The 72,089-nt window shown below is 31.4% G+C and overlaps 1 protein-coding gene, 1 long non-coding RNA gene and 1 other non-coding gene across 4 annotated transcripts; 2 read left to right on the top strand and 1 right to left on the bottom strand.

Moving 5' to 3' along the window:
- Positions 1-30,262: 30,262 nt before the first annotated feature.
- Positions 30,263-30,334, top strand: TRNAQ-UUG (transfer RNA glutamine (anticodon UUG)). The gene has a single exon. It is a non-coding gene; the product is annotated as a tRNA-Gln (tRNA).
- Positions 30,335-32,705: 2,371 nt separating this feature from the next.
- On the top strand, positions 32,706-45,306 carry LOC136989331 (uncharacterized). 2 transcript variants are annotated; one of them, XR_010882894.1, is made up of 4 exons: positions 32,706-32,720; positions 38,284-38,368; positions 38,454-38,641; positions 44,928-45,306. It is a non-coding gene; the product is annotated as an uncharacterized lncRNA (long non-coding RNA). The 2 variants fall into 2 exon arrangements; XR_010882893.1 differs by lacking the exon at positions 44,928-45,306 and having other exon boundaries at positions 38,454-38,726.
- An 11,681-nt stretch (positions 45,307-56,987) lies between these two features.
- Positions 56,988-59,928, bottom strand: Mlp60A (Muscle LIM protein at 60A). Its single transcript, XM_067287422.1, has 4 exons — positions 59,770-59,928; positions 57,537-57,661; positions 57,297-57,468; positions 56,988-57,213 (listed from the first exon to the last, which is right to left on the bottom strand). The coding sequence occupies exons 2-4, from the start codon at positions 57,649-57,651 to the stop codon at positions 57,183-57,185; spliced, it is 318 nt and encodes a 105-aa protein (XP_067143523.1). The 5' UTR covers positions 57,652-57,661; positions 59,770-59,928; the 3' UTR covers positions 56,988-57,182.
- Between the last annotated feature and the right edge of the window lie 12,161 nt (positions 59,929-72,089).

The following is a 72,089-nucleotide window of genomic DNA, read 5'->3' on the forward strand; positions in this document are numbered from 1 at the left end:
GGGTGAATACACTTTTTGTTTCAGATGGATCGATTTTTCAAGATTACATCAGTCTTTGTTACGTGATACAAATCGCTTTTGTCATGCGTTTTAGTTGGCCGAAAGTATAGAAATAATGATGTTTCACTTACCATTTACAAGTTTTTAGTACTTTTCACTTCGACAGTTAAACATATTTCTTTACTCTCAACTATAAAAATGACTTTAACCGTAGCGGTTGCCATCTTTACTCTTTTTTATCTGATCCAAACGATCCTACTCTCCGCTGAATTAATTCGATCGTGATCCAGTTGATCCTAGACGGCGTTTGTTTACGTGGCTAGAGATTGATCAAATCGTTATAGTTCGTTTGTATACACGATTTGAACGATCAGAATAATCTTGGATCAGTTTGATTACCCCTGGTGATAGGCGAATAGTAACTACTCGCTACTTTTGTATACGGTATCTATATATATAATCGAGACGAGTTGATAATAATAATAATAATAATAATAATAATTAGCGCAGAGTCCAAACGGTTAGGAGTTGAAAGTTGAAATTTGGTACACAGTTAGGGTACGTCACGAGAACGCACACTAAGAAGGGATTTTTCGAAATTCCTCCCCACGGGAGAGAGGGACAGGATTAAGTCTTAACACTTCCATCAACAATGGAAGTGTTACGTAACAATGGAAGTGTTAAGAGAAAGCGACGTGAAGACGCAGATGCAGTTTTTTTTTCGTTTTTGCGGGAAATCGAAATATTTTTAAACCCACTTAAAAAAATTCTCTAATTAGTCTGGAAACAGGGAAACGATAGCATTCTGTGAAAAGGTTGACTATAACGTAATAATTTTAATCTTCGCTATCGTTACTTTTGCCCGAGCAACGACCGGCCTATCTGCTAGTTCACAAATATTTGTTGCTCGTTGCTCTGGACGTCAGCAAAACAAACGGAGAATAACGAATAAATATTGACAATTGTTTATTGTGCGTATCTTTATGTGATGAACGGTTTTGTTTGATTATAAAACTACATAATTCAAAAATATATAAAGCCATAAAACGAAATTTATTTTATACGTTAATTGAATTATTTCCCACTTAAGCACTCACCGATTTAAGGAGTTACAAGATGTAATTTTTTTTATATTATTAAATTTTCTCCCCTGAATGGTAAAAATATAGCATGTCTTTTGTTCATATTAGTAGTTTGATCGAGCCCGCTAGATTGTGTCTGAAGCGAAGGATGAGCCCAAAAATTCCTTGCTATCTGAAAACTTTTGAGTATCTAAACCGGATTCAAACGGATTCCTTAGGGTAAAAAGAATGCCGTTTAACTGTATAAGCTATTAGTTTAGCCATAAAATTACAGAATCGTTAAACAATACAAAGTCAATAAGTAAATTGTTATTTCCAAAATCAGTAAATCCGTCCCAATAGTATACTCTATCACTAAAATGGAACAAAACAAAACAGAAGATTGCGTAGGAATTAAAGAATGTGTTACTTTTGTTTTTGTCATCATTATAATTCAGTTAGTTACTCTCCCAATTGATATAGAATACAGTGTGTCCCAAAAATACACATAATTTATATCTTTTTATTTTTTTTTTAATTATTAAATATTTCTTCACAATGCTAGTGACTATTATTGTTTATTCACAACAGAGTACAATGTTATATAATTGATTTTACAATATTTGACAGTTACATAAAGTGTTAAACACAAAATACTTGCTTTGTGATGTCCCAAAAATATAGACAAATTTAAACTTCGAGCAATAGTTCATAACATAAATCGATGAAAATTGTTTTAATATGGAATAAAACCTGTCATTCCTAATTAATGACTTCGAAAATGCGCATCTTTTGTTATAAATTTGTATAATTGACAGAAGGAACAAATCTCTAATATTTTATTTATTATTAATATTTCAATGAATGATAAAAATAAAACATATAACTTTATTTATACACAATTATATATGTATTTTAATTTAATTATTCAATGAAATGTCATGCATGATAAGAGCAAATGGCAACTACTGTGTTCAGGTGTACTGCCAACTGAAATAAATAACTGTCCACTAAAAAATAGTTATAAAGTAATGAATCAAATTCATTATTTGTTTAACTTAAAAAATGTTTTTAAAAGATTCACCAAGCTCTCGAATTTCAATTGTGGAGCCACTTTGGAAATGAAATTCACTATCTATAAATTTACATATATGTGATATATATCAAAATTGGTTGATGGGAGTTTCTACTGTATATTGACCTAGCTCTATTCAAATTTGTTAAGAATTCAACTTGTCCTTGTGGATATTACTATTTCAATGCTTATGATTTATAACATGATCACTACAAAGTGAATTATATAATAAAGTTGAAAAATCATCAGTTTTCATAAATAATGAAAATTGATACATTCAAATAAAATAAATTGTTAAAAGATGTAATTTTAATTATATTCATTTTATTTTTTGTGGTGTATTGTTATTCTATTGTCTCAAATTTACCATCTTTTATATATGTATATTTTCAATTTTAGGTATCCCAAGACCAAAAGTCCATATTACTAGGTATTTAATGTTATTTTTATATTTATAAAAACATTTAAAAGAACAATAAATAATTTACTTATTATTTTCTAGAGGAGATAGAGAATACCCATGTAAGTCAACACGTGAAAATGACAGTGATCAAAATTCATCTAAAGAAAGCTCAAATTCTGAAAAAGATAAAACGGAAGATGAAATGAAAGAAAAAAATAATAATTATAAGACTCAAAAATCAAACCCCGAAGAATTTGAGAAAGTATGGGGAAAAAAGAAATAATGTTATAAATTTTTACAAATACATTAATGCCATGAATTTTGAATATGTAAAAATATATTTTAAAAAACCTGAAAAATATATATTTTTTTTTAATTTGAAAAATAAAATTTAGATTTGTGCCTGTCAGATAAAATTCAAATTTGTGCAGACATGTGGAGCCATGTGTTTTCTTTTATCCTTACTAGACCCACTAGAGTCAATGGATTATCTAATCGCTGAATGCCTATTGTTTTAAACTTTAAAAGTAGAGGTAATATACAAATTTCCAGATAGGTGTGCTGCAATCGTTTTGACTCTTGTTTGTTTATATCCTATGCAGAAAAGCATTATGTCAGTGTAAAATAAATGTTATCGTATCAGTAACTGCATAAGCAACTGTATTTTACAGAGCTAATGTTCATATTAATGTTCTTATTTAATACAAGTTAGCTTAAAATAAATGAATAAAAATTAATAACATGTTATTGTAAGTAAACGATAATAATAATTTTACAATTTAATTCTGTAGTAATTCTTTAATATCTAGTATAAGTTTTTGTTAATAAACCACCAGTCCACGAAATTTTTTTTACAAATTTTACCGGTTCGAGGGCCAAAAAAGGTTGAAAAACGCTGCTTTATATTATTTTTACAACGTACTGAGTACTTTAAAAACCTTTAAAAGTAATTTAAATAACAATAGCGAGATTGAAGCCGAAGTTTTCAACGCGGAAACGTGTACGTCAGATGTTCAGCGCCGCTTTCCTGTAAACCTAGAAGTTTGGCAATGGCGTTTGGAACGTCGAGCATGATTCCACTGACTTTCCAAATGCCATTGTGAAACTTCTAGGCTTGCAGGAATGCGGCGCTGAACGTCCGACGTACACGTTTTCGCGTTTAAAACTTCGGTCTCAACCTCGTTATTGTTATTTAAAAGTCGTAAAAAAATTATTAAAAAATAACAAATTTATTTGCATATAAGTACACAATAAAAAAAATGAATCTTATGATTACTAAAACTTATAAATTTAAAATTTTCGTTTATTTGGTATACATTACTAATGAAAAGATTGTTGCTGCTCTTCTTCAATTAACGCTTGTATGAATAAATTATATCTCATAATGCTCTATAAATGAAATAAAATTAATTATTTGTATAGTAATTTTTATTCACCATTTAAAACTATAACAGACTATAGAGTAACTTTAAATAATTTTCTTCAACAAGCCAATTTAATAATTTATTCGAAACTTTCATTCAAAACATTAAATTTATTAAATACATTTTTTAACATTATAATATTACATATTTATTATTTAGTTGAAAATTCATTAAAAAAACTATACCAAATATATTGAAAACAATGAATAAACAACCAATAAACTTTGTTTTTCAATACAAATGAAAAATAAATAAAAAGAAATAAACTTTTTTTAAGTTTTAAATTTTATACTTTTTTTAATTTTTAAATTTTATATCTTTTTAAGTTTTTAATTTTACACTTTTTTAAAGTTTCAAATTTTATACTTTTTTTAAGTTTTAAATTTTATACTTCTTTTTAAATTTTTAAATTTTATACTTCATTTAAGTTTTAAATTTTATACTTTTTATAACTCAAATTTTATACTTTCTTCAAGTTTCAAATTTTATACTTTCTTCAAGTTTCAAATTTTATACTTTTTTCAAGTTTCAAATTTTATACTTTTTATAAGTTTTTAATTTTATACTTTTTTAAGTTTCAAATTTTATACTTTCTTCAAGTTTCAAATTTTATACTTTCTTCAAGTTTCAAATTTTATACTTTCTTCAAGTTTCAAATTTTATACTTTCTTCAAGTTTCAAATTTTATACTTTCTTCAAGTTTCAAATTTTATACTTTCTTCAAGTTTCAAATTTTATACTTTTTTAAAGTTTCAAATTTTATACTTTCTTCAAGTTTCAAATTTTATACTTTCTTCAAGTTTCAAATTTTATACTTTCTTAAAGTTTCAAATTTTATACTTTCTTCAAGTTTCAAATTTTATACTTTTTTAAAGTTTCAAATTTTATACTTTCTTCAAGTTTCAAATTTTATACTTTCTTCAAGTTTCAAATTTTATACTTTCTTCAAGTTTCAAATTTTATACTTTTTTAAAGTTTCAAATTTTATACTTTCTTCAAGTTTCAAATTTTATACTTTCTTCAAGTTTCAAATTTTATACTTTCTTCAAGTTTCAAATTTTATACTTTCTTCAAGTTTCAAATTTTATACTTTCTTCAAGTTTCAAATTTTATACTTTCTTCAAGTTTCAAATTTTATACTTTCTTAAAGTTTCAAATTTTATACTTTCTTCAAGTTTCAAATTTTATACTTTCTTCAAGTTTCAAATTTTATACTTTCTTCAAGTTTCAAATTTTATACTTTTTATAAGTTTTTAATTTTATACTTTTTTAAAGTTTCAAATTTTATACTTTTTATAAGTTTTTAATTTTATACTTTTTTAAAGTTTCAAATTTTATACTTTCTTATCAAGTTTCAAATTTTATACTTTCTTCAAGTTTCAAATTTTATACTTTCTTCAAGTTTCAAATTTTATACTTTTTTAAAGTTTCAAATTTTATACTTTCTTCAAATTTCAAATTTTATACTTTTTTAAAGTTTCAAATTTTATACTTTCTTCAAGTTTCAAATTTTATACTTTCTTAAAGTTTCAAATTTTATACTTTTTTAAAGTTTCAAATTTTATACTTTCTTCAAGTTTCAAATTTTATACTTTTTTACTTCAAGTTTCAAATTTTATACTTTCTTCAAGTTTCAAATTTTATACTTTTTTAAAGTTTCAAATTTTATACTTTCTTCAAGTTTCAAATTTTATACTTTTTTAAAGTTTCAAATTTTATACTTTCTTCAAGTTTCAAATTTTATACTTTCTTCAAGTTTCAAATTTTATACTTTCTTCAAGTTTCAAATTTTATACTTTTTTAAAGTTTCAAATTTTATACTTTCTTCAAGTTTCAAATTTTATACTTTTTTAAAGTTTCAAATTTTATACTTTCTTCAAGTTTCAAATTTTATACTTTCTTCAAGTTTCAAATTTTATACTTTCTTCAAGTTTCAAATTTTATACTTTTTTAAAGTTTCAAATTTTATACTTTCTTCAAGTTTCAAATTTTATACTTTCTTCAAGTTTCAAATTTTATACTTTCTTCAAGTTTCAAATTTTATACTTTCTTCAAGTTTCAAATTTTATACTTTCTTCAAGTTTCAAATTTTATACTTTTTTAAAGTTTCAAATTTTATACTTTCTTCAAATTTCAAATTTTATACTTTTTTAAAGTTTCAAATTTTATACTTTCTTCAAGTTTCAAATTTTATACTTTTTTCAAGTTTCAAATTTTATACTTTTTTAAAGTTTCAAATTTTATACTTTTTATAAGTTTTTAATTTTATACTTTTTTAAAGTTTCAAATTTTATACTTTCTTCAAGTTTCAAATTTTATACTTTCTTCAAGTTTCAAATTTTATACTTTCTTCAAGTTTCAAATTTTATACTTTTTTAAAGTTTCAAATTTTATACTTTTTTAAAGTTTCAAATTTTATACTTTTTTCAAGTTTCAAATTTTATACTTTCTTCAAGTTTCAAATTTTATACTTTCTTCAAGTTTCAAATTTTATACTTTTTTAAAGTTTCAAATTTTATACTTTCTTCAAGTTTCAAATTTTATACTTTCTTCAAGTTTCAAATTTTATACTTTCTTCAAGTTTCAAATTTTATACTTTTTTAAAGTTTCAAATTTTATACTTTTTTTAAGTTTTAAATTTTATACTTCTTTTTAAATTTTTAAATTTTATACTTTTTCTAGTTTCAAATTTTATACTTTTTTCTCAAGTTTTAAATTTTATACTTATTTAAGTTTTAAATACTATACTTTTCTTAAGTTTTAACTTTTAAACTTTTTTCTTAATTTTTAAATTTTAAACTTTTTTTGAGTTATAGATTATAAATTTTTAGAACAATTTTGGTTCCTATCTGGATTGTTTTTGCCTACAAAACCAAATGAATAAATACTTGCTAATTCATAATAAAATTACTATGTAGAAGGGGCAAAAATTTCTGAAGTTCTTCTGTTGTCTGTGAAAATAAAATAAAAATAATTAAGATTTTCATATAAAATATTTAAATATTTTCATATTTTTTTTAAAATAAAATTTAAAAAAAACAACTTTATATTCTTTTAAAATACAAATGTGTACGATTGAAACAGACTTGTATTACTCATTGTATAGCAGTGACATATCTACTATGAAATTAACTAAGCTTATGCTTTAAGCTTTCTTATTCCGGATGGACACGAACAACTACATTTTCGGTATTCTGCAGCTTGAACTGTTATCCTTCATCGCTGGTTTCAAAAAGGTTCCGTAACAGTTCAAGCTGCAGGATTACAAAAATTAGAAAGCTATTGACTCTGAGCAATCAATCAATACTGCGACGTGTGATTTATAATGTATCCAATTATATTACTGTTAATATCACATAAAGTTACTAAATAAACTTTCTATACATCTATTTATGCTGTTGCTTTCGCAGTGTCGCAAGACTACAATTCTACAGGATTTTGTATTAGAGAAGAACACAAAACACATACATAATTTAGATCAGTTAACTAACTAATTTACTAAAATTGTGTTTCTTAAACACTGGTTTAGACATAGTATGTACAGTACATCTGGATAAAACCACCAAACATTAGCAGTTGGTTGTGGATCCGAATCGAATGTATACACAAATTAATTGATATATAAAAATTCAATCAATAATTTGGGGTAGTATGTATGACATTATCTAAGTTAGAAGTATGTTAACGTATCTGTCGAGTTTCATAGCAATTTGTCAAACGGCATATGCGTGGATAGCGAATAAACATACAGTAGAGAGTCGTTAATCGGAACACTGGTAATCGGAATCGCCGGTAATCGGCACGATTTTCAGTCGGACTGTGTCGTACTGAATCGAACGTTTTTGATACTAAATTTACTTCTAAAGTATAATTTTCATGTTTTTATATTTTTCAATATATTTCTTTTGTTTGTACAAAATGCAGAAATAATTTTTAACGATACGATAGCCTCGATTATTATTATAAAAATTTTCGTTAGGCTTAAAATCGACGAAAATTCAACACGAAGCGACACGCAACGGAGAAAAATTCAACACAAAGCGACACGCAACGCAGAAAAATTTGAACATCGGACAGGTTAATGTATTTTTTCGTACATAATGGGTAATCGGAACAAATGACTAATCGGAACAACCCCAGTCCCCAATTGATTCCGATTTTCGACTCTCTACTGTATTCATTTATATATACATATAAATTAAAGATACATACCTAATGTATTTTTAACTTTTTCTTAGGGGAGACAAGGAGAAAATTCAAAATAAGTATAAAAAAACATATCAGAGCCATAAAAGGAAATAATGAAAATTTGGCAGTAGCAGAAAATTGTAATAAAGAAGAATGTGAAATTGTTTTAGATACGATTAAAATAAAGAAAAAAGAAAAAAACAATTTTAAAAGACAGTGATACGAACATATTTATCCACCAATCATGCAACAGTGTTATTGATAACAGGACCAATAGAATGGAAAGTTTATAAAAGGAGTACGCTATTTAAAAATGTTATTCATCGTTTGCTGTTGCAGGCACAGGTATGGGAGTAAAAACAAATTCTATTAAACGTTTTAAAACATTATACTTTTATAAATGTGTTTTAACTTTATACAGGTATTGTGATATTATGATGGAAATTCTTCTGTGTATTTATATACATATCGAAGTAATTAACAAAAGTGAAATTGTAAGTCATGCTAAAACCAATATATCATTGTCGGGTAATCTTTGTTATATAGTATTGTAAATTTTTATAAAGTTTTGTTTTTAGTATTGTGTTTTTGTAAACCTGCTGAAAAGCGACCTGAAGGTCCGAAACACAAAGAAAGAGTATACAGGCGAAATACGTGGTGAACAATAAAGATTATTCGTTTTTCTTAATAATTTTTTTTTTTAAATTGCAGAAACTGAACACCAGTAAAGTCCTATTAATAAGCGCTGTCCTAGTAGACAATAATGTAAGAAACTGTATAAAATATGGACCTAAAGGCATGGAAGTACAGAGCAAAAGATTCTATTTAACGAAAAGTTCCACACCAGAAATTTTCATTATATAAGTTTTGAAATGTGCCCTTCTCTTATAATTATATGAACGATTATTATTGATCAATTTATTAATCCTTTAATTTCAATTAATATTAAAAGCGTAATCTGAAAGGTAACGTTTATACGATTAAGTAAAATATGATGAAAATCGTACACCGATTAAATTGTTTGAACTCAACGAAATGTAATAATTAAAATTCACGCAATATTCTACATTACTTTTTAACTTACTTCGATTTTACATTCGTCTTCCGAAACAAGAACGAATGGTAAACGCAAGTCTTCGCAAAAATTTCACAAAACCGTCCATACATTTGGTTGTTTCCTGCTAATAATATAAATATTTTGTCAATGAAATATGAAGATTAAATTATCTATAGTTTATGTAGAAATGTTGGTTTCAAAGTAATACTACGAAAGTAATGCAAGCATAATTACAATAAATATTCGGAAATAATGAAAAATGATATATTTAAACCTTTTCAACGAGTTAAAAATTTCTTATTAGAAAGACACGAGTGGTCTTCTGTAAATTTTATCAAAAATGGTTAAATATGAGAAATGAATTTAAATGCTAAATATTTACAAGTGTAGATTAATCAAATTCAACGGATTTTGTCAACCATCAGCAAAAATGATCAAACGTTCGTTTCTAACACAAAATTCTCCAATAATTAAATATATTAATTTCTCTTTTCATAACTTTGCCCATTTTTAAAGTAATATTTGAATATTTACAATTTGATTACATGCATTATTTTTTAAATTTTGAACATATAATTTATAACCCGAATGATTTTGTGCTGTCATTTAAAATGTATAGAATCATTGTAGACACAAGAGAAAAACCGAAAATCTTAAATATACCAAAAGACTATTGAAAGTGAAAGTTCGGCAAAGAATGGCAATAAATTTATAAAGTAAAAATATTAAAAAATATTTTCTTACTTCATCATCATCTGCGATGAATTCACCTATGTTTGAACATTTATTTCCAATTGCTGTCGTCTCTTTATTTTCTTCCATTGCCTGTTTATTCTCATTAGCTTCTACAAAATAATCATTTAACAATTTATCTTTCGTAATTTATAACACAATTATCATATTCAAACAAATTCATTATAAGAAATTTCACCGGCTAATAAGTTTATATAGAAATATATATGTGTACAGGAAGTCATACAGTACATAACTTGTACAGGAAGTCATAGAGTAGCACCATTGTGTAAACAGTAAGGTAATATAATGTAATTACTATGAAAATAAATTTGAACTCAGATCTCTCTCATTGTGAAAGAATTAAAGCATTAAAAATATGATATACTAAATATTAATCCAAAAATCTGCGTACGTTCCACGAATTGTCTGTGATTTAATCGGACTTGAATACGGGTGCAGATTACTACTTCGAATTCTATTAAATAAACGGGTTTCGATAATAATAATCACACCAACTTTATATAAAAGAAATTACATTTAAGTTTCGTGTTACATATGGCAAGAATTCGAATTTAGTTCTCAATGTCTCAGTTCTACAAGCGTTTAATTTACATTTATACATTACTGTATCTGTCTACGTCACACACTCAAAGAATCAAGAGTAAGCTTAATTTTAAAATTACGGATGAGTAGTATACAATATTGTAAGTGATAATAACGTGTAAAATCTTCATAAAGACCGATTCTCCACCAGACGTGATAGGTGACCCACTTCTATTTTTCACCCCTTCGACCTTTAACCATCAAAATTGAATAGCCTCGATGGTCCTTATGTTCAAGTTATCGTGCAAATTTCGGTTTGTAATGTTTCACACATTTGACAATGTTTGACACATTTCGAGAATTACTTTTTTGACTATTTTGTGTGCGTAGGTAACAAAATACGACGATTCCAAAACCACTAAAGGCAGATGCCTCACTATTAAATTATTATAGCAGCCAGAAAATAAAATTAATCCAATTATATTGCTTGTGTGTTAAAATTGCAGAAAATTTAAAGATTATTTGAAATTTCTTGACCTATACTTTGACGGATAATAAATTAATTGTCAATTAAATTCGATATCAGAAATGAGTACACAGCAAAACAATGAATTATGTCAAAAATAACAACATTGTGTCTTTTGCGATCATTTCATTCGTTTGGTCACTCCACACCTGAATAATGTTTTCGGTGAATTCTTATTTAATATACGTTAAAATTGTTATTTAAACAGTAACAAAAATCATTATCAACGGTGTTCTTGATGAAATAAACTGAATCTTTCTAGAAACAAACATTTTGAACTTAATTTTTTTTATATTCTTGAATTGTTTCGAAAATAATAAACTACGACATGCAACACACGTAAAAGACTGTGGATGAATACTTAATATTAAGTTACTAAATTTAAAGAGATTTTAACACAATGAGTTTAACATTAAATCATTTCTTAATAATTTTTAAACAAATTATTTTATGAATCGGAAAATTTTTTATAATCTTTTTGTGACCTCACCTTTATTTAATACTTTTACATTTTCATTTAATGCGGATGGTTGTTCGTTAATTCTCAGTTTTTTATCGGAAACCTGTAAAAAATGAAAAATTCTGATTCCTGATAGGATAATCTTACAGTACTCGTAGTGTTTTTTATTAACTCAGAAAATATTTATTTAATAATAAATAAACAATTTGCAGCTATTTTAAATAACACATTTTATAAGATTGTGCATTGTTAAAATGGATTTTTCAGTTTTAATTTTTTAAATGATAAGAATTATTAAATTAGTTACAATTATCTCAATTGAACTGTAACTTACAGCAGAAGACGATTCAGTTTTTCTCTGCTTATCAGCAATTTTTTTGCGATCCCGTTCGGCCAGATCTCTTAGTACCATGATACAATGTACTATCTCGTCAACGGAATCTTGGATGGTTTTTTTTCTCGGATTAGATGTTTTTTGTTCATTTTCATCATGAACTTTCGTTCCAATATTATCACCTAGACAATAAAAGTAAACGCAATAAACACAGAAATTCGTAAAACTTTCTTCGCCTGAATTCAAAAATTATATACGAATTCGAGGAAGAGAAACAAAGCAAATGACAAACAGTTTACATCAAATAAACAGATAAAATTGTTATTCTAGAAGAATATTTTGGAACTTTATTCTATAGCAAATCCACAAAAATATAAAATAAAAATTTTTAAAAATCAACTGATTTCTATTTATAAAGTTCTTAATTTAAACGTGATATATCAGCATAAATATTGCATTGTGATTTGACATTCTTGTGTGGAAAGTGTAAATTGTTTCAATCATAAAGTCAACTGAAAATGTAATATTACTGAAGAGTTATTCTCAGTCGTAGTAAATGAACGGATATTTATTAACATATACTCAGAAGCTTACTTTATCTTCATTGATAGAATTTAATAAAAAGTCTGAGTAAAATGTGTTTTAAATATTCAGTTTGTAGATTAACTTCAAAAATGTAAATAATCAAATGTTCATTTATATTACAGTTGTGACAACTTTTTATAAGATTATTTTAAATTAACAAGAGATTTTAATCTTATTTTTGAATATCTTATCTTATTGTAAAAATGTTGTTGTAATTTCTGTTTGATACTCTTTATTCATCTAATGGAACCGAATATTTAAATATTAGAAATGATGCAGAAATAAAATAATTAATTGTTATTCATTTGCAGTAAATACGTTTAATGCTCTAATTGTCTCCAGCATAAAACGAATGCAAAGTTAAATATCGTTCGACCGTATAACATTTTTATTGGGATTTCTAAACATCCCGTAGAAAATTACTGTTAATTGAATGTCTTTATATTCATTGCGAACACGTTATTAAAGAGTTAATATAATAATACGATAAAAAGAGTTTAACTTACTCAAAAAACTCATTTTGTAAATTAAACTTTCGCGTGCGATAATTCCTCACTGAACAATTAATTCTCTTCAACAATCGCCGAAAAAGTATTCTCTATATTTGTTGTTTATGCAATAATGAAAAACGGCTTACGGAATCGCAGCGCGAGCTAAGAATTACGCATGTCGATCAATTTTATTTTGAGTTTTGTTTTTGGTGGGTAACTACAAAGTAATACGCGTGCGATTATAAATGAGGATGTTTGTCACTTCTCGGTCGTTCGACCAATTGCTACGGAACTCGGTACTTACTTTCAAAGACTTCTGTGAGAATACGAAGGCACAGGGTCAATACCCTACTTGCCTCTTACACGTCGAGTTTGTAAAACTCGCCCACTTTGTCTTTCGGATGTCTTTTTATCGAGAGGCGAGGGGTGAGAAAGTCCGCAGATGTCCGTGGTTCGGAGTGACAGGCGACAGGTTTAACAAATAATAAAATAAAGGTTTATAATACGGCTAACACTAATATACAGGGAGCTGCACAGAGTTAAATGCATATATTTCTAGGTTATATAGGTTAGATACGATTAACGTAAGATTACAAAGTCTATGATTGACAGTGGCGTAGAGTGGGTGTCAGCCGCCCGGGGCGGAAGAGAATTTCGCCGCCCCCTTATTTAGGTATCTCAATTTAAAAGACTAAAATATTCAGTAATTCTATATAACTTTTTAGCAAGAATAATCATTATTGTGTATTGTACAGGTTCAAATTTTTACAAGATATTATTATTATTTATTGTGAAATTTTGCCGCCCCCTAAAAGTGCCGCCTGGGGCGTGCCGCCCCTGCCATTCCCACTACGCTACGCCACTGATGATTGACAACTGCTTAGTCTACTCTATGACAGCTATGCCTACTTCCGTTACGAGAGAGAGAGTTCGCAGTGCGCTAATAATTACCTCTAAAGTTTGAGGAGTGCTATATGCAGTGATAACAATATTTTATGGAAGCGTTGGGCGTTGTCGATATCTTCTACCGGTGTCTTCTCCGAGGACTAGGTCGAGTCCGTTGCATGGAGGTGCGGGAGACGGGGAACCGCTAAGACCAAATATAACTTCCGTGTGCGAACTCTTGAGCTTCCGGTAGCTCGCACCTTTTATATGATTGTCGTGGGAAATTTAACACGTGATCAATCTTTGTTGACAGTTGACAATGACGGTGCAATCTTGACAGCCACTTGTCAACTTTCCCACTGACTTGTTACTAAAACCGGTGACCTCTGATCTAATTTTCCCTCTCTCCGTTTTTTTTTTTTTTTTGTTTTTTTTGTTTTTTTTTCTAACGAAGATGTTTACATTTTGAAAACAATTAACATTAATTTCTGATTTTAAGAGCCCGTAAAAATCCGCGGGCTCACACTTCTAACGTACATCATGTCGTACATTCCACCCCGAAATATCGATTGGATTTCTATAAATCAATTGATTTTTTGGATTACTCGTAGCGCCATTTGCTGGTAAAAATTTAACAAAACAATTTACTACATATAATTCTTACAAAAAGGGACATAATTCTATAAAATATATACAGTATTATATTTACCAAATTACTGCCACAATAATTTAGCGCGAAATAGATGCACCAATACGCCATTACTGCGACAGATAGCGCATACCAGTCGCCTGCGTGCAGTGTTGTAGTGTTTTGCCCCCGTACATCATACCTTTTCCGTTAGCAATAGAGCAGTGCCAATTTTGTGTCTAACATCGTTTGGGGAAAAATTTTTGTATTGAAATAAAGCGAATTGCGGTACAAATCGAAAGTTCATATATAGATAATTTTGATTTTTTCTATTACGATTTCCATGTCTGGACTCGACTTTCTTCTATCTAATTCAGTTCTTGGGATTAAGGAATGTCAGAGACGAACGGACGATCGCGAATTTATAGCTCTACAGTTGTTTTTTTTCTTCAATTTGCAGTTCAATAAGTATACTTCAGTAACCGAGTGGACAAAATCACCGAACACCGTTAGTCGGTCATAGATTCGGGCTTTACCAACGGACTGGCCAAGTAGAGTTCTCCGGATTTTCTTTGCCTTAGTAACGCTTAAATTGGGGCCAACTTCACATACACTTCATTCCAGGATGCATCCTTCCTCGCACATCACTCACGTGTCGAGTTGCTGTAATCAAATAAACAAACTAATTATTTATTGTGACATCGTCATGATGCCGGGCTGCAACTTTTTCTCGCAATGTTCTCAATTCTTTTACTGGTGGTCTTGCCCCTGTACATCATACTTTTCCTGTTAGCAATAAAGTCGTTCGAAAGAAATTTTGAATCGGGGATGTTTTCGCAATGATATATATTTAACCGTTTAAATACTTTAAAAAACGATAGAATTCTGGAAATCGAATTATCAGTTAAACAGGGACACAAAATCAATATTAGATCAGTCAATTTCAAACTGTTGCTGAAGAATAGAGATAAGCATGGATCGTTGCGAAGATTTTCAATGGTTGTTTTCTCTAACGAATTAAAAATCTTTGCCGATTCATCTTTTGAATCGTTCTTGAAATATAAATGGCGAATAGAAAAGAGCTCGAGAAGGCGAATATTTTGACAATAACGTCCAATCAAATAGATGTTCACGTACTGAAAATTATTCAGCTTCACTTCTTCCACGTGCTTTCCTGATAAACTCAACAGCTAAACAGAGAAGTTACATTTGAAGAAGAAATCTTCAAATGTAACTTCTTTGTTACTCTTATTAATAATCACGGATAATCGACTTAAGTTGTGAAATGGGGGCAAGCTAATGATGTCTGCATCATTAATTGAAACTTTAGACAGAGATAAAGTGTTGACGAAAGGTACAGTCAGAAGGATTCCCACCGTCTCCAGATCTTCAGTTGGGAAAAGAAATAAATTTGTTAGATATAACCGATTTCCAAAATTTCTTTGTACGTAAAGATGTAACGTAGCAATTCGTATATCATTTTCTACGTTTATCTCCGTTATTGGAAGAAATTCTAAGACGTACGAAAGTCCCTTTGGTGTCACAGTATGTCGATTACTTTTAAAAGTTTGAGATATTTGCAATGAGTTTTTCTCGTTTGTTGGCTTGATGATGTAAGAAACGAAGGCCCTTATCTGTAATGAAACAAAATGATAAATCTAGACTCTGTAACAGAGAACAATGTCTTCCAATAACTTCAATCACGGAGTATATATAATTACTCATGGCCAAATGTATATAATAGCTGAATATTGTATTCTGAGTGTGGATAATGGGCTGACTGCGAAATGTTTTCCGGGATTAGTTTATTCACGTGTCTAACAACTGAATAGAGACTGTTTTCCATATAAGACCTTTGTGGACGCATCTTTCCCTTGACAGACAGCACATATATATCGTTGCATTAAACTATCAATCCAATATTTATTTCTCCCATTGGATGATTTATTTATAAACTCTTAATTTACTAGAATATATTCAACTGGTTATGAAACGAAACACAATTTTAGCTCAAGACGAAACACGCTATCCTTTTCGATATGGAAATCTTCAAGAACATTCTGTACCAAGTAATTAGACAAATAATAATCGATCAACGTATTCCCAGTATCTGGAAAATGATTTTCCTTATTCGGTAAGAAGTAGTTGCAACCAAGTGACTATGTCTTAGAACATTGCACTCCTGCTCAGGTTTTCGTAAGAGTAAGCCAGAGAACAATATACCTGTCAACAAGTTTTTTATTTTCTGGAATTTGACAAAAAGTTGAAAGAGAAAAATAATAGTTTAGTTTAAATTAATGCATTATAAACAGGAGATAATTAGAGACTTATCTAAACAGTCTCATTAGTCTCGGAAGAGAGTGAACCTAATCCTTCACCTAAATAATCTAATAATCTTAATCTTCGCTATGGTTACTTTTTGTTCGAGCAACGTCGGGCTCATCTGCTAATTTTAACAAAAAAAAAAAAAAAAAACCATCATCTCTTTTCATGTATGCAAGTGAAATCCCTAAAACTCTTACTATTTTTATCCACTTTAGGTAAAATTTTGTGTTGTTGCTCTTTATGCCACAACAGTTAGTATAAACAACTTTATTTGAAAAATATTAGCTACAATTCTTCAATTTCTTAAAACCTCTACTCTTCACAATTTTTAATCTGTACTTTCTCATAAAAAGTATTCCGCCCTGCTTAACAAGGAAATTTCTAGTATACTGTATACATATATATATAAAAGTTGTTGGAAAAGTTTCCATACAATGACAAAATCAAGCCCACCACTGGCCGAATAAAGAAAATTATTGAACATTAGTAGTTGGTCATTGGTTCGGGCCTGACCAATGGGCTGGCCACCATGCAGTGTTCTAGGTTTTCTTCGTGCGTCTAACTTGTAAGACCAAAACAAAATCCAGTTTCCACAGGAAGTCCTGTGGAAACTGGATTTTGCCAATGGGACCAGCGCCGGATTAAGCCTCTAGCGGGCCCTAGACAAAATTTAAATTGGGGCCCCATTTAAATAAGTTGCTTCTAAACAAATCTTATATAATGTGACATTAGCGTAGCTAGCATGGGTGACACCCGGTGCGGATATCGTGGTGTCACCCTTTTTAACTCTTTTATAAAACACTATTGAATTGTAATATCTTCGCACTCGAGCAACTTGAACACTATATCGAATATGCGATGTCACGACATATAAGTTTAGATTTAGAAAATAAATTTTTAACTCGTTTTGAAACAGAGAAATCTTCTGCACTGAAGCCAGGCCCCTCCGAATTACGGGCCCTAGACATTTGCCTACTTTGCCTATTCGATAATCCGGCCCTGAATGGGACACATCGGTTATCCCATTGGTAGATCACCGATGTGTTCTGTTGCCTTACTCCGTCAATCCACTGACACAAATCTTAATGCTGACATTCTAATATCTTATAAATAAAGTTACATTTCACCTTTATATGTATGGAATCTTGGGATGCACTGTGTATATATATTGCAATACAGTAAATAAGAAAGTATTCTTTTCAATTGTGGGTTGTAAATTAGTCAAGCTGAGTCAGAGAGGTGAAATAATTGAAAGTCGATTTCTAAATTTATTTTTTATTACCGTCATAGTTAAAAACCCCACTTGACGTAAATATGTTGTTGCGAAGGGGACCAACATTTTCACCGCTTTCTCGTATAGAGATGAATATTCATTTTTCGTTTTGATCCAAAATTTATCTATAGGCATTATCGAAACTTACTTTTATATTTGCCAAATCCAGTTAAATATATTGTAACGAACGTCTAGTAATAAATGGCATCACACCTTTGCGAGATATAAACAAGTGATGTATGTACTGTACTTTCCGGAACACAAGAATCTGTCTTCAGCACCGTGCTAAACATAAATTACGTAAATTTAAAATTCGTATAAAATATCTTTTTTTCATAATTTAATAAATAAAAAAGTAACAAAAATAGTAAAATTTCAAAATTTTCTTTCCTCGATAACTGTTGTAAAGCGGTTGTTCGACCACGACTCGACTACGGATGACGTATATCCGGAATCAGCCAGGAAGTGGCTAAACTGGCTTTATGAGGTAACCTTATATTCTAGGACCTTTGTCGTTGACCAGATAATCCATTCACTCTGGTGGTAGTAAGGATAATGAAATTTGTCTTTTAAATAAAACAGATGGCGTCACATAAATCTGAATTTTATTATTCAGGTTTTAAAAAATATTATTCAGATTTTTTAATATTTTTACATATTCAAAATTTATGGCATTAATGTATTTATAAAAATTTATAACACTGTTTCTTTTTTCCCCATACTTTCTCAAATTCTTCGGGGTTTGATTTTTGAGTCTTATAATTGTTATTTTCTATTCTAGCTTTTGTTTTATCTTTTTCAGAATTTAAGCTTTCTCTAGATGAATTTCTAGATGTTGACTTAGATGGATAATATCTCTCTTTTCTAGAAAATAATAAGTAAATTATTTATCGTTCTTTTAAATTTCTGTGTAAATAAAAAATAACACAAAATACCTGGTAATGTGGACACCAGCATTTACTGGGATTGAGCGATCTAAAATTGAAAAACTACATATATAAGAGATGGTAAATTTGAAACAATACAATAACAATACACCACAACAAAATATAATGAATATAATTAAAATTATATTTTTTACAACTTTTTTTATATGAATGTATCAATTTTCATTATTTATAAAAATTGATACATTCAAATATAACATAAATTAATTTATATGTTTTTACATAACATATAAAATCATATAAATTAAGTATGTATATTTTAAAACATACACTGTATTCTATAACAGTTAGAAAAGTACCAACACGTTTTGTAATAATGACAAAAACAAAAGCAACACATTCATTAATCCCTATGCAATCTTCTGCTTTGTTTTGTTCTATTTTAATGTTAGAGTATACTGTTGAAAAAGATTTTCCGGCTTTGGAAATAACAATAAATTTACTGAGTTTGTATAGTTTAACGATTCTGTAATTTTATGGCTGTATTAATAGCTCGGGCGTATAAAGAGCATTCCTTTTACCTTAAGGAATCCGTTTGAATCCGGTTTAGTTACTCAAAAAGTTTTCAGATGGCACAAAATTTTTGGGAATGTCCCTGGCTTCAGCCACAATCTTATGGGCTCGATTAAACTAGTAATATGAACAAAATGTATGCTATATTTTTACCGTTCAGCGCGAAAAGATCTAAAACAAAACATTAAATCTTGTAACCCCTTAAATCGGAAAATTCTTAAGTGGGGAATAATTCGAACATAAATTTCGTTAAAAAATGCTAAAAATAAAGGAATTATCTTTAGTTTTAAAAACAAGTAAAAACTACTTTCTTATTCCGACTTGGAGGAAACGATACAACTTTAAATGGACGAGTCAATGATGAAAAAAAGACCTCAGACCATACGCCAGTTACATTCCAATTACCAACGTTTATATGTTCAAGCATCCGCCCAGGAGATGTAAGGAAAATAGAAAAATTAATTATAAAATCGGCAATAAAAAAGAAAGGTAAAAAAAATTTTAGCTCACGTAAAAAAATTAAGGTTTTAAAGAGACACATCAGAAATACTAGTAAAATTAATAATCAAGAACGAAATAAATTTGATCAATATAATTTAAATAAATATGCTAAACATACCAAAAAATTTGATTATCCTACTAATGATGAAAAGCAAGAATGGATAAATAAGTCAATTATTAACCTTACAGATGTACAAATACCACGTGATTATTTGAGGCTTCTATCGAGCGGAATTGATATGAATCTCCCAATGTTTAACAAGTCTTTACCTATAATAGCGGAAATGGAAAATGCAATAAGAAATCTTCCAGGTAAAAAAGAAAAACAAGTGAAATTAAGAACAGCTATGAGTAAAGACCTGATGAGATTCAAAGGTAAAAATAAGGGGTATCTAACAGATAAAAAAGCAATTAAAATAACTAACAAAATAAAAAGATCAAATAATTTCTTTTAATAATAATAATATTACTTTAGTTAAGGCCGATAAATCGCATCAGTTGGTTGTATTAAAACAAGAGGAACTATTATCTAAAAAAATGGAAATAGTATCATCTGAGGAATATGAATTATTGCAAAGAAACCCCGTAGAAGAAATTAAGAATAATCTCACTAAACTGTTGAAAAAATACAAGAATGAATTTACAGCTGGACAAATTAAGAACGTTTTGGATTTAAATTACGTAAGAGAACCTAAGCTAAATATTAGAATTAAAACACACAAGCCTGGAAATAGTTGTAGACCCTTAGTGGATTTTAAGAGAACAGTTTTATATAATTTGGAATGTTTCTTAAAAAATTTTTCGCAGATAATAGATAAATCCATTTATAGCAGTGGCGTAGCGTGGGTGTCAGCCGCCCGGGGCGGAGGAAAATTTCGCCGCCCCCTATAAGTGCCGCCTGGGGCGGGCCGCGCCTGCCGCCCCCACTACACTACGCCACTGACCAAAAGTACCAGAGAGCCACATCGAGGCTTAACTGCTTGGCCGATCGCCGATCAACTGTTGAAGGACGCTCCCTAGTGCGCATTACCAGCATTCCGTGACAATAATAAATTCCTATTACAAATGTACTGAATTATTTATATTGTTATTGGCTATTGGCCAAATGAATAATAACAATTTATATTGTTAATGTAAATAATAATTTATATTGTTAATTTAAATGTGCGAAATACGACACTCGACAGGGGCGCCTCTAGTGGCCGTTTTCGGCATAACGTTACACGGACGGACGGACACGCGTTCAATAGGTTATACATATGGATATGCTTTAAATGCTACCACTCGCAAGCGATTCATATTGATCAACGCGAGTGGTCATGTGCGGGCAGGCTAAAGAATGGTAGAGAGTATGCCGTATGAGTTGAAGTTTGTTCGGCGGCTCTATCTCATAAACTCATAAATTATAAGGCTTGCTTGAGATGAGGTGAGATTGGAGTTTGTCCGAAGAGCCGCAAACGTCTATGCAAAGAGCCACGTGTGGCTCGCGAGCCGCCCTTTCCGACCCCTGTTGTAACCTGATGGTGAACTATTGAATAGATCGAAAACGTTCGTTTATAATAAACTCCCTCAGCAAAGAATAAGGTGTTAGTTACTGGATTTCAGTGGCGTGCCGTCATTGGAAGCGATGGAAGCGCCGATTCCACCTTCCAATGACCTTCCCTTGTATTTTATAAAATATAAATTTTCATATTTTAACGTACTTTGAATTAATTTAAATGAATATTTTATTATAACTGCATTATGTATCTTTTACAAATTTCTATACTACATGTGAAAAAAAACGATAAGATTGCTATTGTATATTCGAATAATTCGGTGGCGGAAGGAATGTCGAAACCGGGTCAGTTTCTAATCAGCCAGATTATATAGGCATTAGCACATGCGGTTTACAGAGCACCAACCTCACCCGGTTTAGCTGGTAGAAGCGACACACGCGTACGGAGTCCAACTTTATAACCCGGACCGGTTCTGAGCTGTTAGCCGCCTGCCTGTCAACTTCCAAGCAGCCAGATTATAGGCATTGGCGCATGCGCTTTACAGAGCACCAACGTCACGGTTTAGCTGGTAGAAGCGACACACGCGTAAAGAGTACGCGACTTTATATCCCGGAGCGGTTGTGGGCTGTTAGCCGCCTGCTAGATATTCGGCCACCCTCGCCCGATTATGTGAATCATGAGCAGACTAGATCAACGGCGGGCAACCCGCGGGCCAGCTACGGCTAGCGAAAAGTTTCTATCCGGCCCGCGAGATCTTTAATAGATTATTAAATTGGAAAAATAACTAATTAATAGTTATTTTTCCAATTCTTTGTAATTTTCGAAAACGATAAAAAAAATAAATGTAGTAATTAACTTTTTATTTATTTATTTCATATTTGCAGACTAAAAAAATTACGAGTCACAAGAAGGCGTCAATTAACTACTACGGCGCGGAAAAAAACGTAAAATTTATTCTGGCCCATGTTATAAAAAGGGTTGCCCACCCTAGACTAGATTTATAACAACCCAACCGATAGGAGTTTACTGGCACGTTTTTATGATAGTTCTGTATAGTTGACAGGAGTTTAAAAAAACTCCATTAAAATATTTGATATATTTATTCTGCGTTTATTCCGCTCTCCCATCTTATATTACTTACGGATTTCAATGTTAAACCGGTGATATTACGATTTAGTATGTCCCATCTGTAAGGGGATGCAGAAAAAACGTGTACAATTCTAGTACATATGTTAAAAATTAACTGTTACTTTGGCAGCATCATTTACAACCAAATTTAATGAATGAGACGTACAGTACATACAATGGTACAAAAAAAAGCTCTAGAATTTATTTTCCTTAAATTTACGATTTATATATCCGTTGTCATAAAAATTTGTCTTTCCACTGTTTTCCCAAGACTACAGATATTCAGGTACAAAGTAACTGGTTTCGACTTATTTCTACTTAAGAAGTGACTAAATAATTAAGAGATTAGGGAATGGGGACATAAATAAAATCCTGTTGAAAGAGCCAGAATTTTACTTCAACAAAAGCTTAACAGAACCAATCACTCGCTCAGTACAGTGGAAAACTGATTTCCGTGTACACCTGGTATTAAAACGAATTAGTTAGAAAACGAATGACTATTAAGTTTAACATAGTTAGATTTTTACAGCTATGGTGAAAAACGTTTAAAATTTACAACAGCTCTGTGGCGTCCTTTCAGATATACTAGTGATGCGACAAAAGAGGCATTTGACATTGACCGGTATCGGCACCCTCGGGATTTGGCACGCACACACTCACTACACACCTACCTGGACCGTCACTAGTTCCATCCATTAGCTACTCGTATCAAGATATTTGACTAAGTGGATTGTTTTAAGATTTAAAAAGTAAAGAATATTTTATGTTATTTTTATGTACGTTTCTTTACAAAGCTATATTTTAATTATAATTTTCTTTAAAAGTATATTAATACAATCGAACAATACATTGTACCAGGTATGTATATCCATCGCACATTTTATTTCACCGAGTAAGTTTTTATAATTTATTTTTAATTTTAGCCCTTATATCGTGGCTAGCGATTCAGAATGTAATTGTGATATTAAAAATACATTTAGAGAAGTCTACAGTTTTTACTGGCTTATCGAACAAATGAATACGAATGGACCCTAGACCAGTGATTCTTAACAGGGGGCCGCGGCCCCTGGGGTCCATAAGAAGTTTGCCGGGGGCCGCCAAATTATGCAAAATTTCCTTCAGAATATAATAAAAAGAAAATTGATGTATAATCCGAATATCGTATTGAAAAGTGAAATAAGAAAGATAAAGTTTTCCTATTTAGTTTTTATTTATTTATTTTGTATTTCTTCCTACATACAACTTTGTTAGTACAGAAGAAATAAATGTAAATATGCTACTTACACCGCAGTATTTACTTCTTTTATTCCAAAGCAATTTTAAGAAACTATTAATGCTTGGAATTTTAAAAATAATTAGGAAAAATAGTAGGCTTTGAAAATTTAAATATTTTTGCAAAAGTTATGCAAAATCCTTACGACAAGTGGGCGTTTTAGTTTTAGTTTAGTTTTAGCATCGACATTGGATCGATTTATCGACATGTTTCTTATTTTATTTTCTGTTAAAAATTAATGAGTTTTCATTAATTGTTTTCTTAATTCATTTAATTGTGAAGTTTGAATGTTATTTAAATAGATAATGAAATAATAAAGTTATGATTTACATTTATTATATAAAAATAAAGCAATAATAAAAAAGTCAATTTATTATAGATAAATTATCAAATTATCAAATATAAATTATTATTAAAAAATGGGGGTCACAAAAAAATTATGAAATATTTGGTGGGCGGCGAGTATAAAAAGGTTAAGAACCACTGCCCTAGACCATCACTGACGCGCAATTAACTGATTGCCCCTGGAAGTCGGCTTCTTACAGAAACACAGCTTCCCTGTCATCAAATGTCACTGCACGCCACTGCTGGATTTATGCTTAATGACTTCGAAAATACGATTAGGCATTGATTTAATTAAATTGTTTACGATTTCTGGATGATTTGAAACCAGCGCACATTAAGTTTTTGTTTAAGTTTTAAAACTGTTGTAAAACATGTTATTAGCATAAATTTTTCGAACAAGAATATCCCACATGTTTTAAATTGGATTTATGTACGGGCTTCTTCATGGCGACTTCATAACTTGAACATAATGATCTTCGAGTCATTTAGTTATTGAGCGCGAACAATGAATACTGGCATTGTCCTGTTGAAAAATCCAATCAGGTCCTCCAATTTCTTCTCCAATTTCTAGGTAATAAATTATTTTTTAGTACTTTGAGATGTGATTTTGGGTCTTCCTGATAGAAGGTTTTCGTGATGATTTTCCCAAAATTTCACAAATTCCAGTAGATCTGTTGGGACACTTTTGAGACAGCCAACAAATATGTTTGACAACAATCAAATTATTAATATAATAATCTTTGAATTGATTGAATTGATAAAGGTCTCTTTAAACCGAACAATTGCTTTAAACTAGACTATCTTACAGCTTATACAGGCTATGAACACTTTTATTGTTTCATTACATATGCATTTCGGTCCAGTGTTTTTCCTCCTGGTCCCTCCTCAGTGCCCAAGTTGTGGCCGGATGGCCGAGCAGTCAAGGTGGCAGCCTACCGCTCTGGGGGACCCGGGATCGAATCCGAACGAGTGCTCCGTTCGGATATGTCGGGCCTCGTCCCTCACCACCCGGTCGCCCCATTGTGGGCCTGGTCGAACCCATAATGGGTTTTCTAAAAGAGGCTTTCTTAGTGCCCACTGGGCGGAAAGAGTTAAAAAAAAAAAAGTGCCCAAGTTCTCTTGGGCACTGAAGAGAACTCAAAAAACTAAAAAAAAAATTCAATAATAATCTTTAAGAAATTATTAACAATCAGTGTAATTTGCATATATATATATAAATGAAATCATTTACATTTCTGTTAAACTCCTAACAATTCCTAAAAGCAGTAAATCGATTAAATTTGACTCTCGTGTTTCTTTTATTTCTCTATGTTTTGACACTCAAGGAGCCCAAATATGTAAAAATGTTTTCTTACAAAATTCGTATATATATACATATAGGCCTATATATACATATAAATATATATATAAATAAATGTGTGTGTTTGTGTGTGTGTGTCGACATCAATTTTCTATTATATTTCAGGATTGGATGAGCCAAAAATTTTCAAATTTAACAGGGCATTTTCTATATATGAGTAAGTAATATTATTAAATTTTGGTGTTTAAAGGTCAAGAGGTAGAGAGCTAGATGTCATGTCATTTATAGTCCACTAGTGGGGTCGGATTTAATAACGATTTTACTTGTTATTAGCATTTACAGTTTTGAAACTTATCTTTCTCTGAAAGTTAAGCCCTTTGCCTTTTGCTAATTATTAATGATAAAAATATTATTCTAAAAATAAAATCGCATATTAAGAAATTTTAACTTCAAGCTAATGTCATAGTGTTTTTTAAACTTAAATATATTTTTTTTAAATAAAAAAATTTCTCATAATCCAACAAAATTACTCCTGTTAAACTTTTATTAATAATTGAATTATATATCGTATGGTAATCGAACTTTCTAATGACCCACTTAATCTTTTATTCGTGTGCCCGGAAACTCGAGAAGAGCCATTCTCAGCCTTTACAGTAAAAAGCCAACATTGTTATTCTTCTGAGTTAACAAAGCTGCATTGTTAATAATGGAGAAACCATTATTTCTCTGTAAACTATTCTCCGTGTTAATTAATAGGCCTATTTCTGTATGGTTAATGAAAAATTAAAAGAATGCAAAATTTCAGATGACACTAAAAATACTAATAGTATCAAATAATATATATTGACTTGAATTTTTCTTATGTTAAGTTTATTTATTTTATTTATTTAATAAGATACATTAGGTAAATTTTACATCAAAAATTCTTTATTACAAAATTATTATATTTTCTTTTATAATCACAAAAGAAAAACCTTTATATTAACTTTTTACTGAAATTATTTATTTTTAGTTAAGATTGTCTCAAGAGAAGTTGCTCCTGTAAATAGGTATAATTATCTATTTATTTTATTAATAGTTAAGAAATATTTATTTTACAATATTATTTTCTTTTATTGATTAGAAGTGAAAGAACCTACTCTGCTTCAACACATAATGAAACAGATCAACCAAAAGAAACAAGTTCTGGAAACGATGGAAATAGTAAATAAAATGAAAATTAACGTTGAATAAACAAATTAAATATGAAAACAGATAATACTAAACACTGAAAAATGTTTTGATAAACTTTGTATGTCTTAATTAAATTTTTTACTGCATTGATTTTCAGAGTTACGTATAAAAATGCTTATAGTCTAGGAAACTGAAATATATAATGATATCGAGACAAATACTATATCCTAGTTTTACTGTAAATATTAATTTTTTTATTGTGTTTCGGGCTTGTGCACTTTTCCTGTAGGCGGAATTATCACACTGAACGGTCACGGAACAGGACGAAATTGAAACACTTTTTTCCTTTCCTATGTATTTATTGCGAAATGCATTTTAGACCTATCAACTCCCTCATCACTCACTATACATAGATTTCAACATTCGATACAAAATATGAATTTGGTGAGTTCGCGCTGTATCAAATGTTCACATCTGCATTAAAGTTGCCTTTTGGTGTTTCCCTCTGGCATTTTAGTATGCTTTGGTTACTTTATTTTTTCCCTCCGCATCTGTTAGGAAATCCTCCCAAAATTTTCGTAGCTGTAGGCCTGTGTTTTCGTTTATTATTTTTTATTTTTATAATTTCTAAATGTTGAATACCTCTTTCCAAACATATTTTCTAAATGTTTCTGGATTTTAATATTTTCTTTATTATTTCGTATTTATTTTGGTGGCAATACTCGCAACCGTGACTAAAACGATATCTTTCCTCCACTGTTTGATAATATTGTGAGGCTTTGGCTGGGATGAAAAACTTTATATTCAAACAAAAAGGAATCTTGATCTTCGCCATTAATTAAAATTAAAAGAACTAAATTATAAAGAAAGAAGGAGAAAAATAAAATTATTTTAATATTAAGACAAGATTAACAACGAAGAAAATCTTAGTTAAAGTTCGTTCAGCACCGTACGTATGACGGTGTCGAATTGTATTAACAGATGTTCGTCGTCGAAAGAGTTTCAGTGGGCATGTCAGTATCAAAACTGGACTACTGAATTATGGAAGAGGGTCTTCTGATTCAATGAATTACGATTCATTTAATACCATGCCAACTCTTGGGAACGTCTGCAACATTTGTCACATGAATTTTTATCATTTAAATGCACTGTGGGAGGACACTGATAGGGGGAGGGAATGTAATGGGCAGTTTTCTGGGAATGCCTGGACTTTTTATTCTGTGAACGGAACTCTGACACTTTTTTAAACTTTACTGCTGACCAAGTATACGGTATCTCTTCATAGCAATTGTGTTCCCTAATGGGTTATAGGATAAATGCAGCTGGATAAGCAAACCAACAACATAGTCCATTTCAGAAGAAACGGGCTTTGTCATTAGCTTGCTTATCCAGTTGTATTTATGGGTGCGTTCTTTAATAGCGGTCGTTCCGCGTCGCCGCTACTACGGGAGTGCGCTGCTGTTTGTAGGCATTTAGGAACGACGGTGAAAGAAAGAAAGATGGCGGCGCTCTCACTATCGATAGCATAGTGATGGAGGAATCTATAATTCTAAAATATGAGCTTTTAAAGGCTAAAGAAGGGTCCCAGTTGTAAAATTTAACCATAAAATGGATTATTTGTTAAAAGAGCATTCAAAATAGCCACGAAAAAAATTAGAATGCCGGCTACCATTCGAAAAAAATTCGAAAAGACACTTACATCACCGCGTGCACTAACTTGCGCTTTCAAAACTTCTAAATTTTCATTCATAAAACCACATAATCGACCCCGAAACGAAACTATCTGAGCCATGGAGGACGCCATTTTGCTTTCGACCTAAACTGCTACAAACGGCCGTTTTCGACGACGCGCGCTCCCACCGGAATTTAGGAACGCGTTCGACAGGGATTTTTAAACGGATGTCGCTCGCGCGGAGTTACGCGAAGGAATAAAAGAACGCACCCTATGTCTCTTTACTGAGCAATGCACTCTATATTTCAACTCTTTCGAACTGATCGTTCTGTTTGTATGATCTACTTTGTCGTTATGACGCATCTCAAGCATTATAATACGGTAAATTTAGCGGCCGGATGGCCGAGCGGTCAAAGTGGCAGCCTACCGCTCTGGGATCCGGGATTGAATCTGGACGGTCAAAAAGCCCCAGGAATTTTTCAGGTGGTTGTTTGTCCTGATATGTCAGGCCCTGTCCCTCATCACCCGGCTGTCCCATTGTGGATCTGGCCGAACCCATAATGGGCTTGCTATAAGAGGCCCTCTTAGTGCCCACAGGGCGGAAAGAGTTACAAAATAAATAAATAAATAAATAATAAGGTAAATTTTATTGCGATTATTTTTGTTAGCAACATTTTACTCCATTTTCTTAAAAATACGACTGGATATTTGTTTCGCATTACATATCGCCGTCCAAAGTTATCTGAATTGTCTTTAAATTTCATGAGTAAATTCTAGACATTAAATCAAGTACTAAATATATTTGAAGCATAGTTTCATGTAGGCCTACTGTATGTATGCAAATACTATATTTAATAATATAAGAGCATGACAAAATATGATTCTCTTGGGCTTACCGTATGTCATTTTTGAGGACATTTTTGTTTTGGGAGTAAAAATTACCGTCCGAACACATTTTTGTAGATTCCTTATTTTGTCCGCATTTCCAGTAGATCCTATGTAAAAATGAAAAATTGTTTCTGCTTTTTAAACTCTTTCCGCCCTCTGGGTTAGAACCCAGAGGGCGGAAAGAGTTTAAGGAAAGAGTAAGAGGGCCTGTTTTAGCGAGCCCATTTTGGGTTCGGCCAGGCCCACAACGGCCAGTGGTAAGGAATGCGACTCGACATTTCACTCTCGAACCATCCGCAAAAAATTCCTGGGGTGTTTCGATCCCACCGGATTTGCTCCCAGGACCCCAGAACATTAGGTTGCACCTTACCGCTCGGCTCTCCGGCCATGGAGTTGATTGTCCTAACTACGATATAATAACCATAATTCTATGAGATTCAAATACTTTTTTTAATTGTTTCCTTAACTCGCTTCTCTAAAAGTCGCCCAAATGACATCTGTCAGATACTAAAACCTCTTAATCATGTCTCTAATCGAGTATCTTATTAATCATAACTTTGGAATTTCAGAAATTTAGAGAAAGACGAAATTCCGGACAGTATACACTGTAAATCTTGAAGTGTCCGGTTAATCCCGGAAGTTTCAGGTTGTAGATCCAATCCAATCATTGATGCGTACGTGAACCTCATAGAACCTGCTAATGCGAATTAAAAAAAAATAACAGTAAGCCCTACATGAGGCATGTATAAATTTAATGAACTAAAATTATTTGTTATACATCCATCGCATTATTTTAGAGTTCTATCTGAAATGTTTTCTACACAATACTAATCCAGAGAAATAATAAAGATAGAAATTCTATTACTATTTTATTAGCTTCAGTTAATATTGTTTTAAAAAATTATTCCTTTTGTATTTATAATTATTTCATTAAAAATATAATCGAAAAAAAAAGCTATATTTTATAATTAACGTATTAAACCTTTTTAAAGAAAGAATGTATAGATTCTGAAGGGAAAGTTGAACATCTGGTCCCATGGTGTAATGGTTAGCACTCTGGACTTTGAATCCAGCGATCCGAGTTCAAATCTCGGTGGGACCTCTCACGAAATTTTTTTTTATTTTTCTTTTATAAATTCAAAATTTTATATGTTAACGTAAATATACTTATATACTTTTACTTAATATTATTTATTTTCAATATAATTTAATAAGGATAATTAAGCAAATCCATTAATTTAATATATTAAACATATTTTATACAAAGTTAACATTTTAAATTATTTTATTCTATAAAATTCACAATTTTCATGACGTAATTTTATTCTTTATTTTTTTTAAATTATCACGCTTTAAAAAAAATACGTAATAATGTAATAATTTATCGCGCGCATCGTGTTTTGTTATTTTAAATAATTGATTTAACTGAACAATTATTTTAAAAAATAAAAGAAATAAAAATTAATTTTTAAACAGATTTATTTACATATTTATGTTTTACATTTGTCAGAAATTTTCGTCTTTTTGACAATATCTTTGCTAATAGATGGCGACACTTGTACAATTGTTACTTAATAGATCTCTGGCATCTGTACTTCTGAATCAAAATATTTATTTAAAGCATGAAATTCATATTTTATCAATATTTCAAGTTAATGTAATTTAATTAAATCTTATAAACTGCTCTATTCAAAACATTATAATTCTTGTTACAATATTTTTTTCTTATATTATTAGAGACTTCGACAGACTTAAGGTGGCGCTTTATATTTTTAACGTGTGCCAAAACACGATGGGAAGTGCTTGGTAGTTTTTTATTTTTACATGTTTCCGCCCTGTGAGCACTAAGAAGGCCTCTTTAAGAAAGCCCGCAGTAGAGCGGCTGTTGGTGAGGTAAAAGGCCCGAAATATCTGAATTATCCCCCGAAAAATTCCTGGGGATTATTCGACCTGTCCGGATCGAACCCGGGTCCTCCAGAGCGGTAGGCTGTCACCTTGACCGCTCAGTTATCCGGCCATCTTTACCTCGGGGTCAGTTCTAAACCCCGCGAAATACAAATAAATATTGTAAAAAAAAAACAGGAGAGTTCTTTATTTCCAACACGTAAAACTTCTAGAAAGTGTGATAGCAGTCAACTTGTACTGTACGTTAATAAATAAACATTTCTTGTCAAATGTATATACAGTATTTTCCCCTACTGTTAAAAGCAATATATTGATATTTTAGAATTCTCATTGAAAATTTAAATTAAGCTCAGATTAGAAACAGCAATGGGCAAAACAAACGTGTACGGGATTTTTACGAACTTGTTACAGTATAATTGAAAAGTTTTGTTATTCGTAAAAATACTTTTTACTAATTAAATACAGTTGTAGGATTTCGTCAGATGGCAATTTTATGAGAATTAATTAACTTGAAGACACAATCTGTCCGAAATTGAGAACTACCATTTATTCACTTCTTGCGTTCCAGAATACAAATATTTGACGACGTGACCTCGATTTTTTTTTTTTTGTAACTCTTTTTGCCTTGTGGACACTAAGAGGGCCTCTTATAGCAAGCCCATTATGGGTCGGGCCAGGCCCACGATGGGGCGGCCGAGTGGTAAGGGACGGGGATCGACATATCAGGACGGACCACCCCCGAAAAATTCCTGGGGATTTTTTGACCCGTCCAGATTCGATCCCGGGTCCCCCAGGACGGCAGACTGCTAACCTTGACCGCTCGGCCATCCGGCCGCAAACCTTTTTCGATTCTCGAGTGGTAAGGATGGAAAGAAAAACGAAGATGTTTGTAAGATTCGTCAGTTCCAATTTTAAGTTTGTAATTTTAATTGAATATTTTTTTGTGTTTTATAAAGGAATGTTTTTAAACTTGCCGGCCAAGCAGCCTAAAAAGAAAGGTCACGTCGTCTGTTTGTATTCTGGAACGCAAGAAGTGAATAAATGGTAGTTCCCAATTTTGAACTGTATCTTCAAGTTAATTCTAATTAAATACAAGTTAACCACTCGGGCGCGGATAGACACCAGGGAGCTGATCTGAATTGCATACTTGGAAGTTTTCGTTCTTTAAATATAAATTTTTGTTTGCTACTATTCTTACAGAAAATCAACGCTTTTATTACTGAATTTAATTTAGGAATAAATGTTTTCACGAGTGGTGCAAAAAAGTCTTCGGAGTTACTCGGCTCATTAAGCATTTTTCTTGTTATTTTTTTTTTTTTATAACATTATACAATATTTGAAGTTTCTGAAATTGCATGTTGACAATGTTTAAAACATTACAGCTAATAACATGACTAATATTAAATAGTAATTTTTAGCATTTTAAAATAGAATTTTGCTTAAACCAATTATTAAAAATTTCTTTTTAATGAAAATTTATTGGTTGGTGTTTTGCTATCATAAAAATGAATGTCCGCGACTGTTTTGTTCGACATCTGGCAGCTCTGCTCAAAACTTTCATTTTATTCGAAGGAAGAGCGTTGGTAAGGCATGTTTACGAATTCGTGAATATAATAATCCAAAATCATCTTTCTTCTTTTAAAATATTTTAATCAGATTTAAGTTAAATTTTATTTTGGTCATTTCATATTTATTTCAAGATTTATAGTAAATTATTTATGTCTTTTCTTAGCAGTTTTATTTTGTAACGTGGTATGTGTTTACTAGGTTAACGTGTTTCAACGTTTAAAGTAGAAAAAAAAATATCAAAATAATTTAGTATTAAACTACTAAAATAATTAAAGTATATTGAGTTATTGAGGTTAATGTTGCCTTATACGTTAAATTTATATTTTGGATGAGATTTTTTCTTTGAAAAAGAATATTTTGAAGATCAAAGACCCATTTTCACTACATACGAAAATACTATAAAATAATTAACTAAAATTATTTGAGTGATATGGAAACTCTGAAGGAGGGATTTGCTACCCCCAGAATAGTAGATCCCCTGTACATGCAAAAAAAGTCAATGGAAACCTGTTCTGTTACCCTTCACAAGATACTCACCTCCAAAAGTTTTTCACTAGGAAAAACTGACCGGTAAGAATAAGGGGGCGGAAACCCCCCAAATTTTAGATCCCCCTGTGCGAAATAATGTCTAATAAACCAACCCCTACGGGCGACCCTTTGCGAGATATAGCCCCCCCAAAATCAGGCCACACGATGATCGTGGCACGTGTCGCTCTGCTAACTCACAGCGAAGACTCGCTTTTAAGTATGTAGCACACGCAACTAGTGCACGTGGTTATGTAAGTGTCTCCTCAAATTTTTTCGAGTGGTAGCTGGCATTCTAATTTTATTCATGACTACTTTGAATGCTCTGTCAGCAAAATAATTCATTTTATGGTTAAATTTTGCAATTGATACCCTTTTTTTGTCTCTAAAAACACATATTTTAAAAATCATAGATTCTTCTTTAAGTACTATTGATAGTACGGGTGCCACCATCTTTCTTTCTTTTACTGTCATTCCTAAATGCCTACAAACAACAGCACATTCCTGTATTAGCGGAGACGCAGAGCGACCACTATTAATGAATGGAAGTCCCTAGTGGAAGGAATGGCGAAACTAGATCGAGGCATCTCTAGTGGCAACGCCAAGTAACAGAATTGGGGCTACAAAGGTGGTTCCAGGTGGAAAAGTACTAGGTGGAACAGTACTAGTATTGTTCCACCTAGTACTTTTTGTGCTAATCTATTACCTTTTTACTTGTTCTAGTACCAAGGTACCCAACACCATTTTCTTAGTACCATTCATGAAATCCTAATACCTTTCCTTTCAATTTAGTACCTTTCAAAACATTCATTTTTATTCTATATTTTGTTTTTTTTGGCAGTAAATAGATGTTTTTATTGCTTCCTCATTCAAGTGCAGCAGTTGAATGTATTTTTTTTCAATTAAATTTAATAAAAACTAAACTACAAAATCGAGTCTTACCTGTTATTAGCAAATGAGCTAGTTAAAAGCAACAATGATAAAATGTTACACTTGGAAACCATCATCTGCTTCAACCATACAGAAACATTCTAGTGAGGAAGATTCTGATGATGATGATTTTACCAGTGATTTTCTAATGTGATAATTTAAAGTTTAGTACTTCATGTTTATTACTTTTGTTTCAACATTTTGTTCATTTGATTGTTGTTGACGAATAATAGCATTCTTGCAATATATGAATGTATCCTGTATGAATTTTGTATGTTACATGTAACACTATATATTTTAGTAAATAGAAATTTGATAAATTATAAATTTATATATTATTTAAAAATAATATATAATATATACATACATTCAGCAGTTTACGGTCAAAATAATGCCTGCATTAGTCAATACAATCACTTCTCAACTTATGATGGGGTTTGGTTCCGCAACTTCGGGCGTAAGTCGAAATGGTTGTAAGTCTAGAAGTGACTGTGACTGCACTTAACAACAAAACAGTTAGCCATCTTACACAAGCACATGCAAAGGGTAACTAATTGCAGAATAAAACTAAAGATGATGCAATCAATTGTAAGATATATATGTGTATGATATATATTTGACAAAAATTATAAAAAATTGATACATTTTAAAAAAAATTTATGAAATTTTACATTGTAAATGCGAATGGTCGTAACTCAAGAAGTGACTGTAGTTCATTTTGACTTAATTTATTGATTCTGCAAGTATGTTGTATTATCAATATTAATAGCGATTTTTAACTTAAAGTTAACACATTACTGGTTAACTTTGTACCTGGTGGTTCAGTAATATAGGTAACACTACAACCAACCACACAGTTATTTTTTGAAGTTTTGTGTGGCAGAATGCTGTAGTTCGTTATCACAGTAAGAAAACAAGCACTGCATTTCATATGTATCCAACCCAAAGATGCATGTGTTTTCCTGAAGCAGTTTTCTTTGCCTGTGTATAGGTGGTGCTCAACTTAGTTCCACTATCTTTATTGCCCACCTTGACTGAATATCCACATGGAGTCATGTGCTTCATTGTAAATGATGTGAGCACCTCAGAGTCTGCATGGGGGCGGGGGCAAGCTCCCACATCCCCTTTTACTAAATTCATTGCAAGAAAAACTATTCACATACCTAAGTTGTAGAAAATAACATTTGAATTTTTGCTGCATACTTTCTTTAGCTAGAAAATTGATATATTTATTCATATTTTATGTGACATGGGCTGCAAAAAGTATTAATATGGCTTAAGAGCTGCAGGTTGCCCATCTTTGCTGTATGTCACATTTAGAGGTATGTTTCCTTTCACTTTTTTGCTCCTATGGATATGGTCTACAACTCTGTTAATGTCCCAACTATATCATTCAGAGATGTAATTGTGTCATTATATATTGATCAAGTGCTTAAAAGGTGTTAATAACTGAAATACACAATTTTATCCCAATAGCATTTTTATGTGGTGGATATGTTTTCAAAAAAACTCCATGCAAAAAAGATAACTGTATGGAAAAATGAAGATTGGTTCCAGATTTTAATCCAATAAAAAAACATGATAAATCAATATGTTAATAAAACTAGTTTTTTTATTGGAAGAAATTGGAATTGTACAAATGTCAAATCTTAAAAAATGGCTGTGTAGCAGCCTTAAATGCAAATTTAAAAAAAAAATCAGTTTTTTAGGATATGAAATATGAATATCTTTTCTTAGAATTAAAATCAAATAGAGATTTTTAAAAGGGCAAATTTATTGAGTCATGTTGGATCAAAACAGTAAAAAAACAGGATTGAATTTTTTTTCCCCAGTCCACATCAAATTGTAGTGTAAAAAACTAGCAGAGTTGCATAACTTTCACGGCTGTTATGAGTTCTTATTTTAAAAATCTTATACAGTCAAACCTGTTTTTATGCGCTCTTTTTATATGCGATTTTTTTAATGCGAATTTTTAATTTGTGCGGTATAGTTGGCGACTAGTCTCGTGCGATTCGTCATGTCTCACGTTGACTTATTATAGCTAAATAAACTTATTATAGCATAAATGCACTTATTATAGTAATATTATTGCATGAATATGCGAAAAATGAAATAATTTACTTTTTAAGTCAACAAAACACCACCTGGACAAAAATATGTAAAAACAGACCGACGATGCAGTCAAGTGCTGACATCTGTTGTCAATAAATTCTATTTCGTACGGTTTTGAGTTATTTTCTATGTGAGACTTTTTTTATGCGGTCCCTGTTGACCACATAAAAAAATTATTTTTTTAATTGTGTTACGAAAACTATTATTTACAGCCATTCGTGAAGTTTCGTGAGATTTTTTTTTAATGCGGTCCCTATCCCCCGCATAAAAACAGGTTTGACTGTATTATTAAGCAAACAAAATTAAAATTGTGTGAGGGGTGCCACCTATTATCAGATTTTCTTATAAAAAGTTATATTTTTAATTGCTATAAAATGGCAAAAAGCTAAATTTTGAGGGTAGGGGTGAGTTTAATAATAATAATAATAAAAACAAAGTGTAAATGTTAATAACAAATAAAATCTTTATTAAGTCTTATCTCTTTTGAGATACATGATCTCCCTTTATATCCTCACCCTCTCAACCATTACCAAAATTTAATAGCATCAATGCCCCTCATATACAAACCATCATGCCAACTTTTGTTTCTTAATCTTTATCCCATCCTGAGATATTAAGCAAAATAGACACCAACACACACAAGCATGCACAAAATTTTTTGACTTTGGATTTAAGATATCTCAAAACATAAAGATTTGCAAAGAATTTGAGGGTCAAATTTGACACAATTTTTAATGCTTTCCCTGTTAGGTATACATAACAGCCAGGAAAGTAAAATTTATGTAAAACAACAGTTATTCTTTATGACAATGCTTAAATTAAGTTCAATATAAAAATGAAATTTTACAGTAAGATTTTTTTATAATGATACTCTGACATGCTTTACTATAATTTGAATGAAATAAATTATTTATTCACTTCTGTTTTCCTTAGAAGTTACCAGCAGAATATCCATAACCAAATATTGTTTTAACAGTTAAGAAATGGGAAAAATTTTATATAGACATTTTGTCAATTAGAAATTTCTCTTTAATTAACAAGTTTGTTCTGAACAGTTCTACAGTTTTATATTTAATGGCTGTCATGTTACCATGTTTGTTAAAATTTGAAAGTTTTCTTTTACTCAATAATGGCTGATAATACTAGTAAATTTTAAGTTGGTCCTTCCCTACCAGAATGGAGGCTGGACAAGGCTTTACAGCAATAAAATGGCCCTTCAAAAAATTAAACTCTTATTCTTCCCATTTATTATTAGCATGTATTCCAACATGCATTGTGAATATTTCACATGAAAAACCTTGTCTATTTAATTCTTAAATGAAAATTAAGTTCTGCATTAATCAGCACTTAATTTAGGCTACTCTAACAAGTGATATGTTCACAAGAGTGGGACAATTAAAACATATTCCTTTGCAAGGGTGCTGGGTTTTTTGTACAGAATTTATTTCTGCATCATATAGGCACACCAGTGTTTTTGACAAGTCATTGAAACTAGCATGATAACACATCAGAGGAAAACATAAATAAGAGAAAATTTTCTCTTTTTACAGCATTAATTTTAAAAATATCAATGAAACAAACCTATTAAATAGGGGAAATTTAGCCATTACTGTCAAATTCCATTTTTTTTAGACAATGTAGATTGAGGATGTGGTCATTTGTATTAAATATTTTTCCTAATTTGATTGTAATGAAGAAGACTAATATAACTGTACTGCAAGTTTTAATAAATATAATGATTTGAAAAATCTAATATTAGAATAAATAGTAGGGTTGAAACTATATTTGAAAAGAGAATAACTTTAAATTCATAATACTTTCTAGACCTGTGTCACTTGATTACACAAATTCTATATTTGTGTTAATTTGATAATCACAGGAATATAAACTATGTAGATCTCGTGTTGGTTTGCTTTTCTTGGCATTCCAGCTCCGTTCTCTCCATACATTTATGTTTGTGCTTTAAATTTAAACTTTAGATATAATATATATAATAATTTATTATTACAGATGCCTTATGCAAGATGTTAATTATGAAATATCAAGTATTTGATATTTTTGATCAAAGCAAAAATTGGAGGATAGTCATGCAGAAGTATGTTAAAAATTCATTTGATTATAATGTGAGTTTGTAAGATTATTATTATTAATGATGATTTTATTAAACTTTTATATTTTAGAAAAAGAAATGATGTGATTTCTACTAGAGATGAAGATCTACCAGAAAAATGGAGGAGGAAGAGTGATATAGACTGAACAATGAACAATATAAGTTATTGATATCATTCAGGCTATTTTGTTTTACCAAAAAGAAAAATTCAAGGACAAATTTGTAATTTTGTTTCTGAAATGTTAGTTATGCTATCAGGTAATGTAATATTGCAGACCATTTCTAATTACATTAAGTTTAAATCATTCATTATTCTGGATTTAAAATTGGATTTTTAAAGCTTTGTTGAATCCTTATATGAATTTTGACATTAACAAAGATCAAAGAAAAATAATGTAAAATACATATACAGTGAAACTTTCCTTAACAAACAAAAATACTTTTAAGACAAAAACATAGTATACAACTTCATTACAGTTGTCTTCCATTAGGTGGACTCTATTCCAGGAATCATGGAAATGGACAACATATGAAATGTACTATGACCTCTCTTAATAGTAGATTCTCATTGAATTGTCTTCCCTGTTTGGAGTTTGCAGTTTCAGTCAAATCAGTTTCAAAAGTTTATTACTGTATTGACTTAGGGTATGTTCATAAAGTCAAATGAGTTAAATGCATTACTAATGGGTATCATAAAGCACATATTTCATTCAGTGTGCATGCTTGATGCTGATGGAACTTCAAACTAAACTATAATGAAATTTGCAAAAGAAAGAGTTAGTTTATTTCATTAAGAAAGTGCTGCCCAGCAATATTGATGTTTCTAAATCTACTTGAGTGTTTAAATTGTGGATTAAAAGATGAAATGATAGAAATAATTGTTCATCTGAAATAATCTAAGAAAAATATTTTGGATAAGACTGGACTACTCTAGCAATAGTCATTTCTTTGATTTTAGGAACAGCCAGTTTGTTATAAATGAATCAGTCGAAATGTCTAATGAAAGTAAGAATAATGATTACGACATTCTCGTTTAATTCATTTGACTTTACAAACTTATCCTTACACTGGATTGGTTGCCAGATGGACTCTCCAACAATGAACCCAGAATAGAGCTGATAGCAGACTTCTTGGTTTACGTGTTCAATCAATGCAACAGTTTATATTGTTGATTGGCTGGGTTTGACATTAGCTTTGACATTATTTTGATTGTAGAAGAAATTATAATTACTGTATTTACTCACTTATAACATGATCTCGCATATAGGACAAGGTGTGACTTTAAAGATCAAAGTAAAAAAATTAGATTTATTAATACAATTCTAATTTTATTTTGTTTAATCACAAATAAAATATCAAATGCACATAAATGCACACATTGTTTGCAAAAATTACTGGCATTTTTAACTTTAAGGAAAAATCTTGTAAAATCAACAACATAATTTCTTTGCGTAAAGCTAGACAATTGATCCACTCTCCGTCAATTACACTTATGAGTTTCTCAAATTCTGATTTCTGAATAATCATCTGTTTTCATGTGGGAATGGATTAAAACGTATATCAGGCTTCCATATGATTTTGGAATTCCAATTCAAAAGCTTTGCTTTTCCTATTGCCCTTCAACTTTACTCCTGACAATACACAAGAATGATTCAAAATAAAGTTTTTAAATATGTACAAATGCTAAACTTTAGACCTTAACAATATTCTGATACACATTTTTGATTCATGTTTGCATCTAGAGAATATATGCCTTTGAAGTTATGAATACATAAAAATATAAAGATATGCAAGCAAAACACTTAAATATAACAACAAATATATAATTGCCAAGTACAAGCATAACACCCAATGCGTGTGCTATGAGTTTGTATAGTATCACTTGACATATATTTCAAAAAAGTGCTGTCCACACCATAGGTTATTGGCATCTGTTCTCTAGTCCTACAGGACTAGATTTTGAGTCAGGTTTATCTTGAGAGGCAATCTCTAAAACGAGATATGCAAAGGCAAATTACAGGTCTAAAATGCTACTATTACCTATCACACTATTCTATATAAATTTTATGTAGTAAGTGATTGAACAGATCATGGATGGTCTATTATCAAATCAAATGTTTTTCTGTAGCAGGTTAGTCTTCTACATGATTCCATTCTCCTACAATGTTCTGATTTTCATCTTTATTATTTAAAACTTCTTTATTTTAAAGTTACATTTTTCAAAGTACAGTATAATTTTAGTTTCCTTTGAAAGAAAATGGAGTTTACAGAATAATTGTCAGAATTATGTAGAAATTAAATTTAGGTGAAAATGTTAGGTCAAACAAAAGTTAAAAATACTGAATGGTAAGAAGGATAATTTTCCTTGCTGCTTGGAGAAATGATTGATAACTAAATTTTGAAGATTTTTTGAAATAAAAACAAATATAATAGTTCTTCACCCAAAAACCTAATAACCGGTGCCAGTCCACTTAAATTATATGGCAAACCATATAATTTAAGTGGACTGGCACCGGTTATTAGGTTTTTGGGTGAAGAATTATTTACAATCCGGTGTTTTAGTGAGAGTTTATAAATGTAATAGTATTTAAGTATTAAGAATTTTAAGTATTTACCTGGAATGATAAGTTTGAACGAGTTAGTTTAGTAATACAGTTTCAGGAATGAACAAACAGTGGTGCTAAATTAAATTTGGCTGTATTTTAAAATATAACGATACAAACAGTAGGAGTTCTTTTTTTTTGAACAAATTAACCAAATGATTTAATACATAAAAAACAATATAATAAATTTTATCCACTTATAGGCAGCATTCAATGTTTTATCATTGAAAATGTGTTCATATATGTGGAAAATAAATTGCCTTGAATGATGAGAACATTATTCTTATAAGATGTTTAAACATTCATGGCTAACATTTTAGAAGGTTTATTTATTTGTGTAGTGTTTAAAATGATTAATTTATACTGCAAAGTGAGTTGTTTATAGACCAAATACACTGGTTTCCAAAATAAAGAACAAAGTATAATTTGAAAACTTCCTAAAATATCCAGAGTAAATTTGATCAATTTAACATAAGTATTTAATGTTGCTGTCTCAAAATGCAGTAGTGACTTAAAAATGAATGTTTTGAGCCTACATTTGTGTTCTAACATGTTTAGATGACTTTAAAAATAAATATTTACAGACAAACCTTTAAAGACTTGAAACTGTCCAATCTCTAGCTGAAGTATCTAGATGGCTAAAGTCACTCAATTCATAATTCACAAACTGGAAGATTGAAATCTAAATTGAAAGTAATGTTTCAAAAAGTTTAATAGAAGACCATAAAAAATTACTGCAAGAGAAGACCACAATTTGGTTATTGCTCTTGATAAGGATGTGTATTCCAATCTAATTGCATTCTGGCCTTTTAGTGGCAAAGGAACTTTGGTTTCTTCCACGATACATGGATTCAAGAGAGCAGTTTTATTGTAGGAAGCCTGTGGTTTGCATTCCTTTTGCCCCTCACCATAAAAATGACACCCTGCACCATTTCAACTGGGCTTGTGAAGAATGGAAGTTTGTTTTCTTTACAATGAATCTAGATTTTCACTGAAAAATGATTACTTATCTGGATGAAACCAGAGACACACAAACATCTCTCAGATATCTTTGATGAAAAGGAAAAGGCACGTGGAGTAGTGTATGGTATGGGCTGGCATTTATTTGGATTGCTGCACAAATTTTTTTTGCTTCCAGTAAGTTTCATAAACACTTGGGGTTCTAAGATTTTATTACTATATTTCTTTGTAGGCCATTACTTGTGAGATTCATGCCCATTTCATCCTACAGGATGAGAAACCCATCCTCAAATTATTGAATAATATATATAAGCCATATGAATGACCACTTATTCTTTAACCTCAACACTCAAAGAATAAGTGGTCAATTCATATAGTTGCCTCTGCTCTACTCTTCTGTAGAGCATAGGTGGGCAACTCATGGCTCACATTTGTAAATTGTGCTGCCCACATCACACAAAATATTTCAAATGCTATTATATGCACAAAAAACTAAATGCAATTATATAAAACTATACAGCTGTATATGAAATGAAGTCGATTAAACTACCGGACATGTACAAAGTGAGCTCTTGGTATTTAGTAAGACTACAGACTGCTTAATATAGATATTTCAAATAAAATACACATCCACTCTCATATATATATATATATATGTGTGTGTGTGTGTGTGTGTGTATCAAATATAAACTGGATTTCTTTTATGTTTTAAAATTATTTACTAAAAAATAAAAAAACATTATGATTTATTTTTCTACGTAGCTTTCTGCTATAGAAATACATTTTTCCCAGTGAGAAGGAAGGTTTCTTATTCCAGTATTGTAGAATGAAGTTTGTTGTGCCAGGAGCCAATTGTGCATACATTCCTCCACTCCTGCATCTTTGAATTGCTGCCCTCCTATAGCTTCTTTAAGCGGCCCAGACAAATGAAAATAGCAGCGCTGTAGGGAGGATGATGAAGTGCAGTCCAGTGCATTTTGTTAAGTTTTGAGACTGTTAGAGCTGCAGTATGGGGCCTGGCATTGTCATGGAGGAGAATGACATCTCGATCGCTTGACAGCTTCCGTAACTTATTCCTACCTTTTCTACAAATTCGCAAACTCCGATTTGTCTCTCCTCTTCAATAATGTCTCAAAACACTTGAATGTTTTTGCTTGTGATGCTGGTCCGAGGACGGCAATCCTGTTTCTCATTTTCCACTTGTGTCTGTCCTTCCTTGAACTTTTTATGCCAGGCAAACACATGAGTCCTTGACAGTGTTTGATCCCCAAACTGTGCAGTCAATCTGCGAAAAAATTTTGTTGCGTTAACTCCTTCACGTGCAAGAAATTGTATGATCATGCGTTGCGCAACAGAGGGGTGTACCTGTTTCTCTGACATCATGAGCACTACTGACGAATTGATTGAAAGTATGAAACGGCGAGTCATTAGGAGTGGAAATTTTCCACTCCTAATTACTCTACCTAATCAGACTAGATGCACGAGCCCTGTACTGCCAACCATAGTTGCTCAGGAACAAAAATCCCATTTATATTTGATCCACCCTCACCCTCGTATGTATATATGTGTGTGTGTGTGTGTGTGTTTGAAATATCTATTTAGTTTTTGGTTTCTTTGTAAGTTATATACCTATTAACTCTTTAAACACAAAATCAGCCTTATCAATTTAAAATGAAATCTGCCAATGGAAAAGTTGTTTGATTGGTTTTTTTCTATACAAGTTCTCCTTGTAGCCTGAGGGATAGAAGTAATTTTGTCATTAGTAAGGAAGTTTTCAAAGCTTAATCTGTCTGTTATACTATTCCTTAACCGAGGAAATGAAACAGATGTTTACAGCACCTTTTTTGGTAAATATAGAAAATGTATTAAATGAACTTTAATTGATAATAATAGACTTGCAAAATAATTTAGATTTGAAAGATAAGTACTTTTTGAAGAAAAAATTTGACACATTTCTATAAAACTTTTCTCAAAGTAAATCATTCCATTGTTATTTTCTATGACTTGTGTATGTGAACAGTTTTTTCTCTTAGCAATGAATTTAGTAGAGAATAAAACAAGGAATTGGATAAAAGAAATTAATTTATAATTATATATAAATAAATAACTGATATATCTTTTTTTTTTTTTTTTTTTTATGACACGTGTTTGGTCTGAAAGTTAAATGTGGCTCATATGTAGAAAAAGATTGCTCATCCTGCTGCAGAGCATGCGTGGGATGCTCTAGGCAAAGTGTATTTGGGGTCTTAAGAGTTAATTCCTCTCAAACCCCGCAGGAGTTTGGAGCATTAATGAAACACTTCCAAAAGAGTTTTTACACAATTTTATTTTTAGCATGAAATGTAAATGAGATGTATTGCTGTGAGGAGTGATAATGCTCTTTATTAACATGTCATTATATGAAACAATGTTGATCATAATTTCTTTTTATTAAATAATAACGTTGGATATTATTGAATCACATAATCATAATAATTTAACACCAAATTTCATACAGTAACTTCAGTATTTTTCCAGATATCTTAAAAACTTTCACTTTGTTTCTTAATTTTTGGAAACCAGTTTGTTGAAAGTGAATTAAGTAATTGTTAATTCATTGACTCAATTAATAAGGAAGCAATTGATTTGTTTTTATTGCTATAAGTTTAGTTTTTAGATGAAGTTTATCCATAATTGATTAGTGTACTACTATTAGGAACTAATATAAAAACGTTCTTTGCCAACTCTTTAACTTACTGAAAATATAATAAAAGTATGAAAAATTTGATTAGTCATATAAAAGGAAATTTGTATAATTTTTATTAATGGAAGATGGACATTAAAACAACAGAAATCTCGAAAGATTTATCTTACTCTTAAGTGCAACAAATGCTATTGATTGTATTATTTAGAATATTTTAAGTTCTGGAGCATTCTAACAAAATAAGTAGCATGATTTATAAATTTACATTTTGAATATATTGTGTTTAATTCTATTGCAGATTAGCAGAACTACAAAAAAAAAAAAAAACAGATCCAAAATCTCAGTTTTGTTTGCATTGAAACAAGTCCTTTTACTGATGCTTTATAATCAAGTGATCTTTAAGAAAATACGAATATTTTTTTATCAGTAAGAACATATTTGCAAAGATTGTCATGGAAACAACAGACGTGATACATGAAGATGTTTGTACATAATTTATTTGTAAATAGATGCACTTAAATACAGCATAAAATGTGTTTGTATAATGTGTGTGAATTTGGCATTTAAAACTAAACAGAACTGAATCTGAACGTTTAGTTTTTAAAATTTCTGCCTTTATTTGTTGTATATTGTAACCATATGAATCAGTTTTGATTAAAATGCTTATTTTTGTATAATTGAGTAATTATTTTCTGTAAATTACACTATTGATCTGAATGTTTTTAATCTAAAGACCCAACCTATTAACTCTAGGTTGGGCCTTCAGATCGTGGTAGCGAATTTTGAGTTACGAAAGTTTTTCTCGTCATCTATACATATAATCGAGATGAGTTGATAATAATAATAATCAGCGCAGAGCCCAAACGGTTAGGAGTTTAAATTTGGTACACAGTTAGGGTACGTCACGAGAACGCGCACTAAGAAGATTTTTCGAAATTTCTCCCCACGGAGAGGGACAGGATTAAGGCGGCTTAACACTTCCATCAACAATAAAATTGTTAAGAGAACGACGTGCAAGACGCAGATGTAGTTTTTGCGGGAAATCGAACATATTTTTAGACCCATCTAAAAATTCTCTAATTTGTCTGGAAATGGGGACCCAATTCTTGCATTCTGTGAAAACGGGTAAGGTTGACTTTAACGTAATAATCTTAATCTTCGCTATCGTTACTTTGCCCGAGCAACGCCGGACCTACCTGGTAGTTTTCAATAAGGATATCTAAGGAATAAAAAAATCAGCAAGCGTTGCTTAATTCCCGGCAATATTTGGTGGCGCCATTTTAAAACTATATTTTTTAATTTTAATATTTGAAGACAATTTGCCCAAGTAGGGACCACCATTTATTAGTTTGCGTTTTAGACAATACATTCCTGGCGACCGACCTTCCTTTCCTTTCTAGGCTACTAGCCGCCAAAAAGTTAAAAAAAAGTCCTGTTAATTGGAAAAATGTTGTTTTTAAAACTACAAAGATTTTCTAAAATAGGAACTTGTAACATACGATGTGTTGTTATCATCGATACCTTGGGGGCGTTTCGGCTTTTTATCCACAGAGAAGTGTACGCTGGAAAATGTAGATTAAAAAAGGCTTTCCTCTGGTGACGATACTTTACAGCCATAATTCGTAATTTTTTCGTCTGATGGTTCTTTTAATTTTACTATATTTTTTAACTTATAAAATGGCAAAAGGCTTAATTTTGAGGGTATGGATGAGTTTTTTTTTTTTTAACTCTTTCCGCCCTGTGGGCACTAAGAGGGCCTCTTTTAGAAGGCCCATTATGGGTTCGGCCAGGCCCACAATGGGGCGACCGGGTGGTGAGGGACGGGGCCCGACATATCCGAACGGACCACCCCCCGAAAAATTCCTGGGGATTTTCGACCCGTTCGGATTCGATCCCGGGTCCCCCAGAGCGGTAGGCTGCCACCTTCACCGCTCGGCCATCCGGCCGTCTAAGGTATGGATGAGTTATAAAAAGAATTGTAAATGTTAATTAACTCATATGCCCGCGGCCGGATGGCCGAGCGGTCAAGGTTAGCAGCCTGCCGCCCTGGGGGACCCGGGGTCGAAAAATCCCCAGGAATTTTTTGGGGGTGGTCCGTCTGGATATGTCGATCCCGTCCCTCACCACTCGGCTGCCCCATTGTGGGCCTGGCCCGACCCATAATGGGCTTGCTATAAGAGGCCCTCTTAGTGCCCACAGGGCGGAAAGAGTGACGGCCGGATGGCCGAGCGGTAAAGGTGGCAGCCTACCGCTCTGGGGGACCCGGGATCGAATCCGAACGGGTCGAATAATCCCCAGGAATTTTTCGGGGGGTGGTCCGTTCGGATATGTCGGGCCCCGTCCCTCACCACCCGGTCGCCCCATTGTGGGCCTGGCCGAACCCATAATGGGCCTACTAAAAGAGGCCCTCTTAGTGCCCACAGGGCGGAAAGAGTTAAAAAAAAAAAAAACTCATCTGTCCGTGCTTTTCTGTAATCCGTGTAATTTCTTTTCAATATATTCTTCTAAGTAGTATCGCGAAAATCTACTAACGGTCTACATTTATGTAATTTTTAAAATAGGCATTCTACTCTTTGATACATCCAATATAAATCGCTTTTCTTTCGTTAGTTAATTTACATATAAGCACAGCTGGTCACTTGAAGCTGTGTTGTGTTATTTTGTTTTATTTTTTTAAAAATGTTCTAGAAAAACACACATCGGTGTGTAAATAGTCTTCTCCATGTTTAAATCCATCACGTTTTTCTCCGAATCGCGTAAGAGCACTCTGACACTCCCAAGTTTTCGTCATATCCGGTGTTTTGTGGTCGTGTCTGGTTTGAGTCTACACTAGAGTTTCTCATTTCCCGGTCTTTTACTTGTCCCGAGATTCCGGGATAAAAGTGAACTGTTTCTCGGGAAATACCGGAACAAAATTAATTATTTTAAGTTATACAAATTATCGTAAAATCAAATGATATAATTATTTTTCGTCTTTTAAAGTAATTTAATACGTTCTGCAACCTCCAAAATCATATTCATAACGCTGTGTAAGATATAGATTAAAAATTTCCTTTGAACTACTAGAAATTTTCACAAATAGAAAAGATTTATTAAAGTTTGCTGGAAACTGCATACAACAACAACAACAACAACAACAAAATTCTTTGAATTGAGTTAAAAATAAAAAATGAACTTAGATCAAACTTCTAACTTCTAAATTTTTATAAGATTTTAAAAAGCAAAGATGATCAATACTCCGATTACTCAATCTAATTCTTATTTTAGTAATGAAAAGTCTTGCTACCGAGAATGCCTTTTCCGATTCAATTGATGTGATTGGAATCGTGTTCAATGCGTTTAGGAGAAGACAAATATGTGATTTTCACCTGTATCCTGAAAGATTTCTAGTTCGTTTTCGAGATTGTAGTACTTCTTTTGTTCTCTAGTATTCTTGATTTGTCTACCTCGACTGCTTTAATAGGAACATCATAGCCCAATAATTCGGCAGTTCGTTTGTCTTTAATAATCAGGTTATGAAGAAAAACTTCATACTTGCTGACTTCGTACTCGTTTGTATCCTGGCCCAATTTGCACAACTTGGCGTTACGCAGTTATTGAAGTTACTGGGCATGGTTAAAAATTAAGACAACATAAGCACAATTATTATAGATATTACAAGTAAAGAATTTTTAGAGTCCTGCCACAAATAAGCTACGTATTGATTATTGACCATTTGTGACGTTCCATAAGGAGTTAAAATTAAAAAAGTGATTGGTTGGAAAGTGCAGGAAGTGTATGATTGTGTAAGAATAAATGAACAGACGCGCGTGCCCGTCAGACTGGAACATGGTCAGGTGCATCGTTCATATAATATTTGTATATTTGGTGGTCCTCCCAACGGGACAGTGGGCCCCAGGGCCGCCGACAAAGCGAAAATCCCAAAGGGGACCCGGAGGGTGGCTCAAGAACGAGATAAGCCCGGAGAGCGGCCCAGCCACGAAAGGGGCCTGCGGGGCGGAATCGGAATCCGTATCTTAATCCGGATGTAATCGACCAACTGCGAATTCCTCGCAGGGCGCCGGATCCGCCCAACAAGCAGGCAGTTGTCCCAGGGAACCCCCGCCCAGCAAAGGAGCTCGGATGCCTGTTTATTTATCTATTTTTAAAGAAAAGAAGCGTCGGTGAATCGAACCCAGAGCCTACAAACTCAGGACGACACACACAACGGAGCGTAGCGCATTGAGGCGATTACCACAGCTCCTCGTTGCATTACTGGTTGTAAGCAACTAATTGCGGGAATTGTTAATTTAACAGCAATTCTGCGCGTCTATTGCCGGTGTTTCACAAGTCTAAGCCATTTATTTACAAAATGGCTTCTGAAATTTTAAAAGTTTTATTTGAATTCCACCTGAAACGTCTTCTTCGTACGAATTTCTTAAAAGCGTATCGTTTCCTCCATAAATCGTCTAAAATTTCCTTTCGAAGTTGCATTTCGTCGTTATCTCGTCATCTAGTAACGAATGTCAGCATTCAAATTTCTATTAACATTTAAAAATTAGTTTCAATCGACAATTTTTTTATTTAAACAAAATTTTTTATATCCGTGAACACCGATGTCGCTTGCGTTGCTTTCTTCTTTGCTTATCATATTTGCATGCTGATGAAATGTCAGGTGTCATCGGGCTGCATTTGAAAAAATTGTACTGTACCTATGAATTCCCACTGTCGCCGCCGTCTGTCCGGCTGTCTTCCATTAATCTCCGGAACGGACTTAGACAGAGGAAAGACGAGACCAGATATGGAAACTCTTGGGCCAGGGGACTTATTCTGAGTAGTATCGTTAAGCTAACGAATACGATAAAAACCAGTTTCTATCGGAACCACGTGATTGGCATTTAATTAACTGTGAAAATGCTATTCTGAGCCGTACGTTTCGTTTTCGGTTCCGATAGCCAAGTGCGATGACTAAGCTTATCGATCACTCTCGAAGTGCCGTTAGGAACGTAACGAAAGTAAAAAGAACATGGCGACTTTAGGTGTAAGGATGATATTACTTCACGAGCAATTAGAGATAGAGAAAATTAGCATTGGACGTCACGAATCTTGGTTTTTCGTCTTCGAGATAAGGCTTTTCGGCTGAACGATACACGCTTTAAAGAACTTTGTCGTCTTTCGAAGCCATTACTATTACATTTATGCAATGAATTACGAGAAAAGCTAGAGCCAGGGCCGAATTTACAAGTAAGCTATGTAAGCTGAGCTTAGGGCCTCGAGTTTCAAGGGAGCTCAAAAATTTCTACAAAAAAGAAAATTGAAGTCAAATTTTGAAATAATTTGTTTTACAAACCAACAAAATATACTATACTTTACTTTTTATTTTGTGTAGTATTTAATTATATTAGTAATCAATATTGTTTATATTATATTTCTAGTGATTTCTTCTTTTTAATATAAAATTTATTTGATTTTTATAGGTAGCTTTTCTTAACTTTTAGTAGCGTTTTTGCCATCGAAAAGTGACGAAAACGAAATTTTTAGTGTTTTCCTTTTTGAATTGTACCTTATTTTCTAATATGTTGCAATACCTTTTAACAATAAAACACCTATGATTAAAATTAATATGTTTATGTTAATTATCTTTTTTGTATGATCGACTTCTAAAATTGTAAAGGGTTGGTAAGGGTCTGACATAGTTTCGAGGACCTCGAAATGCCTAAATCCGACCCTGGCTAGAGCCAAAGTGTTTCGAGTAATATCTCGAACTGACAAACTGTAGTTCGCTGGCTGCATTATTCCTTCTTTGATGACATTTTAACAAAAAATTAGGCTACAGAATACTAAAAACACGTGCTTCGCTTGGAAAACGGCGGGTTTCAGTCACGTGGCAAAAATACAATGTTAACTAAACTGTGATTGGTTAAAGCGTAACATCTATCGATAGCACGAAACCCAGACGCATCTCGACCGACTACCCGTAGCGAAACCCACTTAACGTGGAGCACAGAATAGCGATTTGTCTAAGGTTCGTTAACTGCCTTTCGCTAAAGACATTTATCGAATGTCCTGTGAATCGCTCTCGTTGAGTTATCGGAAGAGCTCAGAATAGGTCCCCAGGAGGCCCCGCTTAAATATATACGAACTTCCGATGCAAACCGCAAGTCACGTTATTTTAATTCAAAAAGTTTTCCCTAAAAGGTGTTAGATAGATGTTAAAGGAGAAGTATGATGTACAGGGACAAGCCACTGGTAATTTCAGGCGGAAAGCACATATCTTAAATTAATTTAAAATATAATTAAAAATTGCAGTTTACAGTTTTCGCCGATCCCTCTTCAGTCTATAAACAATAAAATTGTTTTCTTGCATACAGTTAATAATATTTTTTCAAACAAAGATTCAAAATATTGAAAATAACTTACAAACTTACAAAGGTACAATCTGCGACAGAGTTTACACCGATATTTTGGGCCGGTCGCAACCGCGTAACATCGTTCTTTTATTTTTATATATAACGTCATCTATTAACATTCCGCTATTTAAATTAATTAAGTTATAATCGCTACATGTTCTACAAATTTCCGTAGATATACATGGTGTTGTAGAAATAAACTTTTAATATTATTTTTACTGCAATGTGATTGGGTATTTTTTAATTTAAACTCGAACGGATCACCGGTGTTCTATCCGCACTTAATATTCCGTTAATTAATAACGAGTAAAATCGTCATTAAGTCGACCCTCATTATCTCCCATTCTTCGACCTTTAATTACCAAAATTGAATGTCATAAACCCACCTAATATACAAACCACCCTGCAAAATTTCAGAAATTTTCGATAAAACACGGGAGTTATTAAGCTTCAAAGAGAGTAAATGTGGTGTGGTCTTCGATTTCCAGCCCTAACTAAGAGTAATTGAGTGTTGTTACCATATTTTAGAATTTGAAATATCAAATTGCAAGTTTCTTAATCAAAATAGCAAACGATCTTCACAAATAATTAGCCCTTAAAGATCTGCCGATTTGCGAGAAAATGCGTGATTTGAATAATCAACAATCTCCCCTGTTAATGAAATGTACTGTACGTCCTGAATACTGGCGAAGCAAGACATCGGCCATATTACGAAAGTTTTTTATGGGGAGATCCGTTGTTCAAAAAATTCCCAAAGACGAACTTAGGACCAAACAGTTTGTGCTTGAATCTATTTAATTCTGATAATGTACTGTACGTCTTGAAATTTTGAAAATCGAATTCGAAGATAAAAAATTAACGAATTCGATGATGATAGCATTCAAGGGCGCCCGTACATTGGAGCACGTGTCCTTGCCTTTTTCCTACTTGTGGGAGCGTTGATCCGACGTTGATGCTCCTTGCGTAATGTACGATGCCCTTTTTTATTATCTGTACTCTCTTTTTTATAGCGGGCGCCGCTAATAGCAATATAGCGGGCGCCGCTAATAGCAATATTGCGGGCGCCGCTAATAGCAATATTTGGATTTACTGAAACTCTTCGTTCAATGTTTCCCCCCAGCTGTTATATATAAAATGGCAATCGGTTAAAAAAATGCACCACAAGAGTTTACATTTTTTGACCCAGGGAACCTTGAAAGGTCCACAAATGCAAAAAAAGTGGTGAGTTTTTTCTGTATGAATGGATGTTAGTGTGTGTGCGTGGGAGCATATATATAGTAGCCTATTGACATTTGAGACTATATTGTATGAAAATTCAATTCTTTGTCAGGTATTCAGAATTTAGTCTCGAATTGGCTTTATGCCACATCTTTACAACGCTGCTTTTTCATAATTGCCTTTCCAACACTGTCATAAAGTGAAAAATTTTCTTTTCATCACTAAATATAGCATCCTCCCGACAACTATCTGGCATATATGACCATCTTTTACGGATCTTTAGATTTGTTTCTCATAAGGAATGGTGTCGAGGTGGATTTTTTGCATTGGATTTTTCCCTGAAACCATTTTCCTTCAATAAATTTCTTAAAGTTTGTTAGTAACACTTAATAAAAGAATAAATTTGCAGTTAACAAAATTCCTGAAGCTAAAAACGATTCAGTATAAAACTTGCCGAAAATGGTATCGTTAAAAATAAAAAGAGATGCAAAAAAGAATAAAAATTACCTGTCTAAAATGTATAATTATTGGACGCCGGCTTCCAGAAAGCCAACGTTTTTTGAGATTGAAAAAGAAAATGCAAATCATTAAAAATATGGCAAAAGAGAGCCAAAATGCCAGCCAGATTTTCTGTCTCCAATCAGCTTCCAAAAGAGTCAAATTCTCTGAATTTGGCGTTAAAAGAGTCATTCTGGCAACTCTGCTCAAAACCTTCATCACCAAGGATTCTGAATTAGGAGACTGTATAATAAAAATATTTTAAAATGTTAAATTCAATTAATATATCCCGTAACCATTTTCAAAATATAAAAAAATGGTGTCTTCTAGAAATATATTCGTCGTGATCTGCTGCAATTTCTCCGGAATTCATTACATCATAGATAAACATCAGAGTATAATTTCCTCTGGAGTGACTGCCAAATACTGCGTGACAGACGTTCAGTGTACTGATCCATGTTGAATGACTGACGGAGACATCTCTGTGATGATTCTTAGTCACATATCATGAATACTTCTATTGTGTTTTTTAAATTTATTTAAGAAAAGGTAAGATGAGGTTCTCGAATTGGCACGCGACTCGTTCAAATGTCGTTCGCTGACATTTACCAACACGAAATATTGTTCGTGTAAACTTCCTTACCGAATTGACTTTATAAAAATGTGACATCTCACGCTATTAATTAACATTTTAAATAGAAAAACAATAATTTTTTAAAAATTTCATAAATTTACCTGAAAGTCATGTTGCGGACATTTAAATAATAAACTGAAAGATTTCAAAATTTTATGTTTGTTATTTGTATATGGCAACGCAACTCGCTAGCAATCTGCCATGTTTTTATTACCTAAATGGGGGGAACTGGTTCCCATTTAGGTGTTAGAAACGTGAAGAAAACCAGGAAAAACGCCACGTGGCTATCCTGTTAGCGAAGTGCGAACCCATGAGCAATAGTTTAGTGATGTTATCTACTCGTCCACTCGTGGGCTTGAATGCATGAATCTCGAAATACATTAAAAACATGACTGTTCTTATGCTACGGCCAACCAAATTATTCAAGAACCAGACCATAAGTATGAATGACAGATGGATGACGATACCTCGACTCAAACTGCCAAGTAAAGTTTAAATAATCCGAATTAACAGAAAAATGTTCTCTTACCATTTGGCAATATGGCTTCTATATAAAATTCACCCGCATAAATCGTATCCACTTCCAAAATTCCTGATATAATGAGGATCCAAATTGTTCATATAAGCAGTAATTGTTATGGTGTGGAGCATTTATATTATTTATACGTGAATTCTTAAAATAATTTTTATAAATAAGGCTTTCAGTCTAAGTTTATACGTAAAGAAAGTCCGACAAACTCCACTTGGCTAACTCATTGTCCAGGCACGAACCCTAATTTTCAGTGGTTTTATTCATTTGGCCATTGGTGGACACGAGAAAACACCGTACTAGAAGATTACACAGGCTCATCGGAGCAAACGACGAACATTTAATTTTACAAAAAAATTAAATGAATTTGACAAATATAATGGGAATATACTTTATTATCATATTCTTTATGTGCCAAATCTATTTAAGGGTCGTAGATACAGTACAAGCTTTGTTTAACAAGACAGGAAATAGGACACGCGCATTATTAATCACGTTGCCAGAATGATGTGGATAAGTCATTACTTAATATTATTAGTCTAGAAGGTCGGCAACCTTTCTGAGAAGTGCCAAAATTTGAAACTAAACCATAATAGATAGCTTAATATATATATATTTTTAGTTTTCTCCTGTGATATTTTGATACTTATCTCGTGATTCTACTAAGTTATCAAGTATATTTGACTTCATGTTTTTAATGGTTTTATATGTGAAATTCCCAAATACTTCACTTACGTGAGCAAAATTTATGTCAAGATATCGATAAATAGACTTTAAATTTCTGGTTTGCGAATTTAATTAATCTAAATTTCATTTTTTGAATATTAAAAAAAAAACACACACAAATGATTTATACAAAGAATAATCACGGTACTTCAATCTAGATTTAATTGTTATTATGTTCATCATCAGTAGATTATTCTAACAAACATACTTACTGAGATAATTGTTTTATTTATATTTAATTAAGTTTGTATGATCGTAGATCTAATGTGATCAATTTTTGGATAAAACCACTGAACACTTGGTCTTGGGTTCGCGCCTCGACAACTGGTCATGTGGTTTTCTATCTTTTCTACACTTGTCTAACACCTAAATAGAGACAGTTTTCTATGTGGTCACGGGTTCGACCCTAAACAACTGGCCAATCACGTGGAGTCTTCCAATATATCAAATGTGTATAAAATCCACACGGTTTTCCTTAATCTATCAAAAATTTGTTTGTGAAATTCAACCAAAATCTCACTTCAGTCACATACAAAATGCTTTCTGTGTGACTAATCTTATTTAGGCCTAATTATGAATAATGTTCCTGAATATACGTTTAGAATATGTGATGTATTCATTAATTACATAATATTTCTGAATATATAACTTCGATTAAATTATTAGAATTATTCTTAAATTTTATACTTTTAGTAACGATTTATAAGGAAAAAAAATCGTAATTCATGTCATAAATTACAAGAATATAACCTGTTTTTATGCCAAATTTAATATATTTTTCACATAAATTGCAACCAGAATTTACTCTCAGAATACAGCTTAGGGCCTCACACTTTAAGTTATTCAGTGGAGGAGAAAAGGCCTCTTACGTGTTATAGCTTAGGGCCGCAACAGTGTAAATCCAGCTCTAAGATTAATGTAATGTTTACCAAGTGTCCTACTGATAACTCGATTTTGTGATGAGGTCATTCAGTAAATTGAGTAATAAATCTACTGACCGAATCAAGAATTATACAACATAATAAATCAAAAAAATCCAGTCAACTGATTTGTATTATTTTCAGAAATATCCGCCATTAATGTAATAAATTTAATAAAATTTTAAGAAGGGCCACGTAAATTTGTAAATATGTTTCTAATTATTTAAAAAAATTAATTTTATTATATTTAAAACATTATTTTACGAATTTTAAACATGATTTTATAAGAATTTAACGAATGAGATTTGATTTAATAAGAGAAAAATCCAGCAACAGTCGTGTAACTTTCGCGGCAAAAAAAGTTAAAGTCGTATATAACGCCATGTGTTAGAAAATTTTATTTAAAAGCTTTTTATATTATTAATTATTAGATATAGAAATGATTAAAATCTTCATTAAGTCCGACCCCACTCGATATATGACAGGTAACCACCATATATCTCCCAAACCCTTCGACCCTTGATCACCAGAATTGAATAGCATCAACCCCCCCAATACACAAATCACCCTGCAAAATTTCATAAAATTTTGACAAAAGACACAGGAGTTATGAGGCTTCAAAGAGGGCGAACAAAATTGCCCCCCTCATCCATACATACCGAAAAAATCCCCCAATTTTTTTGCACTGCTCGACGTTTCAAGGTCCCCCCGAATCAAAAAACAGAAAAATCTTGGAAGGAGGAAAGGGGTCATCATTTTTTTGACCGATCGCCATAGTTTCCCCTCTGTTATATAACAATTGAGAAAGTAAAAATTGGGTGTACAGTACATTCGCGTTTTAAATTATGGAATTTGATGTAAAGTATTATTAATTAATCAAACAAAAAATAAATATATATAATATATATTTTTTTTCTAAATTATTTTTAATCTTAAGCAGATACATCAAGTAAGGAAAGGCAGTGTGCTTATATATATCAAAAGCTGCAAAAAGACGTTATTAAATTATATATAATATAGAATTTTACAACTTATTATTATTATTATTGTTATATTATTATTAATTTAAATGTATGATATCTATACAATTTATTTATTTATTTATCTTTATAAATATAAATTTTGTTTACTATCGTTCGTTTTTATTTTCTCTTTATCACAACTCAACAACCAAGCAAAAAAAAAAAAAACCTGCTAACAACTAAATCTATATACACATCGTTTCATCACTAAATTCTATTCTTCCCCTGTAAATTATAATTTAAAAAAACCCAAAAAAACTGAAATTAAATTACATTTCTTCAGCAATTTTCAGCGTGCTTCGTTATGTGTTTTTTATTATTTATTTTTTCGACGTAAGCAATTAAAATTATCCTTAATTAAAGGGGAGATATTAATTACAATTTATATAATAAGCAGCGTGGAATGAATAAATAACAATATATCGTTTTGTTGATTTTTATTACATGTACATCGTCAGGCAATGTAACACATCCCTATCCAACAATAATTATTGGATAGGAGCAAAATCAATTTGACAATGATGATCATTTTTCCTGTTTTTTCCATTTTCTTTTCTTTTTTTTTTTAGTTGATGACGATTCTAAACGGTGATGCAGAGAACAGATAAGCAAAAAATCTAGTTATAATTGGGGTCGAGTGGCTTGTTGCTAGAAAATCCAAAAAAAAAGGTATTGTTAACATGTTGCTTAGAGGAGACGTGGTAGAAAAGATTTAAAATTTAAACAATTACCTGACGCAATCGGTGTTGCCCAAATGTTCGCCCTTGTCCATACTGAGACAACCTGCTCCACCGCCGAAACCGTAACCTTTGGGACCGAATTTCCTTCCGTAACATTGTTTGCAAAACAGTTCACCTCCGTGTTCGGTGGCGTTTGTGCTGTCCAACCTCTTGTGGCACAAACCTGCGTAAGACGGACGTTAAAAAATCACAGAAAATAATATGAATTTAATGCTCCGTTAAATCACTTACCGCACTTGAAGCAAGTTTTGTGCCATTTTTGACCAGCAGCCAACATCTCTTCGGCGGCGTAGACGGACTTGCCGCATTTTGGGCATTTGGCTTGTTCAACTGGCTTGAAAGGCATGGCGATTTATCTAGAAATAAGCGAAAAAAAAATCGTCAGCAATCTAATTTTAACCCCTCTTTAATGAGGAGAATCTTTTTATACATGCAACAGCGTGTCACAGTTCTAATTATAAAAGCTAAATCGAGACAAAGAATTAAATTGTCCACCCGGACAAGATTAGAAAAAAGTCATTGTTCAACTATTTAATTCAATGAAGCACGACCTTGTATCATAAACAAATGCGTAACAAGTGTTACGACGGGTTTAAAACCGTGTTTAAGGCCCTTCCGACCTTATAACCTCTGAAATCTTACGTCACAAAGCGTAATTTTGGTCATCTGGAGCAACCCTTTATGGCATCAAACCCGCTGACCTCTTATAGTTAACAGGGGGTGAGAGATGGGGAGAAGTTGAATTAACCTTAATGCATAATTATTATTAATTTATTTTTAAAATTATGTAATTATTTAATCTACTTATATGGCAATATAAATAACTTCTTGTTGATAAATTATTCTACTTTTAGAAACTATAAATTCAAAGTTTATTTTCTTTAGTTGGAATGTTTATTTCTTGAAATTCTTACGAAATAAAAATTGCAATTTGATTATTTTAAAATAAATAAGCGATATAACGAGGTAATATCGCTTATTAAAATTAACTAATTATAATTAAGAAAAATTAATTTAAGACGAATCAAATTAAGATGAAGACCCTAAAAAAGCAAAAGTATTTTAAAAAATAAAATCAAATTTAATTCTAAAATTCAAATTCCAAATTGAGAAATCGCGTATTCTTTAAGATGGAGATCTACAAAAGTCGTTGTGTAATTTATTTGTTACTCAATTTTAATATTATGCAACGACAATAATTATGAAATAATTCTCGAGTATGTTATTACAAAGTCAAGTAAAAAAAAAAAGGCGGGGAACGTGCGTATTAACATAAACAGTTATAGAATGGTGCAAAGGTAAACCGAAGAAGCCACCTTAAATGGGAAACATTAACAGTAAGATGTTAAATATAGCATGTTATGTGTGTGTGTTCTTTTCTTCTTTTTTCCCCGTTTACTCGAGGTGGCAAACGGAAATCTGCACGCGACATTTGGCGTGGGTAGTTTGGAAATTTCGTGTCGTGCCAGCTTGGCACCGGGCGAGTTGTAAAGTTAACTACCTGTTTCCAGTTAAACAAAAATTTCCTGTCACCGAAAACAATCGAAAACAACAGAAAAGTGGGTTAGTATACGAGCCCCGAAAGAGTAGGTTAGATTTGTAACCTGTGCGATGCCACCGATCTTCCATCTCCCCTAACTGATTTAACCAATTAAAAATCTTCTCCCCCTCCCCTTTAAGAGACGATTTAATGAGGGAGGCGCGATTCGATTCGAAAAACTAAGTGGCATTCGCTGAATGGAAGTTCATTAAACTTCATTGTTTACTTTTACGATGCTATAAAGTACATTCAAAGTCCAAAATAGATGGTTAAAAATACTATTCGACTCGTATAGTACGCACCCCCTTTAGAATTCGCTAGGCAATCGCATTCTTCTCATTTAAAATGTGACCTCTTTATGGGTGTCGGGAGTGTTTGAAAGGTTTCGGACGTGTTCCTGACAGCTGCATGAAGGAGTAAGAAAATCTTATTTTGGTGTTGGGAAATATTTAAAAAAAATCAAGTTAAATATGAATCACGTGCGTTTCGAACGATTCTAAGAAAGTAAAATTAAAAAAAAAGAATGATAAGAAGCAGAAATCAATTGAAGGAGTCGATCAGATTTCGGTGATGGAATCTCAAACCCGACTTACTGACGCCCCCTACTGATACTTCCAGGAACTAGGAAGTTTTGTTGCCTTATATGGCAATGGCTTAGATTTCATCGGTTTGCGGCTGACCCGTTTCCTATTTTTTTTTTTTTTTACTTTTTTAATAATCCTTTCGATGTTTAAAAACTGGCTGAACAATTGCATTTTACTTGGAAAATAAGACGCGAAATAAGGAGCGAAAAATTAAAAAAGGAAAGTAAGTGAAAAGTGGAATAAATTCAAAAAACAAGCGCAAAGCAAGAATAATAAGAAAAAAAAAAAAAAAAAGGAAATCTTTCTGTTTCACAATGAGGATAAGCTTCAACAAACTTACTTGAAGATAGAAGTCGAAGTTTAACTCAACAATACACCTGTTCCTAATGGCTGTGGTCGATCAAACTCGAAAGTGCACTGTGCACGCACTGTCGTACGGTAAGAGAGTTTTCTGGTGTTTTGCACACGTTCCGAAAGAAACTCAGAGGGTCGAACGAACAGAGAGACATATAGGGGACTAGTGGTGGTACCCATTGGTAGTTACGTCATCCGTGCGTGGTCTTTTAGTGATATCACGAGTGTCGTATTACCTGCGTTGCTTTCTCCAACATTCATTTTGCCAAATTCCCACCCCCACACCTGACTTTCTTACCTTTTCGTCATCTATCGAATTTATCTTCGGTTTATTTTCTCGTGTGCGACATTTTTTTTTTTTTTTTTTTTTATCGTCGCTGCCCCATTGTTACGCAGTGCACCCTCGTATTTTAAAGCCCATTTTAAGCTCAATAAAAGTACCATCGCACTTGATTTATATTATTTTTTTTTCTACGTGTTATTAAGTGTTGGGGGATTTTTCGGGTGTTGCGCCGTTAAAATGTGTGTGTAATTATTATTTTTACGGGGGATTTTTTGTACGGCATATGAATTATACAGTGGTGAAAGTTATATAGTATGAACCAATCAGAATGGTATTTTTGTAACTTTTCTAAGGATAAAGATAAAAATAGTGCCAACTAAAAGACTGCGTTTTCAAAAATAAATCTTACACCATCTCTCCGTTTGCAGGTAAAATTACAAATGCAACAAGAAACTTTATTTTATTCTATTTCTTTTATTTTATTTTAAATTAATTTTCTGGACTCGATTTTTTTTTCGGTTTTTGCGTACGTCGCGCGTTAAAAAATTAATTTTTTTGTGTTAAAAAGTAAAAAAACACTTAAAATATATTTAAAAATTAATTTAAGAGTTTATTTTTATTTTATTTTTTAAAAAAGTTTAGAAATTATCCTTAAAATCGCTCGTTTTGCGCGAATAATTCTGGTGTGACGAATAATATAAACATAGAAACTAGTGCTTTTTTCATTAGAAAAATTAAATTAATTTATTTAAATTGTTAATTAATTTATTATTAATTGTGTTTTTAATTAATTATATTTAATTTTATTAAAATGATGCATTATTTGACTCGATGGCGTTCGATTAAAACGGGCATTTCGATATCGTTACGACCGTCGCTTCGAGTTTATTGATTATTTTCTATACAATTACTTAAGCGAATGATTTAAAAAAAATAATATTCTATAAATAAATTTATAATCTAATTTTATAAATAGATATTAAAATAAGCTTCTGGCGTAATATTTGGAATTGTTGTCACGACAACCGACCGACTAAACCACTGCTTCAGAAGGGTGAGTCAAAATGACGTATTTAGTATGTTCATGGACGTTCCTCTGTCGGTAATGAATGTTTGTTACATAACTCTGGTTTCTTTGGCAGTCACGATGTGCCAGAGATGTCAATTATCCATCACTATTACATTTTCATGCTTTTTTTTTAAACAAATTAAAAAAATTCCAAATCCCATTAGTTTAATCCTATTTTATTGCCCATTATTTAACAAATTCAATCTGCATTTTTGCACCTTGTACATTTTTCGAATTCCAAAGAGTTTTTTTTGTATTAAATATAAAAATATCTACTTATTATCCTTTATAAATTCCTTTATTAATCTAAGGAGAAGATCGTTTAAAAGATGAGGAAGCTTTGCTCTTCCTCATCCTTTTCTGGATTCTCATCTACATCCTTTATAACTCTCTATAAATCTAAAAATATCTACTTATTATCCTTTATAAATTCCTTATTAATCTAAGGAGAAGCTCACTTAAAGGATGAGAAAAGAGAAAATTTCGTGATGCTTTTCCTCATCCTTAATAGGATGATCATCTACATCTTTTATAATTTTCTCTAAATCTAACAATGTCTACGTATACTCTATAAATCTATTATCCGTTATAAATTCCTTCAAGAAGAAACTCACTTAATGGATGATGAAGCGCATCATGAGTTTTGCTCTTCCTCGTCCTTATGAAGATGCTCATCTACATCCTTTATAAATAAATCCTCTATAAATCTATTAAACCTTTTATTAATCTAAGGAGAAGTTCACTTAAAAGAAGAGGAAGAGCAAATCTCGTAATGCTCTTCTTCATCCTCATCTACGGTTGCGTTATTTAAATTCAATAAACGATAATATTGACATATCAGGGCCCTAACAATGTGTTAGAAGTAAGAGTAACGATTGTTCTTAATTGCCAAACAACAAAAGATCTAGTTTGTTGGCCTTTGACCAACTCATTGACAATTGCAATTACAACTTTTTCATCATTGAAACTTATCTTCTGAGTGTTAACAACAGACGTTTTGTGTACAAATAATTTAAATTAGTGTCTGAAATCTTATATTGGAATAATATGTTAAACAGAGTGATGCTAATTTATATTATGATAATTTCCTATGGGAGACAGCAGAATGATTTGTTTGTGGCTTCAAAAACAATTATTACAAATTATTGTGTATTAGAAAAGTTTATTTTGTGTGAAATTACACAATTTTTAAGTAATTTTAATATGCCAGATGCCTCAAAAAGTGGCTCGAGCTTCTCTTAAACTGTAATTTTAATATTATTAAGTTACGGTTAAAAAGTATTTTCTCGACATTTTAATCTTGTTTTGATGTAAAATAATGTGCTTTATCTCTCGAATCTTCTTAAAAATTTCAAATTACTGGTATACATCAAATATAAACGGGCAGACAAACGAACAGGATGCTAATATTAGTTATTTTCCCTCGCTTTATACTATTGCGAAGGAATTCTGCTTTATATAAGGTCAAAATTATTCTTAAAAGGTTGTCAAAGATTGAATGGAATCAATCAAAGACCATTGTACTTCGTTGATTGAATGATTGAACTGAACATTCTGTACACAATATTTCGTATAATCTAAGCTAAATCTAAAAATCTAAGCTAAATCTACAATCTAAGCTAAATGGCGAAGCTAAATCTAAATCTAAGTAGTACATTGTACTACTTAGATTTAGATTTAGCTTCGCCATTTAAATTGAAAGTAGTGGGGCCTCTACTTTCAGTTTTTTCCCTCTGATTCTTTGTCAAGTATATAATAAAACTTTGTAAATTATGTTTAATAAAACTATATGATTTTTCGATTTAAAAAATTATTTTTTGCGAGTATTTTGGGGGACCCCACTAATAACTTCCCGAGGCCCCACGAAATCTCTAGCCGGCTATGCGTGTTTGTTTCTCTTCTGGGTTTTCACGATGTACTGTACCTTTATATGGGGAGTGCCAATTCTATTTGGCACGCCCCATATAAAAGCACTTCAGGACAATTGTTTTAGTCATAGTTAATTAAAAATTCGAAAATTGTACACTTAATCGAATGAGATCAGGTCCCACCACTGGATGAAACCACTCAACACAGGTTTTCAAGTAAATTTAACGTCATATCACATTACACTTTGATTGTAAGACACGTATTATTTATTACATGATGCCCCAAGATTTGCATTTTTTGGCCTAAAAGAGCCTTGAAACGTCGAGCAATGTAAAAATTGGGGTTTTTTTTCTGTATGTATTATTATAAGACGTAGCCAATCATTACAATTGGAGGAACTTAACACATGTTGGAAGTAGTAGTGTCACCGGGGAGGGCCCTTATTTGCAAAGTTATTTACAAAGGTAAGGGCCCCTTAGCTTTGTAAGCAAGTAAGCGAAGAGAAAATCAAGTACAGGAAAAAGATTTGAATGCGACAATATGTATTTACTCTTCATCCAAAGCGCTAGTGCCCACATCAACAGTACTACAAGGGGTTTGCACGTTTTAATTCGGGCCCCCTAATAGCGGTTCTAGTTACTCTACTGGTTGGAGGCAAGTGATGAGGATCTATTATTATAACAAAGCCTGTATTATGGCAAGAAAATTTGTCAGAGAGCCCGTAATTCTTAAGTGTGGCTCCGGACACATTAAGAACTTTAACTTATTATCTTTCTAATTTTGAATACTTTTTAAATTTAATGTGAAAAATGTGTCGAGTTTATAAGATTAATATAAATATTAATTAAATCTGATACAACAGTTGTACAAGAACAAATATAACACCTTTATAAGTGCGAGTGGATTTAGACTTGTGGTCCTAAGCTCTTGTTATAAGTCTGCTAGGCCCTTCTCCACCAAACCGCTTAGTTATAGACTCCTAACTCGAGACTCTAAGCTGCATTCCTGTTTATAAGCTTAATTTGTATGGGCGAACGTGGCGTGTGTCTATCCACCGAAACAATAACATTCCATTTAAAAATAGTATAGTTCATTTACACTTGATATATTATTAACCAATGAAACAAGACATTTACCTTCAAAAAAAAATTAATAAATTTAATTAATTTTATTCATTTTTTAAATATAATATTCGATTTTTTTTAAGATTTCGCTTTATTCTTCCAGTGATACTAGTTATAAAATGCGTACACTTGACACAATTTTATGAAGAAATGAAATTTATAAATGAATAAACTGGATTAAATTACAGGACTTATTTATATTTAAAGTTATAAATTACGAGAATATAAAATAAATTTACAATTATTTGAGTTGCTTCCCAGAACAAAGTTACTGTTATTGGTAGAATGTTGCCAATTCAAAGTCATATTTACAACAGCTATGATGACAAAATAGTTTCACTGACACAGTGCCAAAATCGAGAAAATATATCTACCTACGGGTGGTTTGAATCCAAAACACAAATTTGGCAGGATTCTATTGAGTCCAAACTAATAATACAACTATTATATAGCTGGAAATTTTTATTTTTAAAACGGATTGTTCGCTAGGAAACATTGGATATACGTTTATTTAGACCCGTAACTAATTTATGAGGCATCCGAATTTATTTTTAATGAATTGATGCATGTAAGATTTGATGAATCACTTTGATAGAATTTAAGTTTGTCGGTTGTTACCGGCGGGAATAATTCGCCTATGTTCTTATACATTAATGTTTGGTATATTTTAATTGTTTATAAAAAATATATGTATACAGTATTTATTCCCTGTTTATAGGGCCTATCAACACATTTCGCCGGTGGTTCATTTAAGAGACCTCAAATCTCGAGTTCTTATAATTCTTCTTTTGTACATTATAGCTTTTATAAACTCCTTTATACCTCTCTTTTATATATTTTATACACTCTTTTTATAACCTCCTTTATACGTTGTTTATTAAAATTTTTTAAAATCGGAGGAATACTTTAAAATCTTTAAACAAAATTTTTTTTATAAACTTTTCTTTATACATTTTACACTTTTTAAATCCTAATTTATACGTTTTATATACTCCTTTATTTATTTAATATACTCCTTTAGATCTTTATACACGTCTTTGAACCCTCCTTTATACATTTTACATACAAACAGCTTGACCTTCAACACTTCATGTCTATATTACAGCATGTGGCACCCCTTACCTAATTATACCACCAATTTATAGGGTATAAATACGCATTAAACCTCGATATTAAGGGAAATGAATCCGACATTAATCGACGAAATATTCAAAAATTAAAGGGAAAATAAGGAAGGAAAGGGTGAAAATAATTAAAGTGGAAATTAATGTTTGTAAATTTTGAAATAGATACTTGAAGGTCTTTCAATGTTACTTTCAAAGTTAAACTTTCCGTTTTCTCTTTGGTCTCTTTTGCTTTTTTTATTCTTCTTTATTCTTATTTTTAAGCGTGCAAGTATCATTTTTCGGAAGTTAGTTAAAGGCTTATTTAAACCAGTTTGAAAACACAAAGATGCGATTCTTAATATCTGATGATTTCACCACTTAATTATCCACTTTGTACTATTAAATTACAGAAGCAAATTTTTATAAATTATTTTTATAAATAATTTATTTAATGATTTAAAATTTTATTGGCGTTTTTAATCAAATTTATGCTTAAAAATGTTTTTTTTTTTTTTAATGCATCTTACTTTAAACAATGGAAGAAATGAGACACCATTTAAAACAACAATTAATTTGCTGTAAATGAATGTAAAAATTATATATTTATTCGATTTTAAAACAGATTAATTTATAAAATAATCACTCTTACTGTTTATAAATTGAATTTTCTTATATAAACAATACGGGATGGTCCGAAAGTCGAGTAATCTTCGCCAGCAATCGACAATTTGTGTGTGTGTGTGTGTGTGTGTGTGTGTGTATAAGTGAAAAGAGAAGAATGGTGCTATTTTGAACAATTTATATAAAGTTTAAGTAATAAAGTATTTTAGTAAGACAGAAATTTAGTTTTATTAACTTTTTGGTCACTCTTTATATACGTGTCGGGTTATATATGTAACTAACAATACTATTTCTATAAGGGTAGGATTGGTACGCATGTCCTGAAGTAGGGGGACAAAAGACTCTCACTATCATAGTCATTGGTTAAAATTATACCCCACCACAATTATGTAATATGAGGGCCCAGGAGTACCTGAGCCCTCTTATTGCATAATGGTGATGGGATCAGGAGGGTTTTACAGCTATGGTAAGCGCGACCATAAAGACTTTTACTCCCTCGTCCTCGGTTAGAAGGTTCGATCCAGTGGGGGGAGCAAATGACCTGTTTGTCCCGCAGCCGAAGCTGGTGTGTAGGTGTCAATCTAACAGAGAAAACAGTGGACAAAATGGAATATAGAGTCTGATAAGAGAATTTGAGAAGAAATTTAAAAATTATGCGTTACATATAAATTAATTTTGAATATTTTTTATAATATTTTGTGAGGTTATCCAATTTCTAGAGCAGGAGGAGAGATGGAAGTTATGTTAGAAACCGTCCTGTATGGGCCTCTTTTTTTGTAGAAAAAAAATGAGACGAAAACAAAAAAGTTATTGAAGTCGGGTGGATTGATATCTTTGCTAAAGCACTTCGATAACACCAAGCGAAAAGTGTTAAAAAGGAGCTGGTATCTAAAGAGAAATAACCTTGAAGGACCGTTCCATCACTCGTCCCAACTTAAATAATCTATCGTTTGAAAGGCGACGATATTTTCTATAGACTATAAATAGATCTAAACTTAAATTTCTAATGAATTAAAACGTTTAAAAATATTATTAATTTAATTATAAAAATAGCGAATTTAAGACTAAGATTTTGATGTGGGAATGATCTGAGAAGATGACGTAAAAAGTACGATCGGAATATAGGAAAATCCAGCAACGAGTTGCTTAACTTTCCCGGCGACGTTTTAAATCATTTGTGTGGCGCGATCTGTTATGATATTTTATTTTAAAAATTTATATTTTTTAATTATTATAAAATGGCAAAAAGCTTAATTTTGAAGGTAGAGATGGGTTTTATAAAAAATTGTAAATGCTAATAACGACCTCTCCTACTGGAGATACACACGACCCCCTTTATCTCCCCATCTCCTCGACCTTTAACCAACCAAAATTTAATAGCATCAATCCCGCGAATGCACAAACTTTCTTGTAAAATTTCAGAAATTTTCGACAAAAAGCTCGAGAGTTATTAAGCTTCAAAATCGTACCCCCACACACATTAACATCCATACATACAGAAAAAATCCCCCGAATTTTTTTTCATTTCTCGACATTTCAAGGTCTACTGAGTCCAAAAATGTAAAAATCTGGGGGTCATTTTTTGTCCGATCGCCATATTTTCCCTCTGTTATAAATAACAGAGCCAGAAAGTAAAAATTAAGCGTGCCATAAAGCCCCTATGGGATTCAATACTCCATAACACGCATTTATATGCGCATTTATAAGCGTATAGAATCTCGTTTTGTGACTTATAATTGCATAATAAAGCGAATTCCTTGCCTATGTATGGAAACTTTTGAGTCATACCGAAAGGAGTGAGATAAAATATTGAATTAGATCCAATTGTTATGCCCTTATAAAGGAGGATCGTTTAAAATTTCGTCTTAAAAATGTAAGGCATTCCTTTCTATCTCAATTGCCTGTTATCTTCGCTTTTACCTATTATCAATTTGTAAGCTACGGCTAAACTATAGGCCCTATGACGTTTATTGGACCGTTCCATTTTGGTTTATGTTTGACTAACTGAACTTATTTAATGACTACATTTATTCGGGACCTCATTAAGACTTATTGTAGACCCCATAATTAATAACAGGCCCTTTCTTTTCAGAAAATAATATATCGATTTAAAAACACTAAGCCCTAAATTGCTCGTAAGTCCAGGCATTGCGTATACAGTCAAACCTCCGAACAACGGCCAAACGGGAACGTAAAAACTGGCCGTCGTTTGGAGGTGGCCATTATTTTGTACGCATTGTTAAGAACATTTGTAAAAGAATGGCCGCCGTTTACAGGTGTTTGGAGGTGACTATTACTTGACACTTAATTCAAATAACTCATTAGGAAATCAGCTAAAGAGGCGAAATTAATTACGAAAATATTTTAGAAGGAATGAAGTCGTGTCTGGATTTTGGGGGCGAGAACATCGAGAGGGGGAATGGAAATTCCTGAAAGGATCAAACACAATAGGGCTATTATATAAACTGAAGTTCTTAACTTAAACTTGGATCAAGATTTGGGAATGTCGCTTCAATTTATCGCACTTTACAGTGAAATAACACAAAATTTTCGGGTATTTCGTCTTCTATTCACTTCTATTTATACACAAGCAGACAAATCTGTTAAAACTGGAAAATAAATCTTCTATTGATTCGTTCTTGTTGGAGTCGGATTCGTTTGCCTGCTTTAATGCCAATTTTTTATTTATTTTCGGGGGTTTTTCTTTTGATTTTAAATAAAAATTCGAACTTGAGCTGTTGTCATTACATTACGTTGAGCTCGAAATTTACAAATACTGGCTTTATAAGAATCTTTATAAATTTTATTATTTATATTAATGCTTTATTTGCTTTATATGCTGTTATTTATAATAATAATACAGTCAAAACCTCCGAATAGCGCCACCGACCTGAGCATAAAAAACGTTCGTATTGAAAGTTCGACTACACATTTTTAACATTAATATAAAGACTAATTTAATCAATTTTACCTTTATTTTATGCTAAAATTTGAAGGAAATTAATTAAATTTTTTTTATTTATAACCAGAAGAAAGTATTGTAATTAATTTAATGAATGTTTAAATAATTACTGTTTAAGTTATTTAACATTTTATTCCTCTATTGATAACACACATCTGCATTATAATGAGTCAAAGATGTATGTTCGCTACATCTATACACATTTTATTTTTAGTTATTTCTATTTTAATAGCTGTTTTCCCTTCGTTCCTTAATAGAAATCTCTCCATTCTTTCTATAAAAATGACTCATTTTCCATTTAAAAAATTATATAAATTATTATTTAATTAATAAGTTTAATTAAAGAGTTTACATAATTTATATAACACTTTATATTAAGATTACATCATTTAACTAATTAGAATTAGAAATTCTAATGAGGTAGGGTGATGGGACCTTTTCTCTTTAGAGACTCTAATGCACGTGATTGGAGGATTTACTCTTAGATTACCTAAATCCTTAATTATTATAAATTAGAGGATTACAGGAGCCTAATTAATCTCTAATTCTAATGCTTAATCCTCTAATTAGAGGGTCCGTTTGTGGCTTAATTATCTGTGGAATTAACATATTAAGACTGGTAAATTTATTAATTTTATAACGTTTAGAAAATGTTAAATTAGAAAATTAATAGAAAATTTAGGTACTTTTTAACTACTGAATATTTTGAAATTATTATTTTATTTTTTAAACGACTTTTTTAAAAAAAATTATAACGATTTAATATTATTTTCGGAAATAATTATCTAAATAAATTTTTATGGCTAATTATGAGGATTTTAGAATATTTAATATTTTGTTTGAGAAATTGTATATTTGTTTAAAGAGATTATTATATAAAATCTAAGAGAAATGAATTTTTATTATAGAGTAAAAGAGTAAAAATCACATTCAAGTTTTAAATTTAAATAATAATTAATTGAAAATAAAATTTCAATTTATATATATATATAAAATGGAATGTCTGCATGTCTGTTCTCTATACACTTCTAAATCCTTTGATCGATCTTCACTAAATTTTTCATAGTTATTCTCTAGAACTCAGAGGAAAATATAGGCTACCAAAAACCTGAATACTCCATTCATCCTACTTTCAACCTCCTATTTCTCCTATACTCTTTCACAGATCTTCACCAAACTTTACTTAGTTACTCTCTAGGATCCTAGAAAAATGTAGGCTATCATGAACCAGAACGAACACCGTAATACTCCTTGACACTTAATAATAAACAAAACAATGGTAAACTAAAATAACTAAACTTTTAATATGGTTACCCTCAACTACTTTTTACTCGGTTACTCATATAAATTAATATTGTTTTACTAACAAAAACTAAAATCTTTAAGACTGCATTTGTCATTTTATACCTGTATTTTACGCCATATTATGCCTAAAGGGCCGCACTCTACATAGGGCCCCATACAAGCGCTCGATAGGCCTGTTTATATATTATAGTCACGTAGAATATTGTCGTAATAATAACTCTGTATCTGCACTTTTATCCTTGATGTTGCCGAAATTTTATTTAAATTACAGCATCATTATCAACAGCTGTTTCACTTATCTGTACTTTAAATTTAGTGCGACTGAGAGATAAAAAAAACTTTTTAAAGTTTAATATTTAGCTGTATTATAATATAATTATTTATATTTTAAGTTCTACAACTAATTTAATGGCTTGTTAATAAATCTAACGACTCATTTAATTTACTTCCTAATTTATCCTTTTATCACTTATTTTTGAATTCTTAGACAAAAAATGTAAAGATAATTTGCAATTTATCAATTCTTACAAATATTTATTCTCTAATGTTTCAATTTATTATTATTATTTTATTATAAAAAGTATTTCTGAAGTGAAATTATGCTGATAACATATTTACTGTAAAGCATTTACAGGTATAAGCAAGGCTTTTTCAATGAATTAAACGTTGTTTAAACATTTAAATATTATTATTTTTATGTAAAAAAGATTATTTGAACTTTAAAATAGTGTGAAATTTTTGTAATTAAATATTCTTTAATAATTTCTTTGCCAATTGTGTCCTTTAATCAAGAGCATTTTTAGCAATAGATTTTTGCTTAATAAGAAATATTTATTATTAATTTTTTAAAGTTACGACAAAGTATTTATTGAATCTTTGCATTTTCCTGCAAAATTCCAAGTAAAAATTTGCTATTAAACAATAAAAATAACTTTAGATTTATGTACTAAATGGGAAAATTAATAATAAAGACTTTGAAAGGAGAAGTATTATATTCTGTAGAACAATGCAAATAAATAATCAAAAATTTTTAAAATAGTTTAAAATAACTTTAAATTTAAATTAAATTTTCATAATTTAAATAATATTGAAAGAGGTGAATCATGGGAAGCTAAGAAATAATTAATGAAGAAGAGCCTTGAAAACCCCTTTTCCGTTTTAGATTCGGCTTCTCTGCATTAATACGAAGTTATGCGGGTTGCCTCCCTTAATTAGCTATTTCTGTAATTTTCTGATTTAAAGCAAAATTCTGTACATATTTTATTAAATGTTTTAATATTTCGTATGAAATATCTAATATCTTTCTTAATTTTTATTTTCTAACTTCACGCATTCGATATAAAATATAATATTAAATATAACGTTTTATTTATTAGTTAGCCCCTTTGAGAATAGGAAAGCATATAAAATATTATTTCATTAAATTCGATTCATAAAATGTTAAAATTACAATCAGAAAGCTTCATAAATAATATAAACTATCTTTTGATTGGTCGAAAATGTGGATATTTAGTGACTTAGAAACCGATTGAAGATAGTTTCTAATAATAAAAATAGATACAACTGGATACATGGAGGACATTCACTCCTATCACTGTTTAATTTTAACCCTTTTTTTAGTCAATTATCATAAACATTTCTATTTGTAATACCACAACCGAAATGAATTTAAATAAAATAAATTTAGTAGGAAATCTGTATTAAATCTTATTGTATCAAGCTATCTATCAGTGAATAATGTGATATTCTATAACAAGATTAGTATAGCATCAATGGCAATTTTAGTGTTATATAATTGCATTTTTTAGATAATCAGTCATGTGATATGATATTTATTGCATTTTCAACGTTTCTATAATGGTAAATAGAAGAAGATAGTGTAAATGGATCCGCTGAAAGTGTGGAAAGTATTTGGAAAGAGTGAAGATGCCGCTTCAAATCACAGGTTGCTTGGTATGTCACTCCAT

This window comes from Centruroides vittatus, unplaced genomic scaffold (assembly GCF_030686945.1).
Source record: "Centruroides vittatus isolate TY-2023 unplaced genomic scaffold, ASM3068694v2 scaffold_464, whole genome shotgun sequence".
Classification (NCBI taxonomy): Eukaryota; Metazoa; Arthropoda; class Arachnida; order Scorpiones; family Buthidae; genus Centruroides; species Centruroides vittatus.

What these genes read in the sequence shown, in the direction of transcription:
- Mlp60A (XM_067287422.1), bottom strand. Translation starts at nt 57,651, where the DNA reads ATGCCTTTCAAGCCAGTTGAACAAGCCAAATGCCCAAAATGCGGCAAG. An exon ending in CAAAACTTGCTTCAAGTGCG is followed by an intron (nt 57,469 to 57,536) that starts GTAAGTGATTTA and finishes CGTCTTACGCAG; the next exon opens with GTTTGTGCCACAAGAGGTTG. An exon ending in GGCAACACCGATTGCGTCAG is followed by an intron (nt 57,214 to 57,296) that starts GTAATTGTTTAA and finishes TGGATTTTCTAG; the next exon opens with CAACAAGCCACTCGACCCCA.